Source organism: Kogia breviceps, chromosome 11 (genome assembly GCF_026419965.1).
Source record: "Kogia breviceps isolate mKogBre1 chromosome 11, mKogBre1 haplotype 1, whole genome shotgun sequence".
In the NCBI taxonomy this organism is placed as follows: domain Eukaryota; kingdom Metazoa; phylum Chordata; class Mammalia; order Artiodactyla; family Physeteridae; genus Kogia; species Kogia breviceps.
In genome coordinates, this window is record NC_081320.1 from 30,920,879 (window position 1) to 30,992,967 (window position 72,089).

Consider the following 72,089-nt stretch of genomic DNA (forward strand, 5'->3'; position numbering starts at 1 on the left):
CATCATCGCTCTGATCTTTGGAGGACCTCCGTCCGACTCGGGGATTCTTTCTGCCATGGCGGATAAGCCTATCAGGAACCCATAGGGAGGAGTCAGCTTCCTGTGGAAATATACAAGCATAGCCTCTCCCGCTTGTTAGTAAAACATCAGGTCTTTTCCATTGTGCAGTTAATAAATCTTTCCAATATACCATAGGTTTTTGAGTTAATTTATCAGTTTCCCAATGTCTCATCATAGGTGAACTTCCTTCATGATTTAAATTCAAAAAATTTATCACAAACATAGCATGTTGCAAAATATGATGAGGAGAACTATATTTATATTCAGAATCTTGTAACTTCTGTATTTGATTTTTTAATGTTTGATGAGCTCTTTCTATTATTGCTTGTCCTTGAGGATTATAGGGAATTCCAGTAGTATGAGAAATGCCAAGTTTTTTGCAGAAATCTGCAAATGCTTTAGAAGTATATGCAGGGGCATTGTCAGTTTTTAACTTCTTAGGAGTTCCTAGGTAAGACATGGCTAAAAATATATGCTGTATTACATCTTTGTAAGCTTCTCCAGTCCTTGCTGATGCAATAATTACATGAGAATATGTATCAATAACAACATGAACGTAGGATAATTTCCCAAAGCTCTGCATATGAGTTACATCCATTTGCCACAAATGGTTTGGCTGCAACCCTCTAGGGTTTACTCCCAGTGGTAAGGAAGCAGCCTGAGTTGGACAAATAGAGCAATCGCTTACTATAGCTCTTGCAGATTCTCGGGGAATTTTAAATTGATATCTTAGTGCCTGAGCATTCTGATGATGTAATGCATGAGATTGCTGTGCCTGTTCAAGGCTTAAAGCAACAATATCTTTAGTCAACAAATCAGTTCTATAGTTTCCTTGACTTAAAGGACCAGGTAAATTGCTGTGAGCTCTAATATGTGCCACATGATAAGATTCTGTACGAACCCAAATTAAGGCCTGTAACTGCTGTAAAAGAGACAGAATTGTACTTTTGCTAGAGGAAATCGATGCAGTTTCGATTTGAGGAAACAGTTTCACTATATATTTGGAGGCAGTATAAAGGTTAAATTTCTTCCTCTGTAATTCTGAGAAGACTTTCAAAACTGCAATAAGTTCCGCTCGCTGAGCAGAAGTTTCTTGTGTTTGCAAAACCTGTTCTTTCTGTTCTATAATTATGACTGCTTTTCCATTGGAGGACCCATCAGTAAAAACCAATAGTGCATTATCAATAGGCTGCTCGCACCATCTGGTGGGAAAAATTACTTCGTGGTGCACGTAAAACTGTACCAAGGGATGTTTTGGCAAATGAAATAAAATTTGTCCTGTATAACTTGTCAAGGCTATCTGCCAATAATCATCATTGTTTAATAAATATTCAAACTGTTCTTTATTATAAGGAATTATTATATTTTTAACATCAGCTCCAAATAATTCTTTACTTCTTTTCCTCCCCTTCATAATTAAAGTTGCAATTAAAGCAGTATAAGCAACCACTATCTTTTTAGTCGTTACCGGTAAGTGCAGCCATTCCAAAGGTCCTTGTTGCCACAGTAAACCTTGTATAAGGAGCTAAAGGGCCATAATCATGGCATGCAGATTTCAATTCTTTCAATAATTTTAGAGGAAGGGGTTCCCAGGAGATGTTACCATCAAATTCCCCTTCATATATAACAGGAAAACATTTTATTAACTCTGGGTCCGAAAAATCCCCTTGAGTGTCCAGCCTGCGAGAGGTTGGCTCTTGCCTTTTATTAATTTTTTTCTTGAAAGGAGGAGGTGGAGGAGGACGTGAACATTGTTTCTTAGTATTAGGAGGAGGTCGAAGAGGACCTCGAAAATCATTCAAAGAAGGATAGATATTAGTAGGCTTAGGGCCTGTTTTTCTAGGCATATAAGATGGAGGATATTCTGCTAAAAATATATCAGGGTCTTTTCGCTTCTCATAATCATAGGCAGCTGCATCCAAATCGGCCTGATCTCCAGGTGACAAGGTATCATCATCATCATACCCTGCACTGAATGTCACCTTATGTCCCGTATGACAATGAGACTCAGGGGGAGGAATATCCTGATTTTCCTCCTCAAAATCTTCAAGATTACAATTTTGCATCCCATCCACTAATGTGGGATATGCAGCAGGATCAGATTGCTTATTGGACAAAAGGGGTGGTTTTTCATTAACAGTGGTGACAGAGGGAACCTTCTGTACTTCTTGAACAGGATCCAAAACATCCTTAATAAGGTTCCATAATGCAAAAGTGTCTACTGGGACGTTTTCAGGCCCATGTAGAGTATAATAAGTTTTTAGTTTATCTCCTACTTTCACCCAAGTATCTAAATTAACTGTCCCTTCCTCTGGGAACCAAGGGCACTGTTCTTGTACAAAATTTAAAAAACTAGCTAACTGACTTGTAGTTACCATAATACCTCTTCCATTTATCATATGTTTAACTATATCAATAAATAAGAGCCTCTCTTTGGACTCAGAGTGTCCCATCTTGACACCGCCTTACTCACCTTCCTAACCAGTATTCTTAACTGGGGGTCTGCAGCACCCTACGGTGAGACTCCTATCCGTCCGAGAAAAATAATAATACTTACCCCTTCAGGTCCCTGTTCGGGCGCCACTTGCCGGGGACCAGCCCCAGCTGAACAGGTTTCACCCAAAGGGGAGACGGAGTCGGCGTGGACAGATCACAAGACACCTCAGAGGATGCAAGGATCTGACAAATTTAATATCATGATTCCAAAGCATTTATACTGTAAAATAATCTCATTTTCAATCTTAACAACTTCATTCCCATGCCAAAAGGTCCCTTACATAAACCAAAAAACAAAAGTAGTTTACATCAGCAGGTTAAACAAGTTAAGTAATTTTCTTGTTGTCTCCATTCTCTTTCGTCTCTTGTGTACATTCACAAAAGGTCAGGAACTCTGTCTGCGGTTTCCTCATTTTTCTCAGAAGATTAAGGTGTTTTTGTACCTGCACATTCTGCTCAATCAAGCCATAAACTTAAACATGTTAAAAACAATAATACAACATTTTATCCACAGATTTTCTAACCCTATCATTATAATCAAAACAATGTACATCATTATTTATACTTCTAGGAGGCCATGGGGGCGGACATTGTACCGTAAACTTATTGAATATACCCACTGTTGCACAAAACTTCCTCGTCACCATAGCCAGGTATTTCCCAAGATATTTACAACTCTCCTGGGGAGCTTCTGTTAAGCTTCTGACAGCTTTATTTTTGACATATCATTTCTTATATAGGATTTTCTAAACAATAGCATCAGCACTTTCTATGTAACTCCTGTTTTTGACTCATTACCTCATTTCTACACCTACACACAGAAACATTAGCAAGCATTGTTCCGTCTTAAGATCTTTTCGCGCAAACAGGATGTTTAGGTCTAGAAAGCTAATTATTCTTTTCTACTTCAGCTAACATCATATATTGGCCAGTATTCTCAGTACCTTGTTCAAAACACATTGTGCGAAAATACAATTCTATTTTCTACGTAAGGCAATCAATTTTAACTTTCATAGTTACATATAATTCATTCGTAAAATATTTACAGTAAAGTCCTTCCGCTTCTCTCTTTTTCCTCCAATATACCGGAAAGGGGGCATGCCACATAATCCACCATTTGGGGGCATCCTGTACATAATACCCCACTATTTGCTTCCCTTCTATATCCCTTATTCCTTCTATGGGCCATAACTCATCTAATTCTTCCTTTAAACTTCTACTCCTTAATTGAAACACTCCTTTGTTGCCTGACCAAGGGACTTTTTTCCAAAGTAAATTATTTACAGTGGGTATAGCTACTGTTGTGGTTACAGGGGTTGCTGTGGTCTCGTACCGAGGGGGATTTGCTTTGTAATACTTCCATCTTCTTGGCCTAAACCCTCCAGAAACCCCCTCAGTTTTTAGCAAGAATTTTCCTAGAATCAGAAGAGATGCTTTCCGCCGCCCACCAGGAGAGGAGCTTTGCTTCCTCATGCCATAACTTCTCGCCGAGCTTTGCTCAGGCAATAGTTGGCAATGCTGGACGGCTTCCGGCAAAGTCACTTGGGTTTTAATAATCATCAAATTTCTTTCCTAAATCCTCTTATTTCTGAATTTTCAACAGGTAGATTTAAAAAAAAAAACCTACATTGTCTCTACCTCTATCACTACTGCAAAGGGCTTATGGGAGAAGACTCACTGTATTTAGCTAAGGAATGAACTAAATAGAGTCCACTCTTATTAAAGAGTCCACAATATGTTGCATTTCATAAACAAATGTTTACTTTAAGGTTCCCATAGCCAAAGTACAACATTCGCAGTCATTGTAAAATGAAGAAATAGTCACAGTAAACCATTAAAAACTATTATACAAATTAATGAGTAACAACTATATACTAGTTGTTGGCTAAGCCCTGGGGTAAAATATAAAATCGAATTAAATGATCCCCATCTTCAAGTCTTGTTAGAATTATCTACTCCTCCTGGGGTCCCACGGCTCTCTGTTCACATCTCTAGGGCAGTACTCAACTACAATCAACTTTGAGTACGCTGCACTGTGATCAAAATGTTTCACTTGTCTGTCTCCCCCACAATACTGTGTCAGGGCAGCTAGCTCTTGATGGGCGGGTATCCTGGTTTTATCCCCTTTATAGCCTCAGAACATCCTTCATGAAGAGCTGTCAATATGTTTGAGGGGTAAATGGATGGATCACCTTGCAATGAATGAGAAATTAGTTCTGGGCATCATCAGAATCTGGAAATGGGCTTCTACCACATTAAAAAAAAATAAACACAACCCAAGTGCCCCCTATCCCTGACCCCCGCCACACACACACCCCAGCCTCCCCCTACCCTCCCCAGCCCTTCCCCTTCCTCCGTTCTCTCACTTAATCTCCGCACGACTGAACAGTCCAATGCGCTCCAGCTGTTGCAATTCGGGGAGTCGATCCTCTATGCGTTCCTGAATTATCTCCGCCATGAGGTCGAACTCTACAACCTGGAAAAGACCTTCTCACAGCCAAGACGCGCAGGAAGCTCCCACTCCCTATTCCGGGGACCTGGCCTTGATGCTCGCACGTGTTGATGTAAGGTGCGCCCCAGGTCCCGCCTTTTCCACTTCCGCCGCCTGGCCCTTGGACAGGGACCCCTGGCTCTCCCCCTGGCGGCTGACTGTGGGTTTGCAGTGAGCACCGCCCCCCTTCTCTGGAGGACAGGAATCGAGGGGTGGGGCTAGGACGGGGGCGGGGCTCAGTGCGCGGGATCTGGGATCGCGAAAATCACCTCGGGTCTAGAGGGGTTACCTGAATGGGGCGTGAAATGCATTTTCTGCAAGATATTGTCTCCTTTTATTCTGCTTTCCAACACCAAGAACCAAAATACAACCAAACCGGGGCTTCCCTGGTGGCACAGTGGTTAAGACGCTGCGCTCCCAATGCAGGCGACCTAGGTTCCATCCCTGGTCAGGGAACTAGATCCCACATGCATGCCGCAACTAAGAGTTTGCATGCCACAACTAAAGAGCCCGCAAGCCACAACTAAGGAGGCTGCTTGCTGCAACAAAGACCCAGTGCAACTAAACAAATACATAAATATTTTTTTTAAAATACAAACAAACCGAAGGGAAAGGCTAGAAGATATCATGAAATTATAGCAAACATTTCAATGAGGCATAATGAAAATTGTAGGGGGCGCTAAAACGGATCAGGCTGTCCCAAACACTATGTCTTTGCTTTCAACTAGATTTAGTAAACCAGTGTGATCCTGGTTTTCCATGTGCCAATTAGACAGCTGGTTAATTTTTAAATGGGGAGACATTTTTATTACTTAAAAACTATACTGGCTTTGTAGACGCAATCTTTCAAAATATGGCCCTGGGTGCGTATCAGAAACTGTATTTTTTCAGAAGAGGGAATCTTGGTATTGAAAAGTTTGGGAGTTACCCAAAGAAGAATCAATACGATATAGACCCTCCTTCAACCTTTGCCCAAGCAACTTAGCATTTCTAAGAGAAACGTCAGACAACCGAGCTTGAAAGCGACATTGCTGGTGTAATTACTAAACCTAAAATATTAACTACATGGCTCAGTTCTTTTTAAGTTCTGGAAGATGATTTTAAAAAACCACAGCTGGAGTTCTTGCTAGACCTGTTTACTTCAACATTGGCATTAGCACCTTGATCCTCCGTGTGATTTATTAAAGAGGAATATATGCTTAGCAAGAGTTCCACCCTTGACCCTTGTGCCTTTCCTTTCCACTGGTCTCAGAATTTAGGCTAAGGTTGGCTTGATTCTTGATTCCCTCAGCTCTAAGACATGAGGGAAGTGGATGTAAAACAAAGATGGAATTTCTTTGTAATAGGAAAGTCTTTAGGGGCCTGTGTTAACAGTAAGAGCAGGAATGCCACTAGAAAGTAAGGTCCATATGGGCAGGGGATTTGTGTTTGTTTTGTCTACTTCAATACCTGGGCACTTAGAACAATGCCTAAAATATAATAAGCACTCAATTAGTAAAATCATGACAGAATAAGAAAATGTACTAAATGTTCTTTAGGTCCAAAGGAGTCAGCAAGCTCTGAGAGATTGTAATCTTTCCTTTCAAGGCAAATTTGATGGATAACTACATCAAATCAACCCAACTATAAACACTTTCCTCCCTTATTTTCAAATTTAGCTTCTATGTTTATCTTGCTCTAGGAATTATCATAACGATAATGGCAAAAACTTCGTGCCTCTTCTGCATCTCATAATAATAGCTATCACTTATTTAGGACTTACTATGTGCCCAGCTCCTATATGCACTCTTCTAAGTTTCTTATATATTAACTCTTCTACTCCTATCACAAACATTTTAAAATATCAACACAAGAAGGAGCTCTTGAAGAGGTAAAAAGCACCTTATAGAGAAAGATCAATACAGCAGAAGAAACTGTCTTTGCATAATGGCCACTGGGTCTCAGAATACTTAGCTGAGCACACCTTCTAAGTAAGGAACCCAAGGGCCTGAGAAAAAGTGCTCTTGAGTCTGGAGTTCTAAGGTGTACCTCAGAAAGCTTGACATATCTTTACTCCTTTATTTGACCTTTAAAATTCACCATAGATGTCAGATTTGTAAGCAGGTATGGACTGGTAGGGGGCACAAGGGAGCCTTCTGGGTGCTGGAAATTTCTATATCTGATCTAGGTGGCCATTATATGAATGTATACGTATATAAAAATCCATCCATTGAGGTATACACTTCAGATTCATGCACTTGCAGCTTCCCTGGTGGCGCAGCAGTTAAGAATCCACTTGCCAATGCAGGGGATACGTGTTCGAGCCCTGGTCCGGGAAGATCCCAGATGCTGTGGAGCAACTAAGCCCGTGCGTCACAACTACTGAGCCTGCGTGCTAGAGCCTGTGAGCCACAACTACTGAGGCCCACGTGCCACAGCTACTGAAGCCCGCACACCTAGAGCCCATGCTCCACATCAAGAGAAGCCACCGCAATGAGAGGCCCACGCACCGCAACAAAGAGTAGCCCCCGCTCGCTGCAACTAAAAGAAAGCCCGCGCACATCAACAAGGACCCAATGCAGCCAAAAATAAATTATTTATTTTTTAAAGTTATAAAAATTATTTTAAAAGATTCTTGCCTTTTATGAAAATTATACATTAAAAGAAAAAAATTAATGACCAGCACTCTCTTTGAGGATATTGTTCTCTTCAAGAACTTCAACTATTATTTTTAGGAGTGTGGCAGGGTCAAAATACTGAAACCCAAAAGACAAAAGCCTTCTCCCTCTCTGAAAGACTTCATTTGAATTTTGCATTCTAGCCCACAATAGATTAGTATTTGTTCGAATATAAATTATTGTGGGTTTTTTCCCAGCTTGTCAAGTAAGATTAATCCCAGAAGGATGTAACCTGCTCACCCCACGTTGGAGAAACACTTGGCCCCATTGCAATGCTCGCGAGACAGTTTGGAAAATAGTAAAGAGGGGTCTCAGTTAGGGTCCCAAGACAATCTTTTAAGGAGTCTGGCAGATGAACAGTAGCCAGATGTTTGCAAATCAAGTTAAAATTTCTATTATGGCCTTCAAATTATTTAAATGTTAATTTCAAAGTAAACTTGAGCTCTTCCCTAGAGTATTCATTGTCACGTCTGAAGATTAAGTTCACCAACAGCTCAGTGGTTAAAAACAGCAGAAAAGGTAATTCCTTGGCAGTCCAGTGGTTAGGACTCGGCACTTTCACTGCTGGGGCCTGGGTTCAACACCTGGTTGGGAAACTAAGAACCCAGAAGCCGCGTGGTGCAGCCAAAAAAAAAAAAAAAAGAACAAAGCAACAACAGCAGAAAAAGAAAGGTTCCTCTCTTTTTTCCATTATTACTATTGTTATTATTATTAGGTGAAGAGAAGTACCTAATTTCAGTGATAATGAGAGGAGAGAGGCCTGGAATCCCATCCCCCTACCTTGTTCAAAGTCCCCTGCCTGCTTCTCCCACACAGAGAACCCTGGTAGACTTCAAAGTCAGAGCAGAAGTGATAGACAGAGTCTGGTCTTTGATGCCTAAGAACATCGTATCCCTCAGTTTGATGTGAATGCAAAGTATCTGTACCTTTCAAACCTTTCATGTTACCTCACAGCTGCTAACAACAAAGCTGAAAAGTTTGAGGTGACACACATCAAAATATTTGGAACCAGGAACTTTTCATTTCTTTTTCTATCATATATAGCTTCTTTTACTTTGTGAACCACACTGGATAGTAAATTACTTCTGGCACGCAGCCTTGTCAGCTTGCCAAATTTCAACTGGAGCAAGTTTTTACGGCCGGGCTAATAAGCCCTGAAAATTAGGAGGTAAGTATAATGGAAATAATGACATGGTCTTTAACTGCAGGAGCCTAGAATGACAACGTGAGAGTGTAATAGATTCTACTTTTCAAAGTTTTTTTTTAATTCTAGTGAAATCCTTTTTAAAAATTTTAGGTTCTTGTAGTTCAAAACACATGTAAATGGAAAGAGTGTCTTTTAATTGGTGAAAAGCATTTTTGAGGTTTTTTTCCCCTGTGGCTTAAGTTATTGCTTTTTGCAAACTCGAAACAAACAAAACCAAAAAGAAAACCAAGAATATGGTAGTTTGAGGATAACAACCTACTACTAAAACAAACTAAGATCTTGAAAAAACATGTTTGGAAATGATTGGCTTCCAGGATGGGGCCTGGCGATTGTTTGTGTATGAATACATTTCATCAAAACCATAGCTCATTAGTTACATCAACTTGTTTTCAGTTTGCCCCCAATCCAGATAGAATCCCCAGTCCCTGCTAAGTAACTTTCAGGTCTTTATGGAACAAATCTTCAAAAGATGGAAAATTAATATCACACTTAATTGTTATCACTGAAAGAAACAGGTCGTATCTATTGCAAGGTGGTATCCATTTCTCTAAATTTAATTCTTACATCCATTCCCCTTGCACAGTTTACAAATGACAAGGAAAATTCTTTTTCCCCTTCTCGTTCTGCCCTCCAATTAGACCTGGACTGTTTAGCTTCAGCATCACATGCTCAGTCCCAAACTGTTTAAGCAAAGAAGAGGTTTGGAGTTGTGTTGTGTGTGTGTGTGTGTGTGTTTTTAACTATACTAAAATAATATGGCCTTGCTCCAAAACTGCCAGCTCTCTTATAGCTCCCCAACTATACTGTGCTGTTTTATACTTCTATTAACACTCACTATTTCCTGTGCCTGGGATGTCTTTGTCCCCTTATCCACTTGGCAAATTTAGCTCATGGGAAAAAAAAGGAAGCCTGCCCTTAATGCCCCACTATCCCATCATCACCACCAATTTGTGTACTTATGTATATACATTTATATAAAGGGCTCAGTCTTCCTGTTTTGTTTTGTTTTTGGCTGCACCATGAGGCTTGCGGGATCTTAGTTCCTTGACCAGGGATTGAACCCAGGCTCCAGCAGTGAAAGTGCCAAGTCCTCACCACTGGACCGCAGGGAATTCTACTAAAGGGTTCAGTCTTTGAACCTCTTTTACTCCGTTCTCACTAATTCTCTAGGTCCATAAAACAAGAAACTTATCTAGGTCCGTAACATCAGATGTCATCTTTCAGTGCTGTCCAATAGAATGCCAGTGATGATGGGAATGTTCCACATCTGCACTGTCCAATACAAGAGCCTCAAGCCTCATGCGGCTGTTAAGTATGTGAAATGTGGCTAGAGCAACTGAGAAACTGAATTTTTAATGTCATTTAATTTAAATTTAAATTGCCACATGCAGCTAGTGGCTGTCACATTGGACAGCATAGATCTATGTGACTTCCATATTTCTAACACCAGTTCATAACTGTTCCCTGAACTCCAGACTCATGCCAGTATACCCAACTGCCTACTCAGTATCTCCACTTGCAGATCTTACAGGCATTTGAAAATTAGTACATTCAAAACCAAGCTACTGATGTTCTCCCCCAGTATCTGCTCTTGCTGTAATCTTCTCCATCTTGGTTAATGGCAATTCCATTCTTCTAGTTTCTCAGACCACAAACCTTGCAGTTGTCCCTGACTCCACATCTAATTTGTCAGCAATCCTCTCTGTTCTACAAAATATAGCCAGAATATGACCTCTCCCCAGCATTACTACTGCAATCATCCTAGTGTACACCACCATTATCCCTCACCTGGATTATTGCTAAAGCCTCCGACTCTTGTCTCCCTGCTTTCTTCCTGGCCCTCTTGAGTCTGTTCTTAACAGGAGTCTATTCTTAAGAACAGCCAAGGGGCTTACCTGGTGGTGCAGTGGTTGAGAGTCCACCTGCCGATTCAGGGGATACGGGCTCGTGCCCCGGTCCGGGAACATCCCACATGCCGTGGAGCGGCTAGGCCCTTGAGCCACGGCGGCTGAGCCTGCGCGTCCGGAGCCTGCACTCCGCAACGGGAGAGGACACAACAGGGAGAGGCCCGCGTACCGCAAAAAATACAAATAATTTTAGAAAGAACAGCCAATGTTATTTTGTTAGAATATAAGTTAGACCACATCACTCCTCTGCTCAAAGCTCTGCAGTGGCTTCATGACTCAGAGTAAAAACTAAAACTCTTCCACAAGCCTAGAAACTTCCTACGATCTGGTGCCCTGCCCCTCCCTTTCCTTTCTGACCTTATTTCTCACCTGCTCTAGTTTCCTCCACTGCAGATACATTAGATTCCTTGGTATCCCTCCACAGGGCAATGCAGGGCCTTTGCACTGGCTATTCTCACTGCCTGGAATTCTCTTATGCAGATAAATTCTTGGCTCATTCTTTCACCTCCTTCAATCTTTCTCAAATATCACTCTCTTGGGGAAGCTTTTCGTATTTAAAATTGCAGCTCCTATCCTCAACAATCCTTAATTCTACTTTCTTGCTTTTTTTCCCTCCATATCACTGATCACCATCCAACATGTTACAGTAGTGTTTATTATTTGTGTCTCTTCAGGCTTACACTGAAACAGAAGCTCCATGGAGCTGACATTTTTTGCTGTTCAATCTCCAGGGTTAGGTGCATAGTAAGTGCTCATTACATATTTGTTGAATAAATGAATGAATATTTGTGCAGTTTACTACTTAGTGTGTGCTGTAACATTTTTCTTTAATCTACGTCTACCCTGTATAATACTGTGACTTCCATAACAAAGAGAACAAATATTTTATTTATCTTTGAAGTCCCTAAAACCTAGTGTTGGAAAACATTAGGTACTCAATAAATATTCACTGAAAAGAAACAACTCTACTAACACATACTATCTAAGAGTCACTCGCAGAGTTTAATATGCCCAAAACCCTTCCTGCAGAAAACTGATCTACCCACAGCTACTTTTTTCTTACCACCTGACCCTGGGCAATTTGCCACTACTGCTCAGACCACAAGTAAGCTCCTGACTCAAGAACAACCCTTCCATTGGCTGGCCAAAAACCTATAATGTACCCTGGCATGAAAAGATGAAATGAACTAACTTAACTTTCCCTCTTTGGATTCTAAGTTAAGAAGTAAAAAGAGAATTACGTGGGGCTTCCCTGGTGGCGCAGTGGTTGAGAGTCTGCCTGCCAATGCAGGGGACACGGGTTCGGGCCCTGGCCTGGGAGGATCCCACATGCCGCGGAGCAACTGGGCCCGTGAGCCACAACTACTGAGCCTGCTTATCTGGAGCCCGTGCTCCACAACAAGAGAGGCTGCAACAGTGAGAGGCCCGCGCACCATGATGAGGAGTGGCCCCCGCTCGCTGCAACTAGAGAAGGCCCTCACACAGAAACGAAGACCCAACACAGCCAGAAATAAATAAATAAATAAATATTTTTAAAAAATTACGTGATGGGAACATGTGAGTTAAAACAAAAGAGAATCCAAGAATTAAAGATAGGAGCTTGAGGAGCCTGGCAAGGCAAAGTTTTAAGGTAGCAGAAACTACATTAAGTAGAAACTCCGAAATATAGAAAAGGTGTACAGAGTAAAAGGGGATGGGGGAAGGAACACAGTACCTAAGAGAGAGTCACTGAATAACATTAATAAGCGTGCCCTGGAATGAGGATCCACAGACTCCGGCAATTGAAGTCCCATTTGAACTGTTTTGAATCCAGTACTCTTGAAATTCTGGGCCCCTTCTTGCTCTCTGTGTCACGATAATGCCCAGTTGCTTGAGGTGCCTTAAAGAGATTGTCCCTGTAATTTACAACCCTCAACCTAACTAAAACACCATTCTTGGTTCATACAGTTGCGGTCACCTGTCAAAGAGTGAAAGTATTGCATTTTCGTATTTTCTACCAAATGATACACTTGAGATGTTCTTCAGAGCCTTTGACAATTGACCCTTTGAGCTTTGAACCTTTATTGGGAGGCACGGGGACAAATGTTCTCTTCAGAGCTGTTTGGTTTCCCTTAAAGTCACCCTCCTGTGGCAAGCCAGGATCCACGTATACTGTGAATGTACCTTGCTTTAAACAGATTTGAAACTCTGGATTTACAGCAATAGATTATTACGGGGTCACTTTTAACAATCTTTTATTTATTTATTTAATCAGAAAAGTCACATACTGTTAGAAATTCAAAGCATATTCTTTTCAATAGTGAGGATTTATGAACCACAAGAGTGCCACAAACCTCAAGTTCCCTTGCTATGTTTCAGGGACTACCATTGGCTTGGGTAAACACAAAGCACCCAAGGAAAGGTGCTTTCTGCTTCAAAGACTTGGTCACAATCTTTCTCTTTTTCCTTCTCCATGAGTAGCCCTCCCCCATGGGTCCACACAGCTGCCACTACCCAAGGAAGCCAGCTATTTCAAAATGCATTCACTACTTTGCTCAAGGGGCAGTGGGGCATAACCGTTAACACAACCAGCTTTATTTTGAATACGTTTTGGCAGTATCTACCAACATTTTAAACATGCATGCTTAAGGCCCAGCCGTTGATGCCATTCTGACACCTACAAATCTATCCTACAGAAACACTAACGAAAATGCACGAACATATACATATAAGCAGGGTCACTGAAGCAATGTTTGTAATAGCAAAACCTTGGAAAGATCCTACATTGTCTATCAGGGAAGTGGTTAAATGAATTAGAATACGTCCATACAATGGTATACTAGGCAACTATTAAAGAGAATGAGGAGTGTGTTATGTAATGAAATGGAAATAGGCCTATGACACGTTGTTAAATCTAAAAAAGGCAAGTTGCAGAACAGCAGTTATTGTATAATCCATTTTAAATGTGTGTATGTGCGTGTTAGGAGCAAAATAAAAAGTTAGAAGGATTGTCCACCAAACCATTCACACATTGGTTACCTCTGAGAAGTGGAATGGTGACTTTCTACCTTACTATATTGTGGAGCAATATAGCAAAGGTGTATTATTTTTGTCATTTTTATTTAAATAAAACATTTCAATAAAGAGAAAAGAAAAATGAAGGAAGAGGCTTCAGAATCAAACTCTGGTTCAAATTCCAGCTGTGTCATCTTTTTCAGGTTATTTGGGATATTAAAACGAAAACGTGCTTTATCTTACCTTCTGACTGACTTCACAGCAATTGCTTGAAATACCTCAACTTTTACTGTGCACATTGTTTTTAAACACCAGAGAAGATTCTGCCTTAAGGGACTTAGGATCCGTTTTTCATGTGAGGAATACTTTTTGTAAGGTGAGTAATTTCATTCCTTAAGTTATCTGTTTGCTAATAAGGTATTCATAATAAAGAGGGCATATTCTGTTGCTTTCGAAAATCCAGCTCCCTTTTCTCCCCTTCTCACCCCAAGCCTCCACAACCTGGGAGCTGTCCAGGTACAAATTAACATGTACAAAGTCCTCTAGGTGTTCACACAAGCAGCTCTATTATTGCTCTCTCCTTTACAGCCTTGGTCTGCTCAAAAACCCATATTCAAATTGGATCACATCCACTCCAGCCCTTCTGCACACAGGTATTGTGGCAGAGAGGCTGCTTTTGGCTGCAAACCCCTTTATTCACTCTAAAATAACTTCATTCATAAGGTTCATTGAACAACTAGCTTGTGCCCATCACTGAATCTGACAAAGCATTTTTGCCTACCTGTCACACTAATCCTTACTGAAACTCTGTGGGTGGGTGAAGCTTCATTTCACAGATGAGCAAACCAAGGTTCCAGAAGGTGAAGAGACTTGCCCAAGTTCACACAGCTAGTAAGTGGGGGAGTCTGCTGGGAAATCTAGGCTTACTAAAGGTCTCCAATGGTTCTTTATCTTTTTCCTTTTTTTGAACTAACTAGTTTTAAAAGTCAAATAGTACTCTAGAACATGTAAAGGAAAACAGCCTTCCCCTACCCCACACGTCCCCTCTCTCCTATTCTAACGCGCCTGTGCAACTACGTGCAAAGTTTTCAGCTCTGTCTACTGGTTTACCTCCAGATTTCTAGATAAACGCATGACCCGTGTGTTGAACAGATTTAACCACGGTATAACCAAAACACCACTCTACCGTCCACTCCCTTTGCTTGCTCTTGGTTCCTGGGGTCCCCCACCCCGCCCAGCTTGGAAATTCGATCGGGGCCCCTCTCTTTGCTCACATAGTCTCCAGCACCTCCGCTGCGGTAACTAGGCTGGCCAGGGCCAAGGGACCACCATCGGGACCCGGGCCGGGATGCGGGCTGAGCTGTCAGCCTCCTCTGGCCCGGCCAGGGCTCACCCCAGACCCCTCGAGGGCTGCGGACAGGGAGGGCTCCGGGCGGCGGTCGGTGTCTGTGAGCGAGGATTGGGCGGGGGCGAGAGGCTGGGGTCGCAGGAGAGGGTCAGGGTCGGAGGGTCGGAGGCCCAGGGCCTGGCCCGCGGGATGAAGATCCGTGTCAGCGGGAGAAGAAGGTCTGGGTGGGGGGCCGAGGGCCGGGGTCAGGGGACAAGGAACAGAGTCAGGGATAGAGGGCCCAGCGGGCGCAGCGGCGGAGATGGGCACTGGAAGCGAGGCGGAGCGGAGCGGAGCGGGCGCCTCCCCACCGGGCCGCGGTGGCCCTCGGGGGCCTCCTGCCGGCCGTCGATAGAGCGGCCTCAGCCCCGTGGACAGGGCGCCGCCCTCCGCTCCCGTCTGGTCCCCGCAGCTACTCGGCGCCGCAGCCCGGGCCCAACTCGCCAGCCCTCCCCTGCTGCCCGCAGGCCGTTGGCCTCCCAGGCCACGGATTCGCCGCAGGAGGCGGCCCGGGTCGCAGGTGGCGCGAGTCAGGCACCAGGGCTCCGGGTTTCCCGGCCCCTCGGCCCGAAAGCCGCCCCCGAGTTCGGGGTCGAGGGTTGCACCCCTGTCCCTTCCTCGGGGGACGAGAGGGTCCACAATCCCGCAGCCTTGCTCCAAAGAACTGCTGCAACCAAGCCCTCCATTTTTCCCTTCTGGCCCCGTTTGTATGTCCTTTCTCAGACTAAAGGGGTCCAAGACTTGGGCAGTTTCTGAGGGAAATGTCCTTTGTTTATGGAGGGGGCAGTCTGTTTCCCGTTCAATGTGGTATCCTCTTAGCAGTCTCTCACCAACTCTGTCCCCTTTTCTCCACACACACTCATCCTCCCCACACCGTGGGTTAAAACAATTTTTAATTTACATTATTATGCATTGAAAATACTTTTCACAGTGGGTCTGAGTAATACACTATGATTGTATCTCCTGTCTAGTCCCTAGAGTTAATCACTGTCTCAGTTCTTTGTTAAGCATTCTACATGTCGTATCTCACTCATTTCCCCCCAAACTGTAAATCTCCATTCATTCATCAGGTAAAATACATCTTATTTTGTTTTTTCTCGGGAATCTTCCCCCCATTCCAATCTTAACTGTTGCTCACTAAGCCAATTGCACAGCTGTTGTTCTGGGCTTTCCCTTCATCGTCATCCTGGGAATTTTCCTTACCTTTTTGTGTGAGTCCCCTGTGTCCTGGATCCCATGTCTCGTTTTTTCTCCCTCGTTTTGGTGCAGCACATCTTCTGCTAGCTTCCTGAGAAGGAGTGTAAAGGAGGTAATTTTATTTGGGATCTTGCATGTCTGAAAATATCTTTATTTTACCTCCTCACTTGATTGAAGTGATAATTTGTCTGGGTATATAATTCTAGTTTGGAATTCATTTTTCCTTACAACTATGAATTGTCTTCTAGCTTCCAGTTATCTCAACAGTTATTGTTGAGAAGTCTAATGAAATTCTTACTTTTGTACATGACCCATAGTCCTTTGTGTATTACTGTATTTTATTTCTGGAAACTTTGATTATCTTCTATCTTTGGTGTTCTGAAAATGCCCAATGATATACCTTGCTATACATCTTTTCATTCATTGTGTTAAACACTCAAGGGCCCTTTCAATTTAGAAATTCTTGCCCTTTAGTTCTGGAAAATTCCTCACTTTTCTTTTTTTCCTTGCATTACTCATTAGATCTCTCCCCTCCACACACACATACTCTGCTCCACTCCATCCGGATGTCTTCTCTGTTCTTACTTTCTCAAACTTCTCTTATCTGTACATCAGACTCTCCAAATAATTCTAATTCTCTCATCTTTTCTCTTCCACTTCTCATGTCTTTATTTTCCCTACTGTCTGCAGATTTCTTCATCTCTATTTTCCAAACTTTTCATTACCCCTTGGCCAATTTTGCCTTCTAAACAATGTTGTGCCAGTAAATGACTAACAACCAACTCTCCAAAGGCGGGGTGTGTGTGTGGGGGGGGTGTGGGGCCTTGATTGGTAGTGCTTGCCCATTTTCAAAGTGTAAATATTTGCACAGTGGCTGATTTTAAGCTACCAACATTATACCATTGAATGCAGAATTGGGAAGAGAAGCACAATAGTATATAATTATACTAGTATTTCTATAATATAGACACAAGAGACAATCTCAAGAGCATAGGTGATCATAAAATATCAATAATAAAATAATTTGGAAGTGATGGGTTTTGAGTATTACTTTTATTTTTAATATCCTTAATTTTAACCTTATATAACCTAATTTTAAATAACAACTGTGTTTAACAAATGGCTTACAAAATTCCTCAAGATCCACCAGTTGGCTCTTGCAAGCTGGTATGAGCCAGCTCCTGCAAATTATTGTTTCAAAATAAAAAAACCATGGTCTCGAATGTAATAAAATTAAATCAGAGTAATCCTCCATATGCAGTTCTGATCACATCATTCCCCTGAGTGAAACTCTTTATTGCTTCTCTGCCCTCTGAAACCCTCAAGTCAAGGCTCAATTCACATTCTACCTTTCTTATTTGTTCATCCAAAAATATTGATCTGGTATCTGCTAAGTTCTAAATTAAAAGAGGCTGAGGATCCAAGGATGAATAATATAACACTACTATATTTAACATAGATAATTAATGAGAACCTTCTGTATAGCACAGGGAACTCTACTCAATGTTCTGTGGTCACCTAAATGGGAAGGAAATCTGAAAAAGAGTGGATATATGTATACGTATAACTGATTCACTTTGCTGTACAGCAGAAACTAACACAACATTGCAAAGCAACTGTACTCCAAGAAAAATTAATTTTTAAAAAAGGATGAATAATATACATTTCCTTTCTTTGATGTAGTCCCAGTGTAGTAGGAGAAGCAGAAACCTAAATACATTCTATAGAATGTGGTAAGTACCTTTAAAAAGGTATGTACAAAGTACTATAGGAATGTCTAGCAAATGAATAATTCAGCCTGGGTGATCTACCAAGAAAAAACTCAGCATGTTTTTCCTTGTCTTCTAGGTCTACTAGTGGGTCAGGTTTTTAAATTTTATTCAGCATTATATATTTTTCTCATCACAAGCTCTAAGGGTAAAATGGAGTTTTGATTTTGAAAAGTGCTAGTGTGTTTTTTTTTAGCTACAAGAGATGTCCTCAGAATAAACTGCGGGTTAATCCAGTTAAGTGCACAAATTTTAGACTGAACTTACAGAGGATTTTTTAAAGCTATGTATGGGGAAGATAGGCATATTAAAGTATGTGGTGCTAAGTTTCTGGACCATATTTACATGTATGAATAGAAGAAATGTCATAGAAATAATGTAAAACATAAATGGAAGTAATAGAATATAAGGCAGTGGATGAAATACACTTAAAAGTTGTAACTGAGCTCTAAGAAGCTTTCAAGAAATCATACAGGTAGAATTTCATAGGACTAGCAATCTTCTTATCAGAGGATCACAGAGATTTTTCTGACCCCAAATATTTGAGGCTATGATCTCATTCCAGACTGAGAATAACTGATCCAGCGGAATCTTCTAATTGTGTAAAGAAATAGGCCCAGAAAGTTGAAGCGACTTTTCTAAGGCTATGTAGATGTTGGTTGAGCTAGGATCCGAGAAGCTAGGTGACTTGGCTCCCACTTCAGTGTATCTTTCCCTTTAAATACTTTCAGTATTTACCTAGGGGCAAGCTCTGATGTCCACCAAGCAGCGCTGAAGCAACTTTATGTAGATATATTCATTTTTTGTTAATTAGTTCAACAAACATTTATTGAATGCCTTTTCGGCAATAGGCTTTAAAGATACACAGATGAATTAGATGTTAGCTAATAGGGTAGACAAGCACATACACTATGGGTAATTTATTCTATCTGGCAAGATTAGGCAGTATTTTCATGTCAGAGGTGACATCTAAGTGAAAATGATAAATGTGCAGAACTTTGATGAGGGAAGGGGGGAAGGCATTCCAAGCACAGTAAGAAAGTATAGAAGTGCTCATGGAATAATGCTGAAACCAGTATGACTGGAGAGCAGGCAGTACAGCCAGGAATAGAAAGAGATGAAATATGAAAGTAGGAAGTGTTACAGACAAGGGTTCTTGGCCTACCCCAATCAACAGAAATTGACCAGAGGCCAGGCAAGAAATTCAGGCAAGGCTTTATTGGGGCCCCTGCTGCACCAGGGGGGAGTGAAAACAAGTAACAGGTTCCCTTGCTTGCTGGCTCCCTGAGGGGGAGCAAGCTTGTTCCTTATACCGGGTGAGGGTAGGGGTGTGTCCAGGGGTGGCTTAGGTGTTTTGCTCACTCCTTAAGTGGTGTTGTGTGCAGGGGGAGTGCGCAGTACCCTGCTTTTGCTCCAGGCTCTTCAAAATTGGCAGTTGGGTTTTTTTGGTCTCTTTGTATCTTTTGGATCCAGAATTTGCCCCAGCTGTGCCTGCATGCAGTCCCATATAGTTTCTTTGTATTTTATTGCTCGAGGAGAGGTGTGTCCATGTGCAAACACTGCAGCACTGCAGCAAAGGGTCCCAGGTCCCAGCCTGTCTCAGAAGGACTCTGATTTTGCAAGCCATTTTCCTGAGAAATTAGGGATATTTATTAACTTTGCAAAAGGCCCGATCATAGTGTTGTTGGAAGCAGGATTCAGTAGCTTAGGCACTTGAAAAAGTCTTCAAGACTCATGACTTTCCAGACTACTCGCTATATGCCATACTCCTCGATGAGATACTCTTGAATTCACAGTGTCAGGAAACATTTATCCCAGAGTAAAACAAGTTCCCCAACTCTGTTTGGGGTTTCATGGTGAAGTTCCCTCTGTTCAGGATATATTCTGGGGCTTCCCTGGTGTCGCAGTGGTTAAGAATCTGCCTGCCGATGCAGGGGACACGGGTTCGTGCCCCGGTCCAGGAAGATCCCACATGCCGCGGAGCAGCTGGGCCCGTGAGCCATGGCCACTGAGCCTGTGCGTCCGAAAAAAAAAGATATATTCTGTTCTCCCTTCTTCTGCTCAGACACGTCAGTAAAATTTTAAGATTTCCAAGAAATGAAAACTAGCTTCTAACGAGAAAGAAAAGGAACTCTTGAGTATATAATTGAGTGTATAAGAAACATAATTAGAATCAGAAAGATATAACTGATACTACAATTTTCCAGGATCCCTTAACGTGAGAAACCTGAAACATGCCCCTTATGATGGGGACTCACGTTAAAGTAAAGAGGAAGCCCCCAGTCTGGAGAGTGAGCTCTGCCAGGAAAGAGGAAGGATAACTGAGAAGTAGACCTTCAACTAGTTTGCTGTCCCCATTGCCTGTTTCTCTCAGTGTTTGCTGGGAAGGGCAATGAGCTGTGCCACCCTTCCTTTTACTGGGGGATTTGGTTGTCACCTCTCTCCTCTGTAACATTTCAAGTTTCCTGGGAAAATGAAATTAGTTCTTTCTCGAGCATATGGCTGATTCACTTTGTTGTGCAACAGAAACTAACACAGTATTGTGAAGCAGTTATACTCCAAAAAAGATCTATTTAAAAAAATGAATATCATGTTATATGTCAATTATATCTCAATTTTAAAATAAATGAAAACCTGCATGTTGCAAAAAAGAAAAGGTGGTAGCACCTGTTAAACACACAAGTAATTATATTAACAGCACCATCTGGAGCTTCTTGGGGTAAGTGCTCAGGAAAGGGAGAGAGATTGAAAAGAACACGACTACTACTATTGAAAAGCAAACATTAAAATAAAAGAAATAGAGTCTGAGACATCAGTACAAACTCAAGTTTAGCTTAATGTAATAGAGATGACAGGCAGAAATAATGACATATTTGTGTGTATGCACATGCTAGAATACATACACATATATCCTATCCACTGAGAGGGCCTAGAAGAAATGACACCTCAGAAGCTATGAGCACACCCAGCACCCACATCTTGGTTTCTCCATCATTTTATCATAATGAAAGGAACCAGAGGTCCTTAGAGAAATGGCTGCTCTAGGACTGGGGTAGGGAATATACAAGATGAGGCTGGCACTTGTCATAGTACAAGAAAGTAAGAAATGGCTAAAAGCAAAACACAAATGATGGTGCTGTGTCAAAGGGGCACATCTCCCCAATGGCCAAAGCAGCAACGATCTGAACAACAAATTAAATGGTGTAGTACTGAATATAGCCCAAAGTATCCAAGTAAATATCCATAAATAAATGATTGCATAAATACAGAAACGAGGGAGAAAAGTCTTCTATACAGAGGAATTGTAAATAACTTACAAAGCTACTCCCCCATCAAAGAAGTGGAGCTTAATTCACCACCACAACCTCTATCACCACACCTGAGTGTGGGCTTCACGTGGGGACTTGCTTTCAAAGAGTAGAGTGGAGAAGACTGTGAAATACTTAGTTGTTCTGGTGGCTAAGGTTAACATCATCAATGACAATCATGTTGATAGCAGGTACCCTGGATATGAAGTGATGAAAATGGCAATTCGTCTCTGGGATCTTCCTCCCCAAGACCCATAACCCCACTCTATTAGAAAAACATCAGACAAATCCAAACTGAGGAATATTATACAAAATACCAGTACTCTTTAAAACTGTCAAGGTCATCAAAAACAAGGAAAGTCTGAGAGCTGTCACAGGCCACAGACCAGAGGAGACTAAGGAGCATGAGGAACAAAAGTAATGTGGTATCTTGGATGATGACAGGTGGATTGATAGGTAGACAGATATAGATGATTAACTTTATTTGTGTATGTGTTTTCTTTTCTTTTTCTTTCTTTCTTTTCTTTCTTTCTTTTTTTTTTTTTTTTTGCCGCGAGTGTCTTGCGTGGATCTTAGTTCCCCGACCAGGGATTGAACCCAGGCCCCTGCAGTGAAAGCGTTGAGTCCTAACCACTGGACAGCCAGGGAATTCCCTAGATGATTAACTTTGGACACAACAGAAAATATCCATATTATTGAAACATCCATGGAACATTAAAAATAATTGACCATTTGGGGCCCTGAAAAAAAGACTGGGGACTTCCCTGGTGGCACAGTGGTTAAGAATTTGCCTGCCAATGCAGGAGACATGTGTTCCATCCCTGGTCCGGGAAGATCGCACACGCCATCATGGGGCAACTAAGCCCACGTGCCCTAGAGCCCACGTGCCGCAACTACCGAGCTCATGTCCTGCAACTACTGAGGCCTGCGTGCTGCAACTACTGAAGCCCGTGCACCTGGAGCCCATGCTCTGCAACAAGAGAAGCCACTGCAATGAGAAGCCTGAGCACCACAACAAAGAGTAGCCCCCACTCGCCACAACTAGAGAGAGCTTGTGCGCAGCAACAAAGACCTAACATGGCCAAAAAATTAATTAATTAATTAATTAAAAAATAAAAAGAAGTAAAGGTAATTAAAAAAAAGACTGAACAAATTCCCAAAAGGAATTTATACAGGGCTTTTTTTTCTTCTTACCATAGTGTAACACAGAATTAATAGAAGATGGGTTATTGTGCAATTCACCTTCTTACCCGGCACTATTCTGCACCATTTGACATGTTTTGAGCTGAATTTGTTAACCCTTTTTTGCTCCATTGGAGAAAAGATAACACTATTTGCCTTTTGTTTATTGATCATTCAGGAACCAAAAGTAGAACCCAAGTTTTATGATTTTTACAGAAAAGGAACATTAGGATGAATTTAACTTTGTTATAGCACACTAGAAGGTGATTTCTGTGATTTTCTTAGAATTAAAGAACGGGGATAACTTTAACAATAACCTATATCAGTGTTTCTTGATTTTTTTCCCTCGATATCTAATTTGATTTTTGAAAACTTCCTATTCCCCTACCCCTGTAACCCATGTCTATCTTTATAGGGAGATGTGCCTTAAGAACACTGATATCTGGAAAACTGTCTATCTCTTCATGTACCCACTGATACAGAACTTTATTTTCACTGATTATAGGGTAAAAACTGCAGATAGCTTTGTTTTTGCTTTCCAAAAATAAAATTATAATGTTGAACATGATTTTCCACATTACACATGATCTACCTTCAACTTCCAGGGATTCTGTTATGGACAAAAATCACTGGTCTAAATCAATCCTTAATTTTATATTTGAGAAAAGAAAGACCAGAGAACGTAAATAACTTTCTCAAACTCACACTGTGAAATAATGACCAAGTCAAGTCTTGATTGATAGTATAATGTTCTTTCTCCTAAGTTTGTTGCAAAGTGGAACTTGAGGAAAAAAATAGATTTTAAAAATAGAAATAGAGCCAGAAGCATTTCTCTCCTAGTAAGAAAATTCTCCTCGAAGAGTACGCTCTGAAGACAGCTCAACCAAATTAAAATTCGCCTCTGCGTGTCAATTTTGATCCTGATACACTAAAAGTACAGAAACAATTTATCTTGATATCAAGTTGAAGTCACACTCCCCCAATCGCTCTCTCTCTCGTCACTTACAATGCCTCTGTGATAGAAAATGGTTACAGAATTCTGAAATCTATTGTCAAATGCTTTTATGACCTCAATGAATTTTTTCCAGGCACGTAGAGTACTAACTATCCCAGTGGCAACAGGTAAGGTCTGTGCTGTTCTATCAAAAACAGCTGCTAAAGCACTCTGCGGTCTCTTCAGGACACCTCTCTTATTCAGCTCAACCATGAGGGTGGCAACTTTCGCAAATTAGTCACGTGAATAAGTTATTGTAGGAAGCCTTGAGTATGAAGAAAAAAAGTAGTTCAACCAGGAATAACAGCAATGTTTTCCCAGGGTCTAGTTCCACTGAATAGTGTGCAAGCAGAAATAAAATTCTGAGTCGAGTAAGGTGGATGAGGACTTTTTTTTAATGAAGTACATACCAAACATCCTAAAGAATACTGAATGTATAAGCTAAGAGGCAGCTTTTCCACAAATATTTAGCCCTATAGATTCTCTCTCGGCATATACTTAAACCTCCTGTGTGATCTTGGCAAATTAAACTGTGGAACTCAGTTTCCTCAGGTGTATAAAAAGAGGCTTAAGCTAGATACTATCTAAGTTTCCTCTAGCTATAAAATTTGTTTTCATCTAATAAATTAAGTTATAAACAGTAATTGCTAAATGTATCCTACAAACAAAAACCATATCATGGAAAGAAGAACAATATTTGTAAAATGACAACTAGCTAAAACTAAAGACCTGTATCTCTTAATTTGTTCTGATTAAAAGTAGTAATCAGCAATTGTAAAATGAAGGTGAACTTATAAACTTTAAATGGAAATCCAGACTATACCATTATTATGGAAGTGGTATAATACCTAGTTTTGTTGATATTATTTATGAAGAATGGTGACATAGTAATGCTCTTTTTTTCCTCAGAAAATGAAGGAAACATTTAGTTTGGAAACAATCAGTTCACACAAAGATAAGGGGTAACAACAGCAAGACTGAATTTTTTTTTTCTGGGCAGGGCATGCGTGAGATATACACAGATTTTTTTCATCTATATTTCATTACTATTAAAGTAATCTTCATTACTCTTAGCATACTCTTGTTTTTAATGGTGTCAAATTTTGAGGTGAGTATAGCCCAGAATGCATTATTAGTGTCATTTTAGCTCATTGTTTCTCATTATCAGGCTTGGGAAGGTAGCTGAGTGTAATGCGGTGGTTTTCAAAAAATATTTTTTCAGCAAGTAGATCCATTATCTTCAAACAAATTATAAACACATAAAAGCAGAACAGATCTGATTGAAGATGAACAAAAGGGGAAGCAGAGTCCACACTGTTTCCCTTGAGGTAGATTTTTGAAACTCTGGGGCTTCCAAAATGCTTCCTAGATACCTTTGTTATACTGGAAAACACATGGGGTTTTGAGTTCCCTGTAACTGGGTTCAAATCTCAGCTCACCCACTTAAAAGCTGTGAGATGGGGAGAGAGTTACTGAGATTCAGTTACTCATGTGTAAGAGGCTAACAATAGTAAATAACATAACTGTTTATGATTGTTGTATGGATAGAATGCTCAATAAATATCAATTCACTCCTGCTTTTGTTTAAAATTAAAGATAAAACCACCTGTCCTATAGTTTTAAAAATGGGCATAGTAGCTATCTCCAGATGTAGGCCTCCCAAAATTCAGGTTTAGATATTTCCAATTTGTCTCAGGTGGTTTTTCCTCCCTCAAGTTATTAGTGTCAAGTTTCTTTTTGTCTCAGGGGTTCTAACTATGCCTTACTAGCACCCTTATTATATCTAGTTAAAACTAGATAAGCACACACACACACACACACACACACACACACACACACACAAATCAGGGGTTTATTATGAAAACCCCATAATACACAGTGAATGTTCCATGGTTCTTATAGTTTTCTTTTCTAGACAAAGGAAACAAAAATGTGCAAGCTTTTGATTTTAAACTTCAAATAGAACTGTTAAAATTGTTCTTTCACACTAACTTGTATTAGGAGGTTATTAGTATTTTTACTTTGGAGGCCATTCCTTTTTAAAAATCAAATTTGATTATATCTCTCCAAGAATTTATCAGCAAATATAACTTCAGTTCACTCAAAGCAAGACTTAAACATATATATATTTTTTCTGATATAGCTTTTGTTGGCTTAGATTCAGTGCTTAATCTTAAGGTGATGGGAGTGGATGGAGGATAGAAAGACACTATACAAGTAAAAAGGAAAACTGATACCTAGGTTATTTTTCAGCAAATGCATTCAATACTGAGGATCATTCATTCCAGTGCATCAGAGGCAATATTTACTAATTTTTCTTGACCTAGAAATGACACGTGCAATATTTTATATCTCTAAAGCTCTCCAGTTTCATGGCATGATGGTCAAGAGTGAGAGCTCTGGAAGCAGATTGTTTGGGTTAGAATACCAGCTCCATTAATTGTCTTGTGCAAGTTACTTAACAAGACTTGCCTTTGTTTCTTCAACTATAAAATGGGAAAAATAATAGTTACCAACATCAGAGGGTTGGTGGGAGGTCTGAATGAGTTGGAATTGTTAAAAGCTTAAAATACTGCCTGGCACATAGTAAGTACTTAATTATTATTATCAGTATTTATATTTATGCACTGGTGTCCATTCCTATTTATCAAAACTCATTGGATGAGCCCCTCTTCTATGCCAGGCACAGTGACAGACACCTCAGTTGCTAAAACAAATCACCCATCATCTCTGCCCCCAAGAGCTTACAGCCAAGTAGAAAGAAAAAGACTTGATGCTGTGACGCCAAGTTGTAAATCTGTATCAAATTCAGGGAGTCCCCGAATTTAGAGGAGAAAATAAATTACCTCTTTATGTACATTAACCTCTAACTGAAATTTAGCATTTCCTTCAACTACTAATATAGGTGACAAATCACAGTACTGTTAGCAATGCCTGTGGCTTTGTTTCCAAGAGAAGTTACAGATATTTTCATATCACATTACACTTCTTGCAGGTATCTCAAAATATTATTTGCCCTCATCACTGCTTTGAAATTATGATAGTCATAAGACTGACCTGCTGCTAGATCTTATTTAGTAAATTTAAAAAGAAGCACCTATATTAACACATCACAACTTTGTTGGTTTCCCTTATAATCCAATACATTTTATATTTGTGCATTTACAAAAGAAGTTTTCATAGGCTCCATCAGACTGCCAAAGGGGTCCATGGAACAAGAAAGGTTAAAAATCCCAGCACAGAAGTCTCTGTAAGGCCAAGTGGGGACACTGATGAAAAAGGGCACAATAGGAAGGAGTATAAAATGATTTTTTTTGGGTAAGAGAAGCTAAGTGGTCTTCAGTTTTTAAAACATACTTAAAAACCATCAACTTGAGATACTAAGGGTAACTTTATGCTGATTGCAAAAGTGCATAGAAATTGAATTTTAAAAACCTGGGTCCAGGGACTTCCCTGGTGGTCCAGGGAAGTGGTTAAGACTCCGTGCTCCCAATGCAGGGGGCAGGGAACTAAGATCCCCTTTGCTGCTGGGTGCAGCCAAAAAAAAAAAAACACAAAAAACAAAAAACAAAAAAAAACCTGGGTCCAACTCACAGCTCTGCCACTAAATGAGCAAATCACTTAACGTCTCTGAGACTATTTTCTCTTCTGTAAAATGAAACTAGTGCCAATTTCATAGGATCATTATGACAAAGTGAGGTAATATACATAAAAGCATACTCACAACTATAAAGGTCAAAATGATTGCTCTTCTTCTTTCCTTGCATGTATATCTAGTCCTGTGCTAGGAAATATAAAAGAAATGAACAAGGGCCTTTGCCTTTTAGGAGTTTACCAATTCCAAATATGCATGAAGGCAGAAACAAAGGAAACCCTGGAAAGCAATTCAAATTCAGTGTGAGTTAGGGGACTAAACATACACCTGTCTTTGACAGTGAATTGGCATCGAAAGTCTCAAAAACTGTTGCCACACCAACCTTAAAAATAACAACACAAAATAAATAAGCTGGCCACAGAAGTGACCAATACTGAGGTGATATACAGACATTTTACCTATAGGACAGAGTCTGATTAAGAGTACTGTAATGTAACCAAGAAAACCCCTCAATTAATTCTAATCTGTCCGAGGGTATAAGGATTTTTTTTAGTGTTCTACAAAGCAGACTACAAAAAGGGAGAATTTGTTACTATGCCCCTCCCATGGAATGGATGGCTTTGATTCTCATGACCAGTACTGGTAAGCGACTGTACGTTAAAACCATGTCCATGCTGAAGCCTAGAACGCTACCATGGCATTCCTAAAGGAAATACCCTTTAAGAACATCCCAACTCCTTTGGCCGCATTTTTCTGTTCATCAAAGATTTATAACCTGTGACTCGGTCTTTTTCTTTGACTGTACCTGTATCTCCACCCTCCCGTCATCCCAAAGAACCCTGTATAAATGACAAAGACTGGTAATTCTGCCAGTTACATTTACTGTTAATTCATAAATGAGCATTCTGGTTTATAATTTGATATCTTGCGATTTGCTTAGTGTGCTTTAGTTCTCCAGACCCTGACTGAATTGATGAAACTTCATTTTCTAACCCTGTAAAGCTAAAGATGAGCAGTTTAGCAAGATCTAAAACCCCACAAGCCTCTAGGGGTGGCACTAGTCAGAGAAGGCTTATTTGAGAAATCTAAAGAACAAAACAAAACCTTTTTTTTTTTCTTGGTAGGGGCGAATATTTTTTTAAAATACTGAGTACAGAACAGCATAACAAAGAGAGCATTCTGAACTTTTTGTCCGACTAAAAATATAGACTGTACTTAAAAATCAGCAACAGGTATACATAATTTCAGATGTGTTCCTGAAATGCCAAATTTTATACTACAGGCATCATTTGTAGAGCTCACTTTCTTATGTAGCAAATGCATTGTAAAATCAGCACTTTGGTTATTTAAATAACCATTCCAAAAGTACTTGCTTTGTAAACAGCGTTTTGAAGTGAATTCTAAAGGGCTCAAAGCAGGCATTTAAAAATATTATTGAAAGTATGAAACGGCTCTGTTTACAGATTAGAATTTTTGAAGATAATGTTTCATTTTAATGTAACACAAGATTACAGGATTTGACTTGGAAGAACATCCTTAGAGATCATCTTGTCCGACTTGAAATTCAAATCTTGACGAGTATTAGCTCAACTCCAAACCCGTCCGGGCCTATGCATCTCTCTTTTTAAGCGAGACCGGCTGAACACCGGATCCCCTCTCCAGTTTTGGAGCGCAAAATGAGCAGGTTCTCAAAGATGGGTGTAGGTACTTCTAAGAAATCATCCAGTTTGTCCCTCTGGCCACTCCTGTGGTGTCCGGGAATCAAAAATCTAAGTGTTGCTTCCAACACGTTGAGAAGCCACGACCGCTCTCAGTAACGATCCGGATGCCTCACCGCAGCTACAGAAAATCCTTTTCCTCATTTGACAGGACATTCCTGCTCCCTAGAAATCGCTCCCTTTGGTGGAGCCCAGCGGTGTCCGAGAGCAGCAGCCGCAACCCCTTGGCTGCCCCCAGTCCTCTCCAGGGCTCGCTGGGTGGGATTCGGCCAAGGGTGGCTTGAGTCACGTGGTGGCGAGGGGACAGGGGAAGAGATCCTCGCCCCGCGAGCCCCTCAGACCAGAAGCGACCCGACCAACCCCAGGCAGGCCCCTTCCTGTGAAGTTAGAGACTCGATGATCCGGCATGGATCTCAGTTCATTTAATGAGCCCCTCGACCCCCCAGCACCCGCCCCGCCGTTCCTCAGAGGCCTGCCTCTCCTCAGGGGTCCTGTATCCCCCGGGGGTGGCGACTGACGACGCTCAGAAGGCGAGAAACGGCTCCCTAAGCCGCTCGCTGGGTCCCTCTCACCCCACAATGCACCGGGGCCAGCAGGAAGGCCGCTCCAACCCCTAATTTTCCCGCGAATTCAGTTCAAAGAGGCGGCAGGGCCCGCGGTCAGCAGCGCGCACGGGCCAACCAAGGTGCGCCTGCGCGAGAAGCGCCTCCGCGTGACTGACGGGGGAATGCGCGGGCCAACAGGCTGGGCATCAGAGCGCCGGGCGGGGGAAGTGAGCTGTCTCCCGAGCGGAGCGGGGCTCTCAGGAGGAGACACTTTTTTTCCCCTCCCTCCTTCCCCTCCCCTCCCCTCGCCTCTCTCGTCCTTCCCCCCTCGGTCCGCCGGAGCCTTCTGGGGCGAGCGGTTGGTATTGCCGGCGCTTACTCTCTGGGGCCGCCCGGCGGGTAGCTGGCGTGGGGGAGGAGGCAGGAACCGCGAGGGCGCCTCAGGAGCACGGCGGTGGGGAAGGGGGCGGCTCGGGGCCCTGCGCGGCGTCCGGGGGAGGCGGCTTCGGGGGTTCAGTGGCGGCGGCGTCAGGCGGCAAATCCAGTGGTGGGGGCTGTGGAGGCGGCGGTGGTTACCTGGCCTCCTCCTCTTCCTCCGTGGCGGCAGCGGCGGGGGCCGCGGTGTTACCGGTGAAGAAGCCGAAAATGGAGCACGTCCAGGCTGACCACGAGCTTTTTCTCCAGGCCTTTGAGAGTGAGTGTGATGAAGGCTTTGAGGGCAGGAATCCCCACTCTTGCAGCGTTAGGGGGCCGGGACACTCGTGCTGGGACCCCCTTCCTCACCGGGAGTCGGTTTGATTCGGGAGTGGAGGGCGAAATTGAGGGGGCCATTCCGCCTTCCGGGGTTATGGCTCGAGGGGGCCCGAAGTCTAGGGCCTTTGAGGGAGGTGGATTGGGGGTCCAGGTGAGGTTCGTGCCTCGCCGAAGATTTACACGCGAGCTGAGGCATGGTGCCCCGCGTTGAGAGCAGGCTGCTTTTTAGGTGGGGAGGTCACAGTTGGACTGTACAGTTGGATCTACCGTCAGATCCCAGGACTAGTTCTTGCTTTCTTTCATGCCTTCCATACTCTAGAAGTACAAGGCTGTCGGTTGTAGGGTTAGAGGAGCCAAATTAAGCCTGTGAAGAGAGGAGTGCAGTAAAATCGACCAAATTGTCATTAGTCTGAAATGCCTTCGCACTAACTTGGTGCATTAACATGGCACCGTTTGATGCTCTACACCTTTCACATCTTTCCACCTGTTTCATGGGTACGTAAACTGAGACAGGCAGTGTTTAAGCATCTTATTTCTCTCTAGACGATCTCGGATTTCTGTCCGTTTGTAGTTGTCTTCATTTCGGGACATTTTCTGATGTCAGTTTCTGTTTTTAAGGTCTGTTTCGAGGGCAAAGCTACGACTTAATTTGGGAAGGGGGCAAGGTGTCTGGAAAGGAGCAATAAAATATATAAGAAATGTCATGACTGTGAGTAAGCTGAACTGTTCTTGAATGAATATTACATCCTGATGGTTTTCCTCTTTGCTTTTGTATGGATGTTGTAATTTGGATGACCTTTAATAGCTAGATATCTTACAGAGACTTGAAAAAACTCAGCTCTACCACTCAGTGTCTTTATTTACAATTTTTTTTGTGGCATATGTTAAGGGCTTGGTATCAGCTGTTCTTGGAAAGATGTATTACGTTGTTTAATACCCTTCTTTCATTCTCTCTCATTAGTGCTTCATGAAATTCTAATTGGATTTTAATACAAGGAATTTCGGTTTTTATTGAAATTCGTATGGAACCTGCTTGAGAAAGATTCACATTATTCTAGCGTTTGTTCAATATACTTTCAGAAATCTGGAGAGGCTTTCAGTTGGAAATATGGTGGAGAACTACAGCACAGTGATGACAGTAAACATACATGTTTGCAGCCTTTCTAAAGCATCTCATCTCCTTTTAGTTTATTTGAAACTAAAACTAAACTAACTGAAGATTAAGTGGAAATTTAAAAAATTCTTTCCATATGTAGTGAGAAGACAAATCCTGCAAGAAAGTTTTAGCTGTTTTGCTTTTTTGATGAGTCTACTTCAGAGAGATGAACTGTCATTAAGAGTTAGATATGGTCACAAAACAACTTGATTGTTCTCTAATATTGATCTTAGTTTCTGAGAAGTTTATATGCTTTGATGTATTTACTAATATAGTTAGTCATATTAGGTCATTTTTATACCGCTTTATTTAAAGAAACATAATACTAACAGGTCATTAATGTAACTGCTATTATGGTACTTGTATATAAAATATTTTCTATCTGTAACCTAAGTCCTTTATAACAGATTTTAACTAAACAGCATTAAAAACACTGTGGGAATCTGGTACTTTAAAAATATGTGTTGAGGCAGTATTTACATACTGAGGTAATATTTACACTGAGCAAAGTAGAAACCTGAACTATAACTAGCAGTATTCATCGAAAATTTTAGCTAATTTATGTCTTGGATTTCACTTTGATTATATCTGTATTAGGACATCTATCCAGGTAACGGTTTTTTTCCATTTCGGCTTACTACTGTACAGACTTTTGAAAAGACCAGTTAAAAAGTGAACATTTTATTTTCTTATTTGGCTTCAATAAAGAGTTCCTTTACTGAATCCAACTCCTTCACTTTAGCTACATTTTAGAAGGAGATGGGTTATAAATAGTTTTAATTAAATAAATTAAATGAATATAACTACTTCTTTTCAGTTCTTCATACAGCTAGTTTAAAAATAGCTACCTTAGAAATGCAAGGTTTAAGAACTAGATTGTAGAGAAACTTAAAGTAAATGTAGATGCATTTTGTGAATGTATGCTGTAGATTGAATGTCTTTTGATCTGATCGTGCTTACTTATTTTCTTGATGTAAATGTTCACTACATAGTTTCCATAATAGGTTATGGGTTTATATATTGGTTTATATAACATGGTCTGGGTTGGTATTTTCTTAACAATTTAAGTAATAAGTAAATTTAGATAACTTTGGATTTTGTTTCTGTTACCTAGAACCAACACAGATCTATAGGTTTCTTCGAACGCGAAATCTTATAGCGCGGTAAGTAATCAACAAAATTTACTGATATTATTTTTTTCCTAGAATTTCACCTATTTAATTTTAATATTTTAACTTTTTTTATAGCCAGTATTTTTGCATAGAACTCTTACTTACATGTCTCATCGAAACTCCAGAACAAACATCAAAAGGTACATTTTATGAATCTTATTTCAAGTTGTTCAAACCATGTTAAAATTTTGTTTTAAAGTATGATTTCTAATGAAAGATTAAATATGAAAACTGAGGTGAAAGAGTGAATTGGTTGCAAAGTGATTTTTAATAGTATCATTTCTGTAAATCCCAGTTGATTGCCAGTTTTTTCCTAACAAGTGATTTGGTAATGGAGTAAATGAAGTGATTTTACTGACTAATGTTTTTTACTCTGTGCTAATAGTTATTTTCAAGTTTGGTAGAAGTTGAGGATTTAAGTATTTACTAAAGGGCTCATGGGAACTATCTTTGATACATAAATTTAACAGTTAATGTCTGAATATTTCTTATATGTTCTAACAATAAAGAATTCACTTCTATGAGGATAGGTTCAGAAAGTCTCATTTTATGTCTTTGGTGGTTGTCTTATTAAAAGGGAAATACTTTTGAAGTCAGTAGGAGGAATGTCTTTAAAAACTTCTTAATCTTAATCACCTAGTCTTAAAGTGGAATCTGAAGGTGTCAGAGAGCTTGTTTTTGCTATGTAACATTTAACCGTATATAATTATAGAATGGTAGTTTCTTGTTCTGCACCCATGACTATTTACTGAGCATATCAAGTGAACAACTTTACATTTAAAGGAGGGAACCTCTACTAAGCATTTGGTATTGTCATAGTTTTGACTTAGTAAAACCATTAAGCTTTTCAATAAACTTTGAAACTAAACTCCTTTGGAGACTCCTACTGGTTATTAAATAAGCACCGCTTTTTTTACAGCAAGACATAGTTTAGCTTTGTAGATATATCTAGATGTATTTTGAAGGATTGAAACGTTAAAACTATTTGTCTTCTGGTAATCTTTCTGAATCGAGAGAGAGAGAGAGAGAGAGAGAGAGAGAGAGAGAGAGAGAGCGAGAGCGAGCGAGCGCGCATTGCATTTAAGGGGTGAAACCTGCCAGGTGCCTAAATAACTAGGAAGAAGGTGATGAATTAAGCAGCAGAATTATGTCAGCTCTTTACCTGTCTACTCTATGCCAGGAATCAGGAAAATTTTTCTCTAAAGGACTAGATAGTAAATATTTTAGCCTTTGTGGTCCAGGAAACGGAATTGAGGATATTAGGTAGTATGTAGGTACTTACACAGAAAGAAAAAACGAATATCAACATTTTTTTTAATTGATGAAATTCAAAACATAATAATTGAGTGCAGTGTTTTCTTTTTTTTTCCTTTTCTTTCTTGGGGGGTGGGGGTTGCTGCACGGCTTTCGGGATCTTAGTTCCCTGACCAGGGATTGAACCTCGGCCCTGGCAGTGAGAGCGCCAAGTCCTAACCACTGGAGCCAGGGAGTACAGTGTTTTATAATATGTGCCTACTAGTGAGAAATGTGGGATTCTTTTATTTTTGTGGGGTAGGGTGGGAGGGATAACATTTAGCTAATTGGGATTTAGAGTTACTATTCTCTGTTATCAAATCACTTGCAAATGTTTTATCTGTAAAAACCATTCTTAGCTCATGGGCTGTGCAGAAACAGACAACAGGCTGGATTTGACCAATGGTCCATAATTTGCAGACCCTTGATTTACTCTATAAATCTAGGTGAATTTGATTTAGTAGTAAACTTTTTCTTTAAGTATTTTTAATATGGAAGATCAGTTACCATGTAGAGGGCTTCCCTGGTGGTCCAGTGGTTAAGACTCTGTGCTTCCACTGCAGGGGGCACAGGTTCGATCCCTGGTCAGGGAACTCAGATCCTACATGCTGAGGTGTGGCCAAAAAAAATTGTTTTTTAAGTACTGCAGTTATCATCTAGAATGCTTCCTGATTTTAATTTTAAAATGATAAAGTGTTTTCAGAATAAATTTGAGTTTAATCCATAAGTGTATTAAAAATATACATCATGTTTGTTTATTAGACTATTTGACTGCCTCATTGTGGGATACATTTCTGTTGTCTGCTAATGAGTGGAGGCAATTTCAAAAGCATGGCAGTAGAAATGAACTTTCTTAATTTAGTACCCCTTAGGTAAAAAAATTTCCTTTGGGACAGTTTTGAAGCAGTTTGCCAGCCAAGAAACATACATTCCATTTAATTTACTTCCATGTAAAAATGCATTAGGAATCACTTAATTCTTTTGTTGTATGCCTGGCATATATAAGACAATAAGACTGATTTTTAACAAATTATACTACAACTTAATATCTTCAAATGAACGCTGTCCTTTTCAAAGTAAGTTGGTGAATTTGGAAGGTGATGAATTCAGCCCAGCGATTGTGGTCTTTGTTCCAAATGTTTTTGGAACTGCTTTTACAGAATTGCTTTTAGTACAATCCCTTTGCTCAGAATGTTTTTGGAACTCCTTTTGTACTGTTACACAACAACATCATATTCACTGTTGGAGTACACTTATCACTCCTTTTGAAGTTGTACAAGCAGGTGTAACATTAATCTGATATATTTGTTAAACTTGCCTTTTACTTTAGTTGCACTTCATAGAGGTATTCAGATTCTGTAGCCTGACACTACACTGGCACAGTGGAAATACTGGTGAGGACAACGGCGTCTTTTATTGAATCCATTTTAGTAGGTTTTATGTAAGCTGTTTCTGAATCCTCCCCCGAAAATGTCTTGAATTTTAAGAATATTCTCCTTTATGATGACCTTTTGATAACTATTTCCCTTGTTAAATCTGAGCTACAGTAGCAGTACCTTTCTAAAGAAACAGAAATACTTGGTGTTGGGAGGTGGGGCTGCTTTTGTATAGTTGCCTATACAGTTCGTTTTGTTTTTCCTAAGGAATGCTGGGTTACCTGTATGATCTATTCAAATGGTTGTTAATATTCAGTTTTCCTATGTACAGCTGCATAAAGTTGGAAGAGGTGAACCTTGTGACCTACAGTCTTAACTTTTCTTCCTACAGACAGGGTTTCTTCTTAATCATTACACAAAGATAAACATATTATTCTAAAAAGTTTTCAGTAACTTTACAACCCTCCTCAGTAGTACATTTCAGTATTTATACTGAAAAGTTCTTTGTAACTAGCCTAAAAGAATCCTACATTTTTCTTCTTTCTTCTCTCTTATCTATGGAGATTGAAAATGTATTGCCTGCCATCCTTCATAAAGAACTCCTTACTGTGCTTTATTGGGGGAAACTTTAATATTGAGATTTTCAGTAACTCTAAAGGTAAAGAGAGAAGCTTTTTTTATAAAAAAGATCTTTTGTTAATGGAGGCTATTTATTCACCTGAAATATAGATCGTATCAATTCTGCTCTTCCTATCAGTGTTTTACTACAGTATATTTACATTAACATTTCTCTACTGATAATTTTTATTATAGTAGTTGAGTACAATAGCTGTTTTTGAGGAATGAGCATATTAGTAATTTCTAATATCTGAATTCAAATTTTATAAGAATACATGAATCTTTCCAAGTTCTATATTTGAAGAAAATATATGAGTATAAATAGAAATATTTGTTTCCAATTAACATATTTGGGTCTAATTGTTCAGCCTCTAGAAAATGTATATAGTAGAGCACCTTAAGAACTAAGATGAGGCTTGTTTTAGAATCCATTCATTCTTTTTTTTTTTTTTCCAGTATGCGGGCCTCACACTGTTGTGGCCTCTCCTGTTGCAGAGCGCAGGCTCCGGAAGCACAGGCTCAGTGGCCATGGCTCACGGGCCCAGCCGCTCCGCGGCATGTGGGATCTTCCCAGACCAGGACACGAACCCGTGTCTCCTGCATCGGCAGGCGGACTCTCAACCACTGCGCCACCAGGGAAGCCCTAGAATCCATTCATTCTTAAATTGCTTGCTAAGGGTGTGGTTATTCTTAATATAAGCTTCTATTTTATTGGAAATTACTTTTTTCTCTTAAAGTTGTTAAGTTAAAAGCTGATAATTTTGTTATGATTTGATGGGTATGTCCTTTAAACTTCAAATTTTTTTCGTGATGGTGACAACCATCTCTTTAAAATGACATACTTAACTTTAGCCATTGCTGCTAATCTTGGAGGATGTTTTACTAACTTCATATTTGTTTTATGGAATATCCATATTTGTCAGGTTACTTAATGGAAATACAAGTGTTTCAAAATATACATAATTTGCATTTGTTTGGCTCAGTCCAACAAATGCTTGAACACCTACCAAGTATAAGGCAATATGCCAAGCACTATGTGGCTTTCCTTGAAGAAAACAAATCTCTGCCCTTCAGGAGCTGATAATCTAGTAGAAATAAAATATTTATGCAAGTTTCACGTTTAGGAGACTAAATGTCAAAATAAATGTAAGCCAAGTGCCATAGGTGGGGAAAAAATCACTCTGGTTTGGGAATAATTACAAAAGGTTTCGTAGAAAAGTTAGCATTTGAGATGGGGCTTGAGGGCTTGTTTGCTGTATTACAACATAACACTGTCTCGATAGTATTCATTGTTATGGCTAACCATCCCATAATTTATCTTATTATAAATAAAATCAGATCTCCAACTTGCCTATTATAGTGACAGTAAAGTATAATCTGTTTGTTTTTCCCAGTTGAGAAGTGATTATTTTGTTTATCTGTCTCTTCCAGGAAAACATTTAAAGTTGATGATATGTTATCAAAAGTAGAGAAAATGAAAGGAGAGCAAAAATCTCATAGGTAAGATAACCTAAAAGTTTACATGAAGTGACATACTTGAGGAAAGAGGAAAAAGTACAGTGATCATTTTCCTAGTGATCACCTCAATATTGTAAGGAGTTAGAATGAACCTTAGACCTCACTTGGTCCAAACTCATACACAGATCAGGGATTACTTCTGTAGCATCCCTGGCAGAGAATCAGTTCTTAAGCCTCATCTTGAATATCTCTAATGCTGGGAACTCACTGTTTTCTAAGGCAGTTCTGTTCATTATTGTTTTTCTCTACTACCAATTTCTTGCATTCTGAATCAGAGTTTCTGTAACTTCTGTATTTAGTGTTAATCCTACTATCTCCTCTAAAGAATGATGGAGACTCATTTTTTATGGTATATGCTAGGTACTGTGCCAGCTGCTTCACAACATCACATGTCTTCTAAGTAATCATCTACAATTCTGAGAGAGGCTCTCTCTCTTTTTTTTCCCCATCTTGTCCTTGCTCTTATTTATAACTTTCAGGCAAAATATTCTTAACTTTAGTTTATATTTGAAATATGTTTATCACATGATAGTTTCAGAAACCTGGCCCTTTGGATGGAACCTTCTTATTGTCTGTTTTCACATGTGTTACCCAGAACTAATCCCTAAATGTTCTGACTAGCCTAATATCTGCCTAGGCTACACAGTATGCTTCCCTTCCTCGACAGTATGCTTCTATTTGTTCTTTCATATGAAAACTAAAGAAAGTTGAATATTATTCTAAAGAGAAACAGGGACTTGGGTGGTATTTGTTTATTCATTGACTACTTTTAGGAAGAATGTAGAACTAAAAATACTGGATTAAAAAAAATGGAATTGGGAAAATTGCCACATGGATTTTTCTTTTTCTCTTGAAGTTTTAAATCATATCTTGCCAGTTTAGATAGGATGTACACTGACTTAATGATGCTTCATTTATACTTTCTCATTTTTGTGACTAGTATAAGATGTCATTTTTCAATTGCTTTTATTTTAAGTTTGCCTTTTCAATTAGGTTATTTTACTGGAATTTTTTATTGCATTTTAAAATTTTTGTATCAGTATCTTGCAGTCTTGTAGGACTGAAGTGTAATTTATATTTCCATATCTAGGCAATCTTGATTTGTAAATAGACTTTGATAGTCCATTCCCAAATCTTTACCTAATCTGTTATTGCCCAAGGAATACCTTACAATACAGGTTTATAAAGACTGAGAATATTCCCAGCGCATGCACTCTCTATTCTTTGCTTGAATTTCTATTCCAGATCGTTGGCTGTTTACCTACCCTGGACAGAGCTTTTGGGATCCTCAGGGCCTTTTTAACTTATAAAGTATAAAGCTGTAGTCAGAACCTAATGTGACATCCTCACTTCTTTTCTTCTAAACACCTTAATAGTTTGCCCTCCAGGTCTTTCAGGGCTCATGTGAGAAGGAAGAATGAACCAAGAGGAAGAAAACTTGACCCTTTTCTTCATCTTCCCCATCAGGGTTCTACCTTCATCACTGCTAAACCTTACTACTATCTCATTGTGACCCTGGCTTTGATAAATATTACAGAACTTCCTTGATAGTGTGTGTTGTGAGGAAGATAGATTATACTGGTCAGTTCTCTCTGAATAATCACTCACCCAATGATTATATTTCTTTCGACCCAATGGGTTCAATAGCTAGGCCAGTACTATAACAGGGGTATTGTTAACCAACTCACAGAAACATCAGAGAGTTGCATAGAATTCCTGCTTGTAATTTTGAAAAGCAACTTTTTCACTCTTTAGGATCTAGCTGGGACCAGTGAGTTGGTCATTTCAACACCCAAGATCTTTTTTATTTCAAACAGACCTAACTGTTAGAGCTGACCATGCTTATTTAATACCCAGTGAGGCACTTTAGGCCCAGGAGGTACTGAGTTACTGTACTAGGTGCTTCAACCGCCCCCCTGGCCGCCATCTTTATGAATGTCTCATTGTTGCTCCCCGAGTCACTAAAATTAATTGAGAAGTTGCTTCATTTTAAGTTTACCCCTAAGGCCCTGTATTATTAAATTTCTTCAGTGTATTTCTCATCTCAAATTAGGCATAATTGGTTTAGTAGACCAATAGGTCTACTAAACTTATCACATAGGATTGTAAGAAGTTCTCTAGATACCAGTATATAATGCCAGCATTGTAAAACTTTACTTGTAAAATCTATGGGCAAATTCCCTGAGAGAACAAAATAAGCCTTTGTTGTTAATTCGTAGATGTTAAAATCTTAAATCACATACACAAAGGTATTTCCATGTGTATGTTTATTCTTTACCATCTCAAACATAGAGATCTTGTTCAGTTTAATTGGATCCTGGGTCTGTTCAGTAGCTACTGTCTGGATGTCTCCCACTGGAACTCATGTTGTTTTAGTACTTCCACAGTTTTAATGTCTCCACTCTCAAACCCAATGTATTTCATTCTCAGAGTTCCAGGAGAATATCAAGATACCCCAAATTACTGTAGTACTACAGCCCAAAGCTTAGAACAGTCAAATGCCTGACCTGTTTATGACAGTTGTAGTGACTTACAAACAAACCCAAATTCCTGGCATTGTCTGTACAAAATAAAGTTGGTGTCCCAGGATCTCTTTTGTGTTTTATACTCTAGATCTATATTTGTCTTACTTGTCTCAGATAATGGCAGAAATTTATTAGGGGAAGGAGCTGATAGAAAAAAGAAACATGGGACATTTCATGGTTTTCACTTCTTTAAGGTAACCATTTGTGACAATAGACCAGAATTGCATTTGTAACCTTAAAACTCAACCATAACACCCACCAACTATGAAGATTTTTTCTTTTCTCGAACAGTGGCTTCTAAAAACTCCACAGCAATTAGCAAATTTTAGAAATTCATAGTGGTCAAACTACTTGACCAGGTTTTTCACATAGTCTAGTGACCAGACCTCTAGTCTCCAGGTTTTTCCTAATCTTTCTCCTTGCTCTTTTGGTGTGGTTATGTATATTTAAAATATCTTTATTTTCTTTTTAGAATTTCTGATGTAATGCCTTATATTCTGTCTTCTCCGTCTCTTGTTTCTGGCATGCCAGTATATTGTGGGTTTTGAGTTTATTTTGAGTTTTGACCAAGCGCCATGGTTTATTGGTATAAATCTCTGATCTTTCTGTAGTTTTCTGTTCTAGCAGGATCCCAGGGGGTCTCTTGGGCTATTAATCCTACCAGTTTTGGAATTCTCTAGTCATATCTCTTGTCTTCTAAGTGCATCTCCACTGACTGAAAGGTATCATGAAAAGATTTCCAAGTTGGAATTGCTTCCAGAAGTATTTCCTGTGGTCAGATTAGAAGCATTTCCACTTAATCATTTTCTGTTCCTGGTCTACTGTTAGTAGCTGGAGAAATCCCCTCCAAAGGTAACTGAACTAGAACATCTACTAGATATATTTTCAAACCTATGTTTTTAGTAGGTTGATAAGGTAAAGTACCTTTCATCACTTTTTGTTGTTGTTATTACAACCTAAACTTCTGAATTAGTAATCTTCCTTTTATCATCTTTTTGTACTGTAACAAAGTCTGGGATTTTTTTCTGGGATTCCCATTTCCTCAGTGTACCATGTCCCAGACCCTATCCTAAGTCCTAGGGGATATAATAATGAGCAAAACAGATGAAGACCTTGCCTGTATGGAACTTATTGGCATTTAGGAGAAAAAGACGTCATTCCAGAATAATGGGCTTGATGCAGTCACCAATTCCTCAGCTTTATAATACATCACAGCATGACATGTAACAGTGTAGATGCCAAATAGCTTATCATCACACTTGGGCTATTTTGAGGTGATACAGCCGTGACCCTAGAAATGAAGCCTTACACCTGCCACTATCAGATTAATGTGTACAAATTCAAGGCCCTAATCTTGGTTTCTTTCCTGCATAAAAATGTTGGTCCTCCTGTGGCATCTGGCTGTTCTTAAAATTTGAGTTTCCTACATGAATCTCATCGCAAAATGTTAGTCCCTTATGAATTTAAATTTACTCAACCTTATTCTGCAGACTTCTTTAGAATTGTCAGGTACTTGTGTTTAGACTCTTATCCCCAAATTTCACATTCCCCCTCCAGTTTCCTGTTGCCATATTGCTTGCTTCCTAAGATACAGATAGGGAACACATCAGGAAGAGGAACCAAATCCTTATCTGATATCTTATCTTGATCACCTAAGCTAGATCCTTTGCTGCCTAAAACTAAAGAGGCCTGACCTTGTTTGTTTCTTCCCTTCTCATTCCCCTCTTCTGATCCAGTTTAACCAATTAAGATGTGGACACAGTAGCAACAAGAGAGGGAAGAGGGTAAATCAGAAAGGGAAAGAAAACTGCCCTTTTTCCTTGGACTCAGCCATCAACTAGGCCTCATTGTTACATTTTATTCTAGGTCCATATCAAGAGTGTTTACTTTTAGGAGGGGAAGGAGGAGGGGAAATTGTGCATAGCAAATCACATTCCCAAGTTTGTTTTTTAAGTTGGTTACTTGAAATTTGGAATTCCTTTTCTCAAAGAAATGTTGTAATGGTGGCTGAATGTCCTTGCCGTCTTTTTTTGTGTGTGTGCTTGCCATCTTATTTAACTTATAATGTAGCAATTAAAACTGTGTCTCAGACCATCCTTTGGTGACCTTTTTGTTTGTTTTTAATTTCCAGTCTTTTTTGGATGGATACTTTTGTAAATGTACTGATCACATACTTGGATGTTATGTCAATGTTAAATTTTTATGAAAGTGGTTAAAGTCTTATTCTCAACTTCTTGCCGTGTTGTGGAATGGTAACAGTATCCCGGATGACCTCAGTCTGCAGACCACGTTTTGAATAACACTAATTTAAAATATTTTCTGGGGTAGATCAATGCAAGGTATTTCTGTCATTTCACAGTTGGAACTTAGAATCGCATTCCCTATAAAAACAATGTAAATAATACTATAAGTACTACAGTATAATGGGTCCTGATCCCTGACCTTAGAAATCTTATTACTCTAGGGAGGACATCATTATCCTTTTGAAAATCATTTGTTGAGTGCCTTTCTGTAAGACACTGCTAGGTGCTAAGGACACTGATATGTCAAGAGAGAATGTGTGTGAAAAATTGTGACAAAAAAAGTGGTAAATACAGGTGCTTGTAAAGGAAATTAAGCTCTGGGATGTTTGGGGATGGGTCTTTGTAGAAGAGGGAGAGGGTATTTTGATGGATTGTTTAGTATTTTATCCAAGCCTCACAATCTTGAGAGAGGTTATCTCCTCATTTTATAGATATCAGGTCACAGCTAATAACTGGAGCCAGAATTCAAACTTGGATTTTGTCATCCTATTCTACTTTCCTATATATGGCTTTAGAGGTAAAAAGGAATGGGAACCATATTACAGACAGCGGTTAGACAAAAGATTTCACAGTTGGGGACCCATTAGAAAATTGGAGAAAGGAATGATTCATACAAAATCATTTTAAGAAAATTTACCTGGCCTTAGTAGGTAGGTTTAACTGAAGCAACTAAGAATAGGATAAACTGGTTGGGACTAATGGATTATCTTCTAGCAAGGAAACTGTAGAATATTTCTCTCTTTCAGTTTTGTTTTGGAGTTTCACCAATTCTGCATTGTTAGGTTACATTTATGGAACAGTTTTGATAGGAAAATGCTAATTATCTTTTAGTAAAATGGCACGTAGATTTCATAGATGGTAGATATACTTTTTAAAAATCAACTTTGGGTATAATTAATATTCAATAAAATACACTCACCCTAAGTATATAGTTTGAGTTTTGCCAAATGTATGCATTCGCACAAGCATAACCACAGTGAAGATATAGAACATTTTCATTACCTTGAAAAAGTCCTTTGAGCTCCTTTACAGTTGATCCCCTTAATGTACTTTTTTTTTGAGGTATAAATGATATGCAGTCCAGTTCACTCTTTGGTGTATAGTTCTGATGCATTCAGTCAGGTAACAACCACTACAATTAAGATAAACCCTACAGATTCCCTCATGCCCCGTTTATAGTCAACTCTCCACCTCCTCTGTGTTTTTGAAATGTATCTGATACGTGTTAGAAAGTAAGATACATGAATTAACTGTTTTCAAGAATCCCATTTTAGTTTCTTGATACTTAAGTTATAGTTGCTGTTCTTAGTTTTTCTTTTCTATGTTTATGCTTTCTAACTCTGCTTGGACCCTTACACTTCTACTCTACCATAGTCATTTTGTTCTCTACTGATATCCTAGCATACTTTTCTTAGTACTGTTCTAGAAATGCCCTTCAGGACCCCCACCTTGTAGTTTTTTTAAGCATACGCTTTCATGGATTACCTCACTAAGAAAATAGAGGTATCCTCACATCTTCTGTTGAAATATCTCACTTACCTCCTGTTTCTCTAAGAAGAAGAGTCCTGGGCAAAGTTACAGAGCTAACCTCTTTATAACATGTCCTCATTTCCAGTCATTACCTGTTCCTTAACACTCACTTGCCTCAAAGTCTTTACATAACTCTTCCCCTCTGATTATAAGGATGCGTAGATTGTCACCATCATTTAAAAAAAAACACAAAAACATACCCTTTATTGATCCTTATTGCCCTTTTACTGCTATTTACTTTGATTCTTTAGTAAGTTTCTTGAGTAAAAGTACTGCTTCCCTTTTCCCAACATCTGTTCTGGAAAGTTATGAATGGTTCCTGATCACGAGATAGATTGCTCTTTTTCCAGTTGAAAGGTACTATAAAAGCCTGTTGATGTTTTTGTTTATTCTATCCCAACTTACTAGTTTTTCCACTGGTAGTAAATATTTTTCAAAACAAAAGGATCATTATAGTTTATGCTTCCTTTTCATTGCTTCTAAAACTAAAAGTGAAAATGACAAGTTGAAACAGTAATTACAAATCTATAGCAGATTTGTGATTGTAATATTTCATCCCTAATTGAAGTAGAAAGTGATGGTTCTGCATCATTTGTTAGGAGGTTGAAATTTCGTAGCTTGAAAATACTCAAAAACTTTTGCCTGGATTCAGCTACCGTTTTGACGGGTGGGAAGGGAAACCTGTCCCCATTTTATAGGTAGAACACTGAAGCACAGTAAATTATCTTGCCTCTTATTTGGTGGTTTATTTTTTTCTGCCTTGCTTCTTTGGTGTTTTTGTTTTTATTTGTGTGTGTGTGTGTGTGTGTGTGTGTGTTTAATGTGTATAGACACACTGTATTGGATGTCATACTTAACAGGGAGAGCATGGGGTCATGGGCTTGAACAGAGTTAAGAATTAGGCAGCCAAATATTTATATATTAGCTGAAGTAGCTTTGATTTCAGTGTTATATTTTAAAGTTTAGGTTATTTTTATTATAGAATATTAAAGTGATAAAATTTTTTTGTTCTATTTAGCTTGTCAACTCATCTGCAGCTTACATTTACTGGTTTCTTCCACAAAAATGGTATGTACTTAAACATATTGGCATTCTAACAACAAAACACCTTTGTGACTGAAAAAAATTGCGTGTAAATTCAGAAAATTATATTTAATGGAAAAGATGTTGATGTTGATAATTTAATTTCTCTTTAGTGGATTTCTCCAACAGTTTCAATTATTGCTTTATTTGGTCAATGGTGGGATATGGAGGAGGTAACTTGCAACTCATTAAACTTTAAAAGTAGTAGTTCTTAAATTTTAGTGTGTGTAGAAGCATTTTGACAGTTTGTTTGAAATACATATACCTGGACCCTACAGGGACTCAGATCTAGCAGGGTTTTGGTGGAGCTTAGGAGTCTGCATTGTAATAAAGCACCAAGGTAATTCAGAAGTAGGTTGTCTGAGGAACAAGTTTTAAGAAACTCTGGCATTAAAAAAAATGTGTCAATATATATGTGTGTAACTGAGTCACTTTGCTGTGCAGCAGAGGTGGGCACAACGTTGTAAATCGACTACACTTCAATAAAAATAAATAAATAAGAAACTCTGCCTTAAAAGTTTTTTAAAAATTGTAGGTAGACTTTATACATAAGGTTGTGTTCATCGCCTTGTTTTCTTATTGCTGTCTTGCTGTCTATTTAAGTTTTAAGTAGATTTTTAAATTATTAAAATAATCAGTGCTGTGTGGGATCATTCTTGAAGGTAAATGTTAGCTTCATCTGGCTCATATCTAAATAGATGAAATCCCAGCTCTTACCGCTCAACCGTACCTTTTAGGGCTCTAAGTATCACAGTTTTAAAAATGCTGTGTAACATTATCTTACCCAACTCAGAGCCATCATCTTTCCAAAGATTGTAAGTAGAAAATAATGGGAAGGACTTGTAATGAAATTCAATTTCTTAGATTTTTGTCATTTTTTTATTTCCAACGTTTTTCAAACTTTAAATTATAAAGACTAATGATGAGAATTGTAATTAATTGCCTTAGAACCTGGAATAGGTGAAGAGTCTCCTGAGTAGAGCCCTTTCTGCATAAACATTTTGAGTATTTTTAATACAATAATAAAACAACTGAAACAACCACTGCTACCAATGGGATATATCAATGTGTTAGATATTATATAAAGAAAATTATATAGTCGTAAATGTTACTTCATTAAAAGAGGTGAAAGCATACTGGGTAAAGTTTCCGTTGGTTTCAGAATGAATAAAATGCCTCTAGGCTTGTCCATCTTAAATTTGTGTGTGTATCCTTTAATAATCAGGTAATGGAATAAAACCTTTATAAGAAACAGGTCAAGTTGGTCATCCTTGGTATTGTTTAGTAAGAAACAAAGTTTAATAATAAGCAGAATGGTTATATTAGAACAGTTTGATAACTAGTCAGGTTTTTAATGTAAGAAATTTGAAGTCTGGTCATATCTGTATTAGCAGCTAATGTAACTTTACTTATAGTTTTGCCTTACATCTGGTCTATTTAAGTAACCTCAGTAGCATTTTCATGTTTTTTTCCTCCTAAATCATTTATAATCATCTTGTAGAGATCATATTTCTAATCACTCATCATACTTTGTCTTCTGTGATACTTAAAAAGTACATGAACTCTAATACTTTAGAAGCTTATAATTTGAATTTTATAGGTTTGTTTGCCCTTTGTTCTCAGGGACTTCTATAAAACATATAAATTATTCATCACTGAAATCATTGATGGATATTAATCGAATAATATTTACTAATTAATATTATTTAATTAATCGTAATTGAATTTACTTGAATTAGTTAGTTGAAATTAACTGGAACATGGTACGATAAACTTCTTTCCCATCTACATGGCAAAAAAGTTCAAAAATTGCACAAATTCACTTAAACTTTATTTTCTTGATATTACTGAAGTAAATGAGAAAGTAAACTCTGTTGATACTTCTATTTCCAGAAAATAATTTCCCATTGTAACTTTGAAATGAGTGGAAGTTGGAAAGAAGCAGATATATTGCCTCCTTTGTCTATTCAAGGTATATTTGTAGTTTTTTTTAAAGAAATAATATTTTTAAGAAATCAGGTTAGAAAAGCAACATCACAATCCCTAAAATATGATTATTTTTTCTTTTGTTTTTAAATGAAGACTTTTGTTTAGCAATTACTACTTGAGACTGCTTAGAATGAATACACAAAGATTATTAGGGTACTATTTTCATGGTGAGTATTGTTCAGAGAGTATTTTTGTTACTGCATTTTAGATATTCAGTTATTTTTTGGTATATTAAATTATTTTTATCCTGGCTGCAACTTTCAAGAGACTGATTGAAATGTATTTTATGTATATACCGTGAGTAAGAAGAATGTTTTCAAGTAGAAAGAAGTATTGTCCAAAATCTCAGAACAAAAATTATTTTATTTCTGTATATGTTTATAGATTTTTCTGTAATATATAGAGAACTATATAGAAGTGTACATAGTAGTTCAATATATTAGGAACTTAATGATGAATGAATGATTAAATATTAAAGTTTTTTGGACTATTAATGCCTTTGGGATTAAAGACAAGCTGTAGGGAAGTATTCTGGAACCTTAATTTGCAGAAACCTTTGTTAGAGTTCATTGATATAGAGAATATAGACTATTACTTTAAAATTAAATTTCCTAAACATTATAAACCAAGAGATTTCCCTAGGTAGTAAATAATATCTTAATTTTTGCTATCCCATTTAGGCATGTAAGTTTTATGTTTAATATTTTTTGAAAACTTTTTTTAATCCCTTTGGTTATAAGTTTCGATCAAATCAAAGAGCCTTTTAAGTTTAAATATCTGAGCATTCAAAATGAAATGAAATATGTAAAAATAGTAACCAGTTCAATTTAAATGTATCTTAAACTAAATAATTTTTCTGATAGATTTTAGAAGAAGGAAAAAAAATTTTAATGTTTATTTTGTGTGTTACCTCGCCTGAACTATTTCATTTGTGCTTTCTACTAAGAAGCCTTAACTGTATTTGTCAAATTTGAAACTGATTTTGGGAAACAGGAATGAGTAAACTTCTGAGAAGACTTCACTATAGGAAGTCTTTTTTGTAAATTCTCAGACTTCTTAGGAAAATGAATACTATTTTTTTAAAAATAGATTTTAATCATTTCTCGGCCTTTTGGCTAAGATCAAGTGTAAAATAGATTTTAAAGTATTGATTTTCTATTTAGATAAGCCATCACAAAATTCAGAAAATGAACAAAATTCTGTTACCCTGGAAGTCCTGCTTGTGAAAGTTTGCCACAAAAAAGGAAAGGTAATGTATAGGATGCTACTGGTAGATGAAATGGAATAATTTTTTTCATTGAATATGTTTATGCATATATATTGTTTATGCATATAAACCTTAAAAGCTTTTAAATATGTTGATGGCTGAATTGTAAAACTGATAAGCTCTTTTGCCAACCTCCCATATCTTCATGTTTTTTTCTAATCTGGCTATAGGTATCTGCATAGAACCTTCTGTTACAGGAGTATGACAGTGAAGGGAAGAAGCTATCTTTTAGCATCTTAGGACATAAATTCAGTTGCTTCCTGCCACTTCAGCCTCTGAGCTTATTTTTTGTAGCTATTTGTACACATTAATGTTTTAAATAAGGTCTAAGAGAGAGTTTTTCCCAAAAGGATTATATTGTAACACTACTCTCAGGCAAAGAAATTTCTGTTTCTAGCATTATCAGTCATTAACTTATAAATATATTGCTTCAAGTTTTTATTTATAAGATGAAATCATTTCACCGTCGAAACAAGTATTATGGTGGTTAAATTTCCTGGGCAACCCACCAAAGCCAACAGAGATACTTTTAGTAGCCTTAAGTCCTTGGGTATTTTAAGAATGGGAGGGAATTCCCTGGCGGTCCAGTGGTTAGGACTTTATGCTCTCACTGCAGGGGGCCTGGGCTCCATCCCTCATCGGGGAAGTAAAAGCCCACAAGCCATGTGGTGAGACCAAAAAAACGAGGAATGACCTGTATAGAGGTTCTGATTGCTCATGCTCTTCCAAAATCAATCACAGTAAGGTGATATGGTGAAAACTGTGCTAGAGCATTGGTATGGAATAGACCAAGGTGATGGGAGACAGCAGTGTAAGTACATATTAAAAACTCTATAAAGTTAGCTAGTAATACTCCACGCTCTCACCCAACACCCATACACAACAAGTAGTGATGTGAAAATTCAAGATAATATTATTATTTAGACAAAAAAATGTGCCTGTAACTATAGTATGATCCTTTTTGTGTTAAAAAAAAGTAATAGGCATACATATTTTCTTCAGAGGATAAATACAACCAATTGCTAATATTAGTCTTCTCTGGAGTATAAGACCCGGGGAGGGGGGTGGAGGCGACTTTTATTTTTCTCATTTTATATTCTTGTAGAGCAGAATTTTAAGACCATAAGCATGTATTCTGTTTGTTTTTAAAAAGAAGTTACCTAAAATATGTACTATATTTTCTTGTTAAAAAGGTCTTCTGCATCTTGCAATTTTTCAACTTTGCTCTTTCGGCATAACTAGTTATATAATTACAGAACATTACTCATAAGATGATTAATATTACTTCTTATAAACAATTATTTAAATATATGGATTTACTATTTCTCAGTGTTTTTGACAGTGGGGTTATTGTAATAATCTTTTTTCATTTCTAATAGTCCTATCAGTCATTTTGTTAAAATAGAATATTTAAGGGGAAAAGATTAATTTACATGAGTTGTAATATTTTAAGCATGGTTTTAGTTCTATATTTCTAACTTAAAACTTTCTGATGACCATCAGCTAAATATTAGATATACTATTATATCATTGTTTTCATTGTATTGAGGATATCCTCAATTGGGCTAATATTTGAAAGATAGTTGATCCAAATTTTCTTTTTGCTTCATCACAATTTTCAGATGTATGGTTAGAATTTTAGCATGCCATTTGGAAATCACGGCCTATACCATATTTCCTATAGCTGTGATTAGAGGTTTTATTGTAATTCTTACAATTGCATATGCATAAATAAATATAATAATCTTTGCCTTTGCAGGATGTACGTTGTCCAATAAGACAAGTTCCTACAGGTAAAAAGCAGGTGCCTTTGAATCCTGACCTCAATCAAACAAAACCTGGAAATTTCCCGTCCCTTGCAGTTTCCAGTAATGAATTTGAACCTAGTAACAGCCATATGGTGAAGTCTTACTCATTGCTATTTAGAGTGACTTGTCCAGGAAGAAGAGAGTTTAATGGAATGATTAATGGAGAAACCAATGAAAATATTGGTAATTTTTATTTTAATAATTTTACTAGATTTTGTTGTTGGAGATTAAGGTGATCAGTGAAAATGATTGAACTAATCCATCTTCATAGTATCCGTAATTGTGTACAGAATATTTCTTTTTTTAGTTATTTTCATAATTATTTAGAGGGAAAAGTGGTACAGAACTAGAAATAAATGCATGTGTTCTAATAGCATGGCCTCTATTTATTTGCAAATCTCTTATAGTCTAATGAGATACTTAATTTTATGGTACATTGGCCTTGCTCTTAGACTTTTGGCTATGATGTTGTACTAGGTATTTAATCTGTAAAATTCTCATTGTTGTATGATGAAACATTTCATGCAGCAAAATGAAAATACACACACACATATATATATATATATATGTATATATAAAACACTGGATGGAAAAGACTGGTGTTTAAATTAGTCTCTCAGCAAACAATGAATTCATTCCCCCCTCAACATTTTATTGTGAAAAATTTCATACATATGGAACAGACAAAAGAATTTGGTAGTGAGCACCTATCTACCCACCACTTAGAGTCTACAGTTAACATACATCTATCCTTGTATCCTCCCAACAGTTCTGAATCCACCTTTGAGGTAATCATTCAAACAACATATAGGTGTTGGGAACACAGAGATGATTAAAAAGTCCAGTCCCATCTTCCAAAGGCTCATAACCTAGAGTATGGAGATAAACATAAAATATAATTGCAGCTAAATGATATGTGGTATAATAGAGGTATTTGTGAAGTTCAGGGGAGAAGCAGCTTGGAAGAAATAATCTTTGAGTCTTGAAGTATCCTTTGAAGTTCCTGGAAAGTAACCATGAATGAGGAGGGTTTTTTCTCCTTGCCTAGCAATAAAGATCATTCTGAACAGAAAATAACATTTGCAAAAATGTGGAGTTAATAGTGTCAATGAATATCAGAAAGTAAGGACATACACATAAGGTTGAGACATAAAGTTGAAGAGTGTTTGGATATTATTATATTGCAACTTAAGTTTATTTGTACCTCATTTGGGATAAATGTAGTATGTTATGTGAAGGGACTATATATCATAAATCTGTTTTTGCTTGAATATTTGATTCATGAGAAATGTTTGTCAAATTCAGATGTCAATGAAGAACTTGCAGCTAGAAGAAAACGAAATCGTGAAGATGGGGAAAAACATTTGTTGCACAAATGACAGTATTTGATAAAAACAGGTAATGTTGATGGACAAGCAAGGCTCCCATGTTTTAGAAATGTTTTTATTTTGAAGCAGAATATAGTGATGATACTGTTTCTTTGCCTTTGTTTCTCTTTATTCTTATGGATGAAAAACAAATTTGCAAATACTGAACTTTTGTCTTTATCACCTAGAAAGCAATAAACACAGACGAGGAACTATTTGAACGGCTCAGTTAAGATTGTTCATTCAGCCAGTATTTTCTGAGTGTGTCCTCTTTGTCAGACACTGTTTTAGGCAGTGAGAAGGCAACAAAACCCCTGCCCTCATGGAGCTTAACTTCTAGTGGAGGAAATAGACACCAACCCCAAAATTGTATCAACTAATGTCACTTAGTGGGAATGCTGTGAAGAAAAATAAAGAGAATAAATGGTGGTTTTGTAGAGTAAGCCTCTGAGGAAAGGTCATATTTGAGCAGAGACCTGAATAAAGTGGGCCCCATGCAAATCTTGAGATTATGTATTTACTAGAGTTAAGGAAGAAAAGTGTGTGAAATCATCGTTTGGCTCTGTGTGCATTTGGCACAGGGTAGCAAGGAGCACTTGGATTTATAATCATCTCTGCAGTTTTCAGTTGGGAATGAAGCATCTTAGTGCCAGTAAAAGAACCTCTGGGAAGCAAATACAGTATTCTTTTTTGATAGGGTTGAAGGGTGAAACTTATAATATGTCATGATTTCTTGTCCTAGGCTGCTCACTGGTAGTTAACACAGTCCACCATCAGGTATAGGAGAAAGAGCCAAGAAAAGCAATGAGTGTGTTTCTCCTGCTCTTTAAAAAGTAACTTGTTGCTTTAATGTAATCCACTTATTAGCCACTAGGATAAAGACAGGTTATAGGGCTTTTAATGGGAAAGCAAAGGTGATTAGGAATAATGCCATGGATTTTGCTACCATATTGTCTTAGAATATATCACTTAATGTCGCTTAATGTTACCAGCAGAAACCAATATAGTGTTTTTTTAAAGTCAGAAATTTGAATGTGGATCAAAAATTTAAATGGAGAACAACAGAAACATATATGCTAAGAGATAGGGGTTGTGTCTGTGGGAGAAGCAATTAGGCTGTTGTTGCACACTGGGCTTCATCAGTGTTGGTAAATGTTCTATATATTTTAGGCAGCGTGAGGGTAAGGGTACATTCTTTTAAGAATTCTTTCTACCTTCCTTGTATTAACATATTCCTTGTATGTTAAAACAAAGAAACTGCTTTTTAAAAAAGTACCAAGAGGAAATCATGGGAGAATTTTCCCCAAACTTCTTTTGAAAATTTCCAAACCTATAAACATGTTGAAAGAACAATGCAGGTAGTAATACCCGTGTACCCTTCACCTAGATTCATCAGTTGTTAACATTTTACCACATTTGCTTTATTTGTGAGTGTATTTTTGTGACAAACCATTTGAGGGTTAGATCATGACGCTGGATTTCATTCCTTATTCATAAACACTTCATTCAGCGTGTATCTCCTAAGAGCAGGGACATTTCCCTCCATAACCACAGTACGCCTATCATATTCAGGAAATTTAACATGATACCAAAAATACAGTACTCTCTCCCCAGTTTCCTGGATAATGTCCTTTTCTGTTCCCTACTCACCCCAGTTAAGGATTGCGATCTGTCAGTTGCCATATCTTTTCAGTCTCCTTCAATTTGGAACCATTTTCCAGCCTTTTTTTTTTTTTTTTTTGCCTTTTGTAACAACACTTTAAATACAGGCGTGTAGTTTTGCAGAATGTTTTTCAGTTTGGACTTTTGTGATTGTTTCTTTATGTTTAGATTCAGGTTAAACATTTTGGGCAGGAACACTCATTGGTGATGTGTTCTTTGTGGACGTCACAGACACAGCTGATATTAGGTTTGATCGCTTGGCTAAAGTGGTGTTTACCATATTTCTCCATTGTAATGGTCCCTTTTCACTTTAATTAATTAATATGCAACCTCTGTAATAATACATGAAACTGGATAAATATCCTTTTTCTCCCAACAGTTATTTTTTAACACAATAGTTTAGCATCCATTGATGATTCTTACTTGAATAAATTATTCTATGGCGGTGGCCACATGGTAACTTTCTATCAGTTCTTCCATGTTTGATTTGTTGGCATTTTTCTGTGAAGAAGAACGTTCCTTTTCTCAACCTTTTTTTAAATCAGTATGGATTAACGAATTCCACTTTTATTCAGTCTGTTTTAATCTATTGATGTTGCTATATTAATGCTCAAATTGTCCCAAATTTGGTGAGGAGGAGCCCCTCCAAGCAGGCTCCTAAGTCCCTTTGACTTGTTTTTATTTATTTATTTTCTTGTTTTCTGCAATATTCTTCTAGATATTCCAGGCTTTACATTCTCCTTTTCCTACCTCTGCTCTGGAATTGGCTGTTTCTTCAAAGGGTCATAGTTCTTTTCAGTAGAGGAGCAGTATTTGCCAACCAAGATCTGAGGAGTTAGATGTTTTAAAAATTCTTTTTATAATCTCTTGAGAAGCTAAAGTCTCCTTAAAGAATGACTAAAATTCAAAAGCCATATTGAAAGAGTGTGAAATATGGAGTGAAATAAAAAAAAACCTTCTTCTGAAAACAAAAACACCATCATAAGCCAAGTCAAAATAAAGATAACAAGTCAGGAGAAGATTAATTTCAACTCATAATGTATAGATAGATGCCTCATTCCTTTAATATAAAAAGATTATACTAAGTAAAAAGAAAAACACCACAGGCCAGTAGAAGAATGAGGAAGGGATATCGTGAAAATGTTTACAAGAAAAGAGAATATATATGGTTTTTAAACAACTAAAAGGTAAAACATCTGAATATAAAAGTACACTGAGATGTCATTTTTTCACTTAGCAGTTTGACAGATATCAAAAAACTTGATAAAGCACTGTTGATGAGGCTGTGGGGGAAAAGGCCCTCTTCATAGACTACAGGTAGGAGAGTACATTGGATTGTAGCTATCACATGTTCAGCCATAAAATAGAATATTATGTAGCCATGTAAACATGCAGGAGGAAAAAGTCCTTTCCATTTTAGAAGTATACTAATGTATTACCTATTCAAATTAGTAAATAAAATTATCTTCTAAATTATTAAGTTGAACAGCCTTGTTGATAAATTATTGAAGTAGAATAAATTCAGTAGCACAGCATAAAGACAAGAATTCTTTTTTTCTTTTTTCTTTTTTTTTTGCGGTACGCGGGCCTCTCACTGTTGTGGCCTCTCCCGTTGCGGAGCACAGGCTCCGGACGCGCAGGCTCAGCAGCCATGGCTCACGGGCCCAGCCGCTCTGGCGGCATGTGGGATCTTCCCAGAGCAGGGCACAAACCCGTGTCCCCTGCATCGGCAGGCGGACTCTCAACCACTGCGCCACCAGGGAAGCCCAAGACAAGAATTCTTAAGGCTCAAAATCATGCGGTGTTAAGAGCCAGACTTTGGAGACAGATTGCCTAGATTCTGTTGCTAGCTCTGGCTACTTACTGTGTCATCTTAAGGCAAGTTATTTAACCCTCTCTATGCCTCAGTTTCTTCTGAACAATGGAGTAATAACATCTACTTCATAGAGGTGTTGGGAAGATTAAATGAACTCTGTAAAGTCTTTAAAATAGTGCCTGGCACATAGTAAGCACTCAATAAATGTCAGCTAATACCACCTAACAGAATTTCTCTAAGACTGATGAAGAGATGCCAGATTCTTGATATACAATTAATTATTGAGTATGGTTGAAGAATGGTATTTAGGTTAGTAGTGTTTAATTGTATGGAGAAAATAACATAAACTATGTATACACACACAGATATGTACACACACATTAAAAGTATACTGTGAGGATGGGTAGAATTTCATCGATTCTTTGATTCAACCAGTATTCCATTTATTCATTCACCTATGAAATGTTTATTGAGCACCTGTATGTGCCAGGTGCCCCCCAGGATCTTACAGTTAATTAGTTTACTGGTCAAGTATAAAAGTCAAGAATTCTAGTTCAAGTACTTACAGTAGTTAAAGATAACAGAGACCTAATTCTTAGCTGTTCCCTAAAGCAAGTATTATAACACCGTTGTTACCTTGTTTTTAAAAGTATAAAGCCTGCGCACATGCTTTATACTTAACATTTAAAACTTAGCAAGTTTTAAGACCTTAGGCCTATTATACTTTAAATGTTTAAAGTTATATCTGAGTAGCTACAGTAATGAAATAATTCTCTAGTAATAATTATCAGTACAAATCATTAAAATTTCTTTTGTCAGGAATGGAGTGTAGGTATATCTTTAAGTCTTGTTGGGCATGTAAGCTAGTTTATAAATTTAATAAGTGCTTTTTAGTATAAATCTAAAGATGTAGAATTTGTGTACTTACAATAATAGTCAGGTTACTTTAAAGTGTATGTGTTTGTCTAACAGGCGCTTACAGCTTTTAGATGGGGAATATGAAGTAGCCATGCAGGAAATGGAAGAATGTCCAAGAAGCAAGAAAAGAGCAACATGGGAGACTATTTATGATGGGAAGGTATGGACTACTTAGAAGACTGAGCATGTTATAGTTATGAACTCCCATTTTTTATTGATGTTTTGTTCCCCAAATGCAAATTCACATTGGAAGGAATTCAGGTTGGAAGGAAGAAGTCCTTTTTTTTATACTTTGAAAAACACAAGTCAAAATTATCTAGTTCAGAGTATTTAATGGAAGGCATCATCCTTGGAACCAGGTTGCCAGCTTCAAATCTCCACTCCTAGCTATGTGGCATCTGGCAAATTACTTAATTCCCTGTGTGTCTCGGTGTTCTCATTTGTGAAACAAGGCATAGAATTGATGAATTAAATGAAATAATTAAAGATGCTTAGCACCGTGCCTGGCATAAAATAAGTGCTCAGTAAATGTTAACTGATATTTTCAATTCCATTCATAGTAACAGCAGGTAACATATGACTAATTTATCAAGAAATCTTCAAATCTTAGATGAAGCAGGCTTAAAATAAGTCTTCTAAGAGACTTAAAAAATAAATAGGCATACATACATTTCTTGGATAGGCAGACTCATCAGAATACTAATGACATTTATTTCTAAATATATTAGATCAGTGTACCAGCACAAGCAAAATCCTGATTTTTTTAAGCCTTAAATTAGTCTCAAGTTAACCTAGAACAATATGTAATAATACTAAGGATAATTATGGAAAAGTTTTTTGAGAACCTTTACTTACCAGATAACAGAACATAGTATAAAGTTAAAAGAACTTAAATTTATGGTAAAATCTTAGCAATAGATAAGCCCATCACTGAAGCGTAGTCTTGAAATAGACCTGTATATTTTGAATTTAATCTATGATAAAATTGGTGTTAGATCTGTGTGGGAAAGATAAACTGTTCATTATCCTTGTGACAGAATTGGTCTCTAGCCATCTGGAAATAAACTTAGACCTAATAAATTCCAGAAGGCTCATAAATGTAAATGTGAAAATTAACACTCTATAACTTGGGAAAAAATACAGCTGAATATTAATGTAATCTTGCTATGAGGAAAGCCCTTCTAGGTATGCTACAAAAGCTAGAAAGCATAAAATAAAAATGACTAATTAAAGTGAATCATATACTGCACAAAGCTAAAATTGAAAGCAAATGATGGACTGGGGCTAATATTTGTAACATACAGAAGGCTAATATGAATATGCAGTTAATAAAAACATAAGCAATCTAATTAGAAAAAATGGGTAAAAGTCTGACAGTTCTTAAAGCAGCAAATATAGATGACCAGTAAGCTTTTTAAAAGATATTCAATGTTACTAGTATTCAAAAATACGCAAACAAAATCAGAGATACTACTTTTGACTAGTAGTTTGACAACAGTTACAAAGGGTTGAGAGTTTCTAGTTGGAGACGTGAGGGCACATGCTCTCAAATAATGATTTAATGTAAGAATAAGTTGGTATAACCTTATTGGAGGGCAGACTGGCGATACAAATAAAAATTTTAATTTTGTATATAATTATTAACAGTTTTATGTAACAGTTAATTTTCATTCTACAGTTTTTTTTTAAATTTTTTTAACATCTTTATTGGAGTATAATTGTTTTACAATAGTGTGTTAGTTTTCCCTCTACAACAAACTAAATCAGTTATACATACACACATGCTCCCACATCTCCTCCCTCTTGCATCACCCTCTCTCCCACCCTCCCTATCCCACCCCCCCAGGCGGTCACAAAGCACAGAGGTGATCTCCCTGTACTATGCAGCAGCTTCCCACCAGCTATCTAATTTACATTTGATAGTGTATATATGTCCCTGCCACTCCCCCACTTCGTCACAGCCCACCCCTCCCCCTCCCCATATCCTCAAGTCCATGCTCGAGTAAGTCTGTGTTTTATTCCCGTCCTACCACTAACCTCTTCATGACATTTTTTTCCCTTAGAGTCCATATATATGTGTTAGCATACGGTATTTGTTTTTCTCCTTCTGACTTACTTCACTCTGTATGACAGACTCCAGGTCCATCCACCTCATTATAAATAACTCAGTTTCATTTCTTTTTATGGCTGAGTAATATTCCATTGTATATATGTGCCACATCTTCTTTATCCATTCATCTGTTGATGGACACTTAGGTTGCTTCCATGTCCTGGCTATTGTAAATAGAGCTGCAATGAACATTTTGGTACATGAGTCTTTCTGAATTATAGTTTTCTCAGGGTATATTCCCAGTAGTGGGATTGCAGGGTCGTATGGTAGTTCTATTTGTAGTTTTTTAAGGAACCTCCATACTGTCCTCCATAGCGGCTGTATCAATTTACATTCCCACCAGCAGTGCAAGAGGGTTCCCTTTTCTCCACACCCTCTCCAGCATTTATTGTTTCTAGAGTTTTTGATGATGGCCAATCTGACCGGTGTGAGATGATATCTCATTGTAGTTTTGATTTGCATTTCTCTAATGATTAATGAGGTTGAGCATTCTTTCATGTGTTTGTTAGCAATCTGTATATCTTCTTTGGAGAAATGTCTATTTAGTTCTTCTGCCCATTTTTGGATTGGGTTGTTTGTTTTTTTGTTATTGAGCTGCATGAGTTGCTTATAAATTTTGGAAATTAATCCTTTGTTAGTTGCTTCATTTGCAAATATTTTCTCCCATTCTGAGGGTTGTCTTTTGGTCTTGTTTATGGTATCCTTTGCTGTGCAAAAGCTTTTAAGTTTCATTAGGTCCCATTTGTTTATTTGTGTTTTTATTTCCATTTCTCTAGGAGATGGGTCAAAAAGGATCTTGCTGTGATTTATGTCGTATAGTGTTCTGCCTATGTTTTCCTCTAAGAGTTTGATAGTGTCTGGCCTTACATTTAGGTCTTTAACCCATTTTGAGTTTATTTTTGTGTGTGGTGTTAGGGATTGTTCTAATTTCATACTTTTACATGTAGCTGTCCAGTTTTCCCAGCACCACTTATTGAAGAGGCTGTCTTTTCTCCACTGTATATCCTTCCCTCCTTTGTCAAAGATAAGGTGACCATATGTGTGTGGGTTTATCTCTGGGCTCTCTATCCTGTTCCATTGATCTATATTTCTGTTTTTGTGCCAGTACCATATTGTCTTGATTACTGTAGCCTTGTAGTAGAGTCTGAAGTCAGGGAGCCTAATTCCTCCAGCTCCATTTCTCGTTCTCAAGATTGCTTTGGCTATTCGGGGTCTTTTGTGTTTCCATACAAATTGTGAAATTTTTTGTTCTAGTTCTGTAAAAAATGCCAGTGGTAATTTGATAGGGATTGCATTGAATCGGTAGATTGCTTTGGGTAGTATAGTCATTTTCACAATGTTGATTCTTCCAATCCAAGAACATGGTATATTTCTCCACCTATTTGTATCATCTTTAATTTCTTTCATCAGTGTCTTATAGTTTTCTGCATACAAGTCTTTTGTCTCCTTAGGTAGGTTTATTCCTAGATATTTTATTCTTTTTGTTGCAATGGTAAATGGGAGCGTTTTCTTAATTTCACTCTCAGATTTTTCATCATTAGTGTATAAGAATGCCAGAGATTTCTGTGCATTAATTTTGTATCCTGCAACTTTACCAAATTCATTGATTAGCTCTAGTAGTTTTCTGGTAGCATCCTTAGGATTCTCTATGTATAGTATCATGTCATCTGCAAACAGTGACAGCTTTACTTCTTCTTTTCCTATTTGGATTCCTTTTATTTCTTTTTCTTCTCTGATTGCTGTGGCTAGAACTTCCAAAACTATGTTGAATAAGAGTGGTGAGAGTGGGCAACCTTGTCTTGTTCCTGATCTTAGTGGAAATGGTTTCAGTTTTTCACCATTGAGAACGATGCTAGCTGTGGGTTTGTCATATATGGCCTTTATTATGTTGAGGAAAGTTCCCTCTATGCCCACTTTCTGCAAGGTTTTTATCATAAATGAGTGTTGAATTTTGTCAAAAGCTTTCTCTGCATCTATTGAGATGATCATATGGTTTTTCTCCTTCAGTTTGTTGATATGGTGTATCACATTGATTGATTTGCGTATATTGAAGAATCCTTGCATTCCTGGGATAAACCCCACTTGATCATGGTGTATGATCCTTTTAATGTGCTGTTGGATTCTGTTTGCTAATATTTTGTTGAGGATTTTTACATCTATGTTCATCAGTGATATTGGCCTGTAGTTTTCTTTCTTTGTGACGTCTTTGTCTGGTTTTGGTATCAGGGTGATGTTGGCCTCATAGAATGAGTTTGGGAGTGTTCCTCCCTCTGCTATCTTTTGGAAGAGTTTGAGAAGGATAGGTGTTAGCTCTTCTCTAAATGTTTGATAGAATTCGCCTGTGAAGCCATCTGGTCCTGGACTTTTGTTTGCTGGAAGATTTTTAATCACAGTTTCAATTTCAGTGCTTGTGATTGGTCTGTTCATATTTTCTCTTTCTTCCTGGTTCAGTCTCGGCAGGTTGTGCATTTCTAAGAATTTGTCCATTTCTTCCAGGTTGTCCATTTTATTGGCATACAGTTGCTTGTAGTAATCTCTAATAATCTTTTGTATTTCTGCAGTGTCAGTTGTTATATCTCCTTTTTCATTTCTAATTCTATTGATTTGAGTCTTCTCCCTTTTATTCTTGATGAGTCTGGCTAATGGTTTATCAATTTTATTTATCTTCTCAAAGAACCAGCTTTTAGTTTTATTGATCTTTGCTATTGTTTCCTTCACTTCTTTTTCATTTATTTCTGATCTGATCTTTATGATTTCTTTCCTTCTGCTAAATTTGGGGGTTTTTTGTTCTTCTTTCTCTAATTGCTTTAAGTGCAAAGTTAGGTTGTTTATTCGAGATGTTTCCTGTTTCTTAAGGTATGATTGTATTGCTATAAACTTGCCTCTTAGAACTGCTTTTGCTGTATCCCATAGGTTTTGGGTCGTTGTGTCTCCATTGTCATTTGTTTCTAAGTATTTTTTGATTTCCTCTTTGATTTCTTCAGTGATCACTTCGTTATTAAGTAGTGTATTGTTTAGCCTCCATGTGTTTGTATTTTTTTACAGATCTTTTCCTATAATTGATATTTAGTCTCATAGCGTTGTGGTCGGAAAAGATACTTGATACGATTTCAATTTTCTTAAATTTGCCAAGGCTAGATTTGTGACCCAATATATGATCAATCCTGGAGAATGTTCCATGAGCACTTGAGAAAAATGTGTATCCTGTTGTTTTTGGATGGAATGTCCTATAAATATCAATTAAGTCCATCTTGTGTAATGTATCATTTAAAGCTTGTGTTTCCTTATTTATTTTCATTTTGGATGATCTGTCCATTGGTGAAAGTGGGGTGTTAAAGTCCCCCATTATAATTGTGTTGCTGTCGATTTCCCCTTTTAAGGCTGTTAGTATTTGCCTTATGTATTGAGGTGCTCCTATGTTGGGTGCATAAATATTTACAATTGTTATATCTTCTTCATGGATCGATCCCTTGATCATTATGTAGTGTCCTTCTTTGTCTCTTGTAATAGTCTTTATTTTAAAGTCTATTTTGTCTGATATGAGAATTGCTACTCCAGCTTTCTTCTGATTTCCATTTGCATGGAATATCTTTTTCCATCCCCTTACTTTCAGTCTGTATGTGTCCGTAGGTCTGAAGTGGGTCTCTTGTAGACAGCATATATATGGGTCTTGTTTTTGTATCCATTCAGCCAGTCTGTGTCTTTTGGTGGGAGCATTTAATCCATTTACATTTAAGGTAATTATCGATATGTATGTTCCTATTACCATTTACTTGTTTCGGGTTGTTCTTGTAGGTCTTTTCCTTCTCTTGTGTTTCTTGCCTAGAGAAGTTCCTTTAGGATTTGTTGTAAAGCTGGTTTGGTGGTGCTGAACTCTCTCAGCTTTTGCTTGTCTGTAAAGGTTTTAATTTCTCCCTCAAATCTGAATGACATCCTTGCTGGGTAGAGTAATCTTGGTTGTAGGTTTTTTTCCTTCATCACTTTAAATATGTCTTGCCACTCCCTTCTGGCTTGTAGAGTTTCTGCTGAAAGATCAGATGTTAATCTTATGGGGATTCCCTTGTGTGTTATTTGTTGTTTTTCCCTTGCTGCTTTTAATATGTTTTCTTTGTATTTAATTTTTGACAGTTTGATTATTATGTGTCGTGGCGTGTTTTTCTTTGGGTTTATCCTGTATGGAACTCTCTGTGCTTCCTGGACTTGATTGACTATTTCTTTTCCTATATTAGGGAAGTTTTCAACTATAATCTCTTCAAATATTTTCTCAGTCCCTTTCTTTTTCTCTTCTTCTTCTGGGACCCCTATAATTCGAATGTTGGTGCGTTTAATGTTGTCCCAGAGGTCTCTGAGACTGTCCTCAGTTCTTTTCATTCTTTTTTCTTTCTTCTGCTCTGCAGTAGTTATTTCCACTATTTTATCTTCCAGGTCACTTATCCGTCCTTCTGCCTCAGTTATTCTGCTATTGATCCCATCTAGAGTATTTTTAATTTCATTTATTGTGTTGCTCATCGTTGCTTGCTTCCTCTTTATTTCTTCTAGGTCCCTGTTAACTGTTTCTTGCAAATTGTCTATTCTATTTCCAAGATTTTGCATCATCTTCACCATCATTATTCTAAATTCTCTTTCAGGTAGATTGGCTATTACCTCTTCATCTGTTAGGTCTGGTGTGTTTTTATCTTGCTCCTTCATCTGTTGTGTGTTTTTCTGTCTTCTCATTTCGCTTATCTTACTGTGTTTGAGGTCTCCTTTTTGCACGCTGCAGGTTCGTAGTTCCTGTTGTTTTTGGTGGCTGTCCCCAGTGGCTAAGGTTGGTTCAGTGGGTTGAGTAGATTCCCTGGTTGGGGGGACTAGTGCCTCTGTTCTGGTGGATGAGGCTGGATCTTGTCCTTCTGGTGGGCAGGTCCTCGTCTGGTGGTGTGTTTGGGGATGTTGGTAACCTTATTATGATTTTAGGCAGCCTCTCTGCTAATGGATGGGGCTGTAGACCTGTCTTGCTCTTTGTTGGGGATAGGGTGTCCAGCACTGTTCGTTGCTGGTCCTTGAGTGAAGCTGGGTCTTGGTGTTGAGATGGAGGTCTCTGGGAGATTTTCGCCGTCTGATATTACGTGGAGCTCGGAGGTCTCTTGTGGACTAGTGTGTTGAGGTTGGTTCTCCCACCTCAGGGACACTGCCCTGGTGCCTGGCTGGGGCGCCAAGAACCTTTAATCCACACGGCTCAAAATAAAAGGTAGAATAAATAGAGAGGAAAGAAAAGGAAGGAAGGAGGGAGGGAGGGAAGGAAGGAAGAAAGGAAGGAAGAAATGAAGGAAGGAAGCAAGAAAGGAAGGAAGGTGCAGAGGAAGAAAGGGAGGAAGGAAGAGAGGAAGGGAGGAAAGAAGGGGGAAGGAAGGAAGAAAGGAGGGAAGGAGGGAAGAAAGGAAGAAAGAAAGGGAGAAGACAGAGTAGTATAAAGTATAGTTATTAAAATAAAAAATAATTATTAAGAAGAAAAATTTCCTTTTAAAAAACAAAAACAAAAACAAAAACAAAAACAAAAACAAACAAACAAACAAACAAACAAAAAAACAGAAAAATGGGTCGGTCTAACCCTAGGACAAATGGTGCAAGCAAAGCTATACAGACAAAATCTCACACAGCAGCACACACATACACACCCACAAAAAGAAAAAAAAAGGGAAAATAATAGTATATCTTGCTCCCAAAGTCCACCTCCTCAACTTGGGATGATTCGTTGTCTATTCAGGTTTTCAACAGATGCAGGGCACTTCAAGTTGACTGTGGAGCTTTAATCCGCCGCTTCTGAGGCTGTTGGGAGAGATCTCCCCCTCTCCTCTCTGTTCGCACAGCTCCTGGGGTTCAGCTTTGGACTTGGTCCCGCCTCTGCGTGTAGGTTGTCCGAGGGCGACTGCCCTTCGCTCAGACAGGACGATGTTAAAGGAGCAGTTGATTCGGGGGCTCCAGCTCACTCAGGCTGGGGGGAGGGAGTGGCACGGGGGCGGGGCGAGTCCGCGACGTCAGAGGCCGACGTGACGCTGCACAGGCCCAAGGCGCGCCGTGCATTCTCCCGGGGAAGCTGTCCCTGGATCCCGGGACCCCGGCAGTGGCGGACTGCACGGGCTCCCGGGAGGGCCGGTGTGGAGAGTGACCTGTGCTCACACACAGGCCTCTTGGTGGTGGCAGCAGCAACCTTAGCGTCCGACACCCGTCTCTACTGTCCGTGCCGACAGCCGCGGCTCGCGCCCGTTTCTGGAGCTCCTCTACGCGGTGCTCTTAATCCCCTCACCTCACACCCGAGGAAGCAAAGAGGCAAGAAAAAGTCTCTTGTCTCTTCGGCAGCTCCGCGCCCGGTTCTAGGGCTCCTTTAAGCGGCGCACTTAATCCCCTCTCCTCGCGCCCAGGCAGCAAAGAGGGAGGAAAAGGTCTCTTGCCTCTTCGGCAGCTCCAGACTTCTCCCAAACTCCCTCCCGGCCAGCCGTGGCGCACTAGCCCCCTTCAAGCTGTCTTCACTCTGCCAACTCCAGCCCTTTCCCCGGGATCCGACTGAAGCCCGAGCCTCAGCTCCCGGCCCCGCCCGCCCCGGCGGGCGAGCAGACAAGCCTCTCGGGCTGGTGAGCGCCGGTCGGCACCGATCCTCTGCGGGAATCTCTCCGCTTTGCCCTCCGCACCCCTGTGGCTGAGCTGTCCTCCGCGGCTCCAGAGCTTCCCCCTCCGGCGTCCGCGGTCTCCGCCCGCGAAGGGGCCTCTAGTGTGTGGGAGTCTTTCCTCCTTCTCGGCTCCCTCCCACTGGCATAGGTCCCGTCCCTATTCTTTTGTCCCTGTTTATTCTTTTTTCTTTTGCCCTACCCAGATATGTGGGGAGTTTCTTGCCTTTTTGGAGGTCCGAGGTCCTCTGCCAGCGTTCGGTGGGTGCTCTCCATTCTACAGTTTTGTTACAAGGTAGCAACTGTTTAACTGAAAAGATGTAGATAACAAGTCTTGCCTGAATTTTTTTTTTTTTTTTTTTTTTTTTTTTTTTTTTTTTTTTTTTTTTGCGGTACGCAAGCTTTTCCCTGTCGTGGCCTCTCCCGTTGCGAAGCACAGGCTCCGGACGCGCAGGCTCAGTGGCCATGGCTTGAGGGCCCAGCCGCTCCGTGGCACGTGGGATCTTCCCGGACCGGGGCACGAACCTGTGTCCCCGGCATTGGCAGGCGGATTCTCAACCACTGCGCCACCAGGGAAGCCCCTAGGTGATGGGACTTTAAATAATTTTTATTTCTTTATACGTATCTACAGTGCTTGAATTTTCTGCAGGTATTATCTTTCTGTTTTAAATTTGTTTGTTAAAGTTTGTTACGTTTATCCATGGGAGAGTAAGGATTATTATATGAGTTGTTGGGTTTTCCCAAGAAATTGAGGCAATATAAAATGGGTATCCTTGTAAGTCAGGTCATATAGATTTGCTTCTTTTCAACAGCTCTGTGTTATTGTTTTAAATAAATGTCCCATAATTTACTAAACCAATGTCACTTCAATGGATAATTTATTTTACTTTTTTTACATTTCACAAATGTTGTAGTGAGTATACTTGTATTGGATTGACCACAAAGTTCGTTCAGGTTTTTCCATAAGATCTTAATGGAACACCCAAACGAACTTTATGGCCAACCCATACGTGTATCTTTTTGCATTGCAAGTATTTTTATAAGATAAATTCCTAGATATGGATTCACTGTGTCAAAATTGGTTTATATGATTACACTTTCACTTCATTCCGGTCTAAAATTATAGTTTTAAGAGGGTTATTTGTAATAAAGATGTAGAGGGAGATTGGACTTGTGTGGCAGTAAAAATAAACAGGAGCCCATCGAAGGATTTCTGTGAAAGGGAATAGCATGAAAGCAGTCTTTGAGAAGATTATTTGGTCTCCTGGATATGGATTGGGAAGTAAAAATTAGAACCAGGGAGAGCAGCAAAGATACTGGACTAATAAGATAGTAAGGATCTATATACTTGATGATGATGTAAGAAAAGCAGAAGCAAGAATAGGGGTCAAATGTAATTCTGAAATTTTTAGTTTAGGGTCACTAGTAGACTGATAATGCTTGGAACAAAAATAATAGCACCTTAGAAGGAAAGAAAAGATAATACATTCAGGTCTAAAAACATATTTTATTTATTTATTTATTTTTCTCAGAACGCAGGCCTCTCGCTGTTGTGGCCTCTCCAGTAGCGGAGCACAGGCTCCGGGCTCGCAGGCTCAGCAGCCATGGCTCACGGGCCCAGCCGTTCTGCGGCACATGGGAACTTCCCAGACCGGGCCACGAACCCGAGTCCCCTGGATCGGCAGGCGGACTCTCAACCACCGCGCCACCAGGGAAGCCCTAAGCTGCACTTTTTTAATAAGCTTCCTGGGCAGTCGCACAACAGTGGTCCATGTATAGAGTGACCAAATTATTGTGTCTTCTCGGTTGCTTTGGGGAGTCAAAGTGGGCAATATTTAAAACTGCAGCAGGCATATGTAGAAGCAGGGAATATTCAAGGCAAACAGAGGTGTATAGTAATTGTATGCATGAATCAGATTTGAGAAAAGCTAGCCTGGTGGTTAAAGAACACAACGCTTAGGACAGACAGACCAGAATCTATCCTACTTACTTGTGTGAGTTGGACCAAGTTCTTTTATCTTTCTGACTGTTTGCTCATATGAAAAAGAGGTATGGCTGTACATAGAGCACAATATTCTATTTTGGCAAAAGTTGCTCTGGGTCCATTTGTGTTCTCTGCAACTTAACCCTTTCCAGTCAGTGTACAAGCATTTTTAAGTCGTTTGATGAAGTATTACATTTGACTTTCAGCTGTTCATTACTTTGGGCAAAGCTTCTATAGTGCTGCAGAGGTCAGAACCTATGCAGAGATAGTGAGAGGATGCTATAAGCTTCTTCTGCCGGTTTTGTAAAAATGTTTAACCTTTTCGCCTCTTCCTCCACCTGCCACCAAGAGATGAGAAAGAAGGCAGAGGCTGGAAATGCACACCAGGCAATACTGTGTCAGTTTGCCTTTTCTTCCGCTGCCAGTACTTCCCAGAGAGATTTCACCAAAAGTGCCTAAGCTTGCCATGGCCATTGTTGTGCAGGAATTTTCTATCTCTTGCTAGTCACATCCCCTTTTCCTTCTCCTGGGGCTTAATGGATGTTTGGGGGCAGGGAATAAAATGCAATACAGTGAAGTGTATATTCTGATTTAATAGGCTTGGGTTGAGGCCGGGCCATTGGTAGTTTTTAAAATCTCTCCAGATGATTCTAATGTACAGCGAGGTTTCAGAATCACAGTTATCGATGAAGCACTTTGGGAATTGCAAAGGCATTGCAGAAATAAAAAGTGGCTATTGGTATTCCTTCACTATTCCTGCATTTTCCTTCCTGCATCAGGACTGTTGTGCAGGTGCTGATCATTTTCTTTTCAGCCCTTTTCGCTGTTTGCCTAGACCGTTCATCCCTCTTTCGAACCTGACACCCTCCCTACCTCCTTGTTGTCTTTCAGCCTGCAGTCCATCATCAGTTTGGGATTGATCGTAAACTTGGTGGGAAGCCATTGCAGGGTATAAAGAGAGAAGTGGTGTTGGCAGAGATGCCTTTTTCAGACACCGCACTGGCTACTGTAAGAGAATGGCTAGGAGAGGGCAGGAGTAGATTTGGGGAGACTCATTAGGAGAGTGGCTTTGTGCACAGTGGTGGCCTTGGAGGTGGAGTAAAGCAGGCAGGTTAGAGTCCTATTTGGAAGGTTAGTGATGGCTTGGAGGTGAATAGGAGTTAGTGATGAATTGGATGTGGGGAATGTGGGTTAAGGATGTGGAATTGGGTAAATGGAGGTGCTACTTACTGAAATGGGAAACGTTTTCTGCCCCTATACTGGCCTGATAAACACCTTCTCACCCTTTAGACCTTGAATCAGAGATGCTTTCTTGTTTTATTTAGTTGTATTTTATTTTATTGCATTTTTGTTTGGGCTGTGATGCCAGCTTGCAGGATCTCAGTTCCTCAACCAGGGATTGAACCCAGGCCCCCTGAAGTGGAGGCACGGGGTCATGACCACTGGACCACCGGGGAATTCCAGCAGATATTATTGCTTTTCATTTTTTTTCTTTTTGTAATATAAGGTTTCATTAATTGATTAATGAATTAATTCATTAATTAATTTTTGGTGGCCATGGGGCTTCGTTGCCGGGCGTGGGCTTTTTGTAGTTGCGGCGAGCCGGGGCTTCTCTTCATTGCCGTGCACGGGCTTCTCAGTGCAGTGGCTTCTCATGTTGCGGTGCATGGGCTCTATGCACGTGGTCCTCAGTAGTTGTGGCGCGTGCGCTCGGTAGTGGTGTCTCGCGAGCTTACTTGCTCCGTTGCATGTGAGACCTTCCCAGACCAGGTTGAAAACCCGTGTCCCCTGCCTTGCCAAGTGGATTGTATTTTTTGTTTTTGTTTTTAAACATCTTTGTTGCAGTGTAATTGCTTTACACTGGTGTGTTAGTTTCTGCTGTATAACAAAGTGAATCAGCTGCATGCATACGTATATCCCCACATCCCCTCCCTCCTGCGTCTCCCTCCCACCCTCCTGATCCCAACCCTCTAGGTGGTCACAAGGCACTGAGCTGATCTACCTGAGCTGTGTAGCTGCTTCCCACTAGCTAGCTATTGTACATTTGGTGTTGTATAGTTGTCAATGCTACTCTCTTACTACCTCCCGGCTTACCCTTCCCCCTCCCTGAGTCCCCAAGTCCATTCTCTATGTCTGCGTCTTTATTCCTGCCCTGCCCCTAGGTTCATTAGAACCTTTTTTTAAGATTTCATATATATTTATTAGCATGCGGTATTTGTTTTTCTCTTTCTGACTTTCTTCACTCTGTATGACAGACTCTAGGTCTAGCCACCTCACTGCAAATAACTCAGTTTCATTTCTTTTTATGGCTGAGTAGTCGTCCATTGTATACATGTGCCACGTCTTCTTTATCTATTCGTCTGTCGATGGACACATAGGGTCCTTCCCTGTCCTGCCTATTGTAAATAGTGCTGGCAGACGGATTCTGACCCACTGTGCCACCGGGGAAGTCCCCAGAGATTATTTCTTTAGGGAGGCCCTCCTTAAGCCCCATCAGTCTCTTCCCTGCTGCCATAGTCTCCCACAGCATTACATAACTGTTCCTTCTTAGCACCATACACAGTTTTAATTTCATACATATTTGTAAGTTCCCTTTTTGTAACCCTGTGTTCTAAAGGACCTTTCCCTCCTGCCTCATCATTTTATGTCTAGTGCCTACCAGTGCTTGGCATATCTTTGGGTCTCAGTAAGTGTCTGTTGAACAAAGAAATGGAGACAGAGGACAGGACTTTGGAGGGAAGATCAAGGCTTTGTTTACTATATGTTGAGTAGAAGATGCCCTTAAGACATCCGAGTGGGGATGTGTTTTGCGCAATTGTTGTGAGATTGGGATGCCTTTGGAGATGGTCATGGCCAATATTTTAAACCATGGGTGTGAATAAATTTGTGAGGGAGGATGTGTGAAATTAGAAGGGAAGAGGGTCCCCGACTAAGGTGCACCCTCAACATGTGAGAAGAAGAGGTGAAACCAGCAAGAGTGTGAAAAGCAGGGGTAGGGAGAAAAACTGGGAGAGTGTGCGGTCGACGAACCCAGGGAGGAGAGAGATCAAGGAAGAGGGGAGGCTCAACCATGCCATGTGCTGCCAGCCAAACAAGATTGAGGACAGACAGGTCAGTGTCTCATAGGTTGAGCAACTTCGAGGGAATTGGTGACTTTAATCAGAGCAGTTTTGGGAGAGTGGCAGAGGGGGAGGCCAGGCTGGAGTAGGGTGAGGAGTAAAGAGTTAGTACCTCTGAGAAGAGTATCCTTGGCAAGCTTTGTGGTTTTTAGAGGGGACCATGTTTGCTTAGAATAAATAAAGTAACAGTTATCTCTGGAACATGGGATTTTGATTTTCTTCATTTTACTCCTGTTGCTCTACCTTCAAAATATCTTTAGAATGTGCCCACTTCTCACCACCTCCCCTACTATCTCTCCATCCTGAGCCACCATCATCTCTGACATCGGTGACTGAAGAGCCTTCTCCTAACTGATCTGCCTGTGTCTACCGTGGCCCCCACAGTCTGTTTTTCATCCAGCAGTCACCGTGATCATGGGGAATGTGATCAGTCATGCCACTCCTCTCCTTAAAAGCCTTCACTTTGTTAGCTTGTGAAGAGCTAACAAAGCCCGCAGAGCATCGTTCAAGGCCATTCGGGGTCTGAGGACGAGATGGAAAAGAGATGAGGTGTGCCGTGGGGTGTACCATTCCAGAAGGCAGACTGGGACTGATGCCTGCCAGGGAGTCAGATTCTGAATTTGATATAGACTGCTCTAGCAACTAGCAGTGCTTAGATCTGTCTAGAGAGTGCTGGGTGGTCTGTCACTGCAAAGTTTCTGTATAGACTGATGACCACTGATTGGTGATATGATAGAGGGAGGCTGATATAAAGGATGCTCCAAGATATTGTGATTCTACACTACTTTTACGATTCTATCCCAGACCTCAGAGCTCCTCATTTGTGAGCTACAGAGCTCCTTGGATGTCTGCTCTGACATGTTTCATCCATTGACATGTGCCACTCATTTTTCAGGTACAGAACAAAGAATCACTTTGCAAAAGCCCGAAGGGATACACTGAAAGAGTGATCGGAAAAGAATAATACATAGGTATGTATTTGAATTGACTTTCTGCAAATATTTGAGACAGGGTAGCTGGTTAGTGGCTGCTTTCTCATGCTCGAGCCCTTAGAATGTGATCACCTCAGAATGTCATAGGGACTGGAGCCAGTCAGAGCCTGTCTGTCTCTGCGCACGGCCCCTAGTTTCTTCTTGTCATTGCTTTCGATACTGTGTAAGGCCCTTGTCTTTTCCTCCTGCTCACAGCAGACATTGAGTAACCTCTAGTTGTTACTGAGATGCATATTTCACAGTATAGTACTTTAGAAATGAGAAAGGTTTACTTATTGTGGAAACCAATGTCAGCTCTTGGGAGTGTTAGTGTCACTTGGTAATGTTTTTCCTAGGGCTGCCGTGGTAACTGACGTTGCCTGGTTACTCCCTAAGGTTTGAAAAGAATTCTTCCTTGGATCTCAGGTGATAGTGGTACATTCCTTCATTCATTTATTCATTCAGGAAATATTTTCTGAGCACTATGTATGTGCCAGGTACGTTTCATATGGACAGTGAACGAAACAGAATTCCTGCCGCAGTGAACTGTATATTCTGATTTCATTGGTTTGGGGTGAGGCCTGGCCATTGGTAGCGTTTAAAATCTCTCCATATGTTTCGAATGTACACCGAGGTTTGAGAATCACAGCTATAAATGAAGCACTTTGGGAATTGCAAAGGCATTGCAGAAATAAAAAGTGGCTATTGGTATTCCTTCACTATTCCTGCATTTTTCCTGCCTGCATCAGGACTACTGCACAAGTGCTGATCATTTCCTTTTCAGCCCTGTTCGCTGTTTGCCTATACACTTCATCCCTCTTTCTAACCTGACACCCTGCCTCTTTCTTGTCTTTCAAGCTCCAGTCCATCATGTGTTTGGGATTTGTTTAAATGTAAGTTTTGATTAATTGGTTAATGAATGAAATTATTTATTTATTTATTTATTTTTGGTTGCCTTGGGTCTTCGATGCCGGGCATGGGCTTTCTGTAGTTGCGGCGAGACGGGGCTACTCTTCATTGCGGTGAACGGGCTTCTCAGTGCAGTGGCTTCTCATGTTGTGGAGCACGGGCTCTCTGCACGCGGTCCTCAGTAATTGTGGCACGTGGGCTCGGTAGTGGTGGCTCGCGGGCTTACTTGCTCTGCGGCATGTGGGAGCTTCCCGGACCAGGGAGCAAACCCCTGTCCCCTGCCTTGGCAGGCGGATTGTTTTTTTGTTTTTGTTTTTAAACGTCTTTGTTGGAGTATAATTGCTTTACGCTGGTGTGTCAGTTTCTGCTGTATAACAAAGTGAATCAGCTGCATGCATACATATATCCCCACATCCCCTCCCTCCTGCGTCTCCCTCCCACCCTCCTGATCCCAACCCTCTAGGTGGTTGCAAGGCACTGAGCTGATCTTCCTGTGCTGTGCAACTGCTTCCCACTAGCCAGATATTTTACCTATGGTATTGTATATTTGTCAGTGCTACTCTCTTAACTGCCTCCCAGCTTCCCCTTCCCCTTCACCGAGTCCTCAAGTCTATTCTCTATGTCTGCGTCTTTATTCTTGCCCTGCACCTAGGTTCATTAGAACCTTTTTTTTTAGATTTCATATATATGTATT

General features: G+C 39.2%; 1 protein-coding gene across 1 annotated transcript; it reads left to right on the forward strand.

Annotated features, from left to right (window-relative positions):
- The first annotated feature begins 29,368 nt into the window (after nucleotides 1-29,368).
- Nucleotides 29,369-55,836, forward strand: LOC131765800 (polycomb protein SUZ12-like). The gene is given in 12 exon segments (XM_059079672.1): nucleotides 29,369-29,455; nucleotides 29,597-29,734; nucleotides 29,850-30,201; nucleotides 32,531-32,583; nucleotides 32,664-32,728; nucleotides 37,307-37,375; nucleotides 44,770-44,819; nucleotides 47,987-48,072; nucleotides 49,850-50,081; nucleotides 51,204-51,251; nucleotides 51,254-51,296; nucleotides 55,716-55,836. Coding segments are annotated over 12 exon segments (1,344 nt in total).
- The last annotated feature ends 16,253 nt before the right edge of the window (nucleotides 55,837-72,089 follow it).